The sequence below is a fragment of the Nannobrachium achirus genome, assembly GCF_963921795.1.
Source record: "Nannobrachium achirus genome assembly, chromosome: 5".
NCBI classification, from domain to species: Eukaryota; Metazoa; Chordata; class Actinopteri; order Myctophiformes; family Myctophidae; genus Nannobrachium; species Nannobrachium achirus.
In genome coordinates, this window is record NC_137814.1 from 18,201,933 (window position 1) to 18,274,021 (window position 72,089).

At 42.5% G+C, this 72,089-nt stretch overlaps 1 protein-coding gene across 2 annotated transcripts; it reads left to right on the top strand.

Annotated features, from left to right (window-relative positions):
• The first annotated feature begins 9,672 nt into the window (after positions 1–9,672).
• LOC308285431 (phospholipid phosphatase 3-like) lies at positions 9,673–33,611 on the top strand. Of its 2 annotated transcripts, none has more exons than XM_080726194.1 (6): positions 9,673–10,011; positions 19,545–19,699; positions 27,865–28,145; positions 29,262–29,319; positions 29,799–29,975; positions 32,409–33,611. In XM_080726194.1, exons 1-6 carry the CDS (start codon positions 9,879–9,881, stop codon positions 32,535–32,537), a joined length of 933 nt encoding a protein of 310 aa, XP_080582320.1. In that variant the 5' UTR covers positions 9,673–9,878; the 3' UTR covers positions 32,538–33,611. The 2 variants fall into 2 exon arrangements, with proteins under 2 accessions (XP_080582320.1, XP_080582319.1); XM_080726193.1 differs by lacking the exon at positions 19,545–19,699 and adding an exon at positions 20,632–20,789.
• Positions 33,612–72,089: the final 38,478 nt, after the last annotated feature.

Here is a 72,089-nt window from a genome sequence, read left to right on the forward strand (position 1 = left end):
GGCTAGAACTGTGTCTAAGCAATTCAGAAATACAACAAATATATATGTATATATATACCTGCATTGCAGAACAAATACAAATAACTTGGGCCGGTCTCTGATATTGGGACAGTGATATGTTTGTTTTTCAAAGCGGTGGCCGCAGGTTTGTTAGTGGCCGTTGTCGCCACTGTTCCAGCTCACGTTGAATTTAGATTTCCCAAGATGTATTGGCAGGTGGAGATCTCTGATAGTCTGGCTACCAGAGACTGGGTCAATGGTGACTCAATCAATCCTGTCTTGTTGTAGATGGCTATATTTCAGTAATGAACGTGGAGCTAAATATCAAGGAGGTGGTGGAACTGGGAAAGAAGGCCCAGTTAGCTGGCAAAGCAGGCAACCCAGAAGGAGATGCCATCAGCATTGAGAGCAGGTACTAGTGTGCCCCACAAACACAAACAAAATGATGAAACCACCCCTCTCCCCCGCACACCCAAAAACCTTTGATTTTAATTATTTTGTCCTAGATCATCTACCCAGCCCACTCTCCAAAGCAGCTGTAAGTATCACGTTTTCCCACAATGAACGCAATGGAAACGTTGACAATTTTCTAGTACATTCAATATTAATCTCTCATACACTTCATGGTGGCCGGTTTTCACATTACAACCAGATGAAATGCTAAATCTGTGCAACATTGTTTTCTCACTCCACAGTAAACAAACAACATACAGTATAAGTGTATGCAGAGCGTCTGCAGATTTGTAAAGTTACTATTTAAGACTTTTAAGACGATTTTAATACAAAATTGCTCACAACACTCGCAGGCGTTGTGGGCTTGTAGCTAGCACAATATTTATCTGTGGAACAGAGTCAAACTAAATGTAATGTAATGCCTAAATGTAATGGGGGGGGGGGGGGGGGGTCGCGGCCTGAACATTTTTGGAACCCTTGACATACAGTAACAGAAGGGAGTGCATAACCTAGATAGTTAAGGCCTCTTGCCATATGCACTCCAGGCCTCGGGCCATATGCAGGCTTGACAGCAATTTGTTATCTATGATTAGATAGGAATTTCATTTACGTTGAACCAACGTCGTTATGAGATGGAATGTTGACTGTTGTGCCAAGCCTCCTGTCAAATGCATTTTTGTATTTCAGTCACAGACGATAGTGAGGAATGGACCTGTGAGGAGGAGACCCTCTCTCCCTACACCGAAAACGGGTAATACTGACTATAAGTAGCTGACCTTAGTCTTTGTCATCCAAAGGAAAACATTATTATTACATTTACATTGCTCCCCAAGTTGGATGTCAATGTGACTGGGGGAAACAGATATTTTCATCGCGATCGTCAGGTCGCAAGTTACTATGAAAAGCTCCACCGACTGACTGACTGTCTGTCTGTCTGTCTGTCGCGTCACGTCACACTTTTCCCAAACTCATATCTCCGCCACCTTTGCCCCTATCCATGCCAAACTTCGCGCACACACTCCTCGGCTGCCAAACCACAACCTCCACCCCTCATTTCTCACCTGGCCCTCTTCTAGCTCCACCATGAGGCCAATTCTTGCAAAACACATTTTTGGACACTGCTCCTACAGATGTTGCTCTAAAGTCACGCAAAGCGGTACACAGTATGTCTAGAGTCATGTCATCAACATGGATCTGTCCCATTTAGCGCCACCATCAGGCCGCTTTTTTCAAACACACTTTTTGCTGACCTGACGGTCGCTTATCTCCCGATTAGGGAGTCTTACTGGTATATGTTTTAAATACTATGGTAGTATGACTAATTGTTTTGTTCATTGAATACCGTAGTGTTCACCAGCAGACTCGATCTCAATACCTATCAGGGCCCGAGATAAGTGAGTACATCTTAATGATTTACTTTATTTCTTTTAAGTGCTGGTTCAAATAGAGCTTTCTGCCTGAGCTGTTACTCATACGGTCCTGTTCTGTCATACTGTCCATTGGCATGCATACAGCAGACCTTTGATGTCCTTCAAAGACCAGATTTAAATGCCTCTCTCTGCTCTGTAAATTTTTGTATCATGCATAATTAATGAGATAATTAGCATATTTGAGTCAATATGCTACTTATCTCACTAATTATGCACAATACAAAAAGGTACAAGGCAGAAATGGATTCTACAGGAAAAAATACATTAGAATCAACTGAGAAAAGTTTGGTACACCCTTTTATCGAAAGATTGTAGGCTTAGACCTGTCTACTAGGACCCAAGGTGGAGGGGCTTGGAATTTAGCTATTGAGAAATGGCAGATCTACAAGCTCACAGCGCGGCACCGAGTGCCGCGCTGCGAGCTTGTAGATCTGCCATTTTTAAAAAGTCGTGAAAATGTGCCTATATGTATTTTTTAAGCAAACATTTGTATACCAAAAGTATTTTAAGATGGGGGTCTGTGGCCAAATACATATCATTTTGGGGTTCCTTCACATGAAAATGTTTGAGCACCACTGACATAAAAACATAGGATTTTTCAAAAAAAATCTTAAAAGGATTTGAAATGTTAAAAGGCTTAAAATAGCAGATATACAAGCTTGCAGTGCGGCACTCGGTGCCACGCTGTGAGCTTGTATATCTGCTATTTTTCAATAGTTAAAGTACCCAGGGCCCCTCACCTCATCTTATCTACCACTCACCTCTCTCCTGCTATCTCTGTTGACAGTGTGTGACGCCGTTGCCCAGCACACTCTCAGTGATAGCAGCATGGAGGAGCTAAACATGCAGTAAGTCTTAAGAAACTTAAGCCCCCTTTTCCCCACTGGCGTGTAAAGCTGTTATCCACTGGCATTGTTCAGTGTTGGCACCATGTGGGAACATATTTCATTCCGTAAGCGTAAACCTCCCCGCTCACAACCTTGCATTATTTATGTAACTCTTCACTTGCAGCTGAAATGGGTGTGAATATCGTATAACAGGCCTATGCTGCTTCATATGAGCAACAATGTTGGCATATAACTACGATTTGCTGAAAGACTTAACAATAAACCATAGCATAAGTAAGTTTAACATTCTCTTAAAGACGAATTTTAGTTCAGTTGCATAGACGCGCTCGCTCGCTCTATAAACGGGACTCTCGACTCGATCTCAACCAACACACACGCATGGTTTGTCTTTCTCCACCCGTACACATATAAAAGCTTTTTTCCAGCAAATCACTGACACTCTTCATTCACACTCATGACGGGATACTGACATGGTATTCTGACTCAGAATACTCTGTATTCTCACTCAGAATACTCAGTATGCTGAGTACTCAGAATACTCAGTATTTGACAATGACGGTCATACGTTAACATTTTCCAAGTGAAAAACATGAAATGGAAAATCATCATTGTTCCGATTGCATCCTGGACAGGATTTCACATTTATTGCCCCCAATTTCGCAACCGTTACTGTAGCTGCAATGTAGCCATTACAGTCATCTAATGTGAGAATAGACATAAGGGACCTTTCCATAAAGGAAGCCATGTGTGAATGACTATTCACTTATTTGGCAGCAATGCTTTATCCAACGCTATGGATGTCCATGTGGGAAAGGGGCTATTAAGAGATATGCACTACTGGATTCACTTAATCCTTTATACTGCAGTTTTTTGTACACAGTTTAATAAAGCAAGTATAATAATAATATTTAAAAGGTTTTTTGTTTCATTAATAGATTTGTATCCACAACGTTCTAAATGCTTAATTTATGTTCATCGTTCGACAGTGTTTTGCAACCTTAAGTTTGTAGTGTTTTTGTTTGGAATATTAAGCGGCAATATTATATGCAATCAGTAATTAACATGTCGCTGACATTTAGGACCAGACATGACGCCCTGCAGAAATTGGCCACCTTCTTTCAGCATAGCGATGAATTCACTGACGATGGAGCACCAACGCCTACCAAGTACAGTATTCCCATCAAATATGATCTCATCTCCAATCTCCAACGCTGTCTACTAGATGCATTCAATAATGTCTGCTTTTAACTGAGTTGAAATGTCTCTCCTCCCCTTCTCCTTCCTGTTTGAAGTCCTGAGCCTCCAAGTAAGTGAGATATTATTTTTTATCTCATGTCATTCTCACTGATGTTGGTGAATTAGGCTGCACTTCAGACACTCCTCTCCAACCAGTGGAGGCCGATACGACAAATGCCTTCTATATCATTAGTTTGCACACTCAGGGGTGTCGCACCAAATTCACAGCGGGCCCCCCATGAATGTTCTTCCTAGGGGGAGGGGGTTTAAACCCTCTATACTTGGTAAACTAACACGTATGTCCTTACACAGCGGGAGCATTTATTTCATGAGATTAATTCACACGAATTTAAACTGCAGTTTGTGTCATCCACGCATCCACACAGACTGTCAATACTATGCTGCGATAAAGTAGTGACATCGACCTGTATGAATGAATAATGGTATTATGGTTTGATGTGAATTATTTGCAGACACGGTTTCAGGTTATTTTTAGTCATGCTCCCAATAAAGGACCCTTGGTTAGCCTGTACCTACTTGGTCTGCTCTTTTTTTCCCCTCCACACCAAATCTTTTGGGTGAAAATGGCTGATCTAAATGGCCAATCTACAAGCTCACAAGGGCATTGTGACGCGTATTCTTTTTAGATCTGCTATGTTTGGCGAATGCCCCCCAGAATAGCAGGGTACCCACGGCCTGGAAATATTTTGAAATTAGAAAAATATTTTTCCAGTGCTGGAAAAGTTTTGGAATTGTTCAAGGGTCCTGGAAGGTCCTGCAAAAAATAGCTATGCTTTGTCTTTGGTTATTGATTTTGTTAATAACTCTGAAATGACAAATTTAACATTGGCCAAATTGTCTAATATTAGAGGCAGAAAAAATTGTGAAAATAGCAGATCTACATGCTCACAACATGTAGATCAGCTATTTTCACAATAAAACCGTGTTATCCAAAATTCCTCAACTCGTGCTCGTCAGCGTCCCTAGTTCAAATATGATTATTTCGGGGGTCACGGCCTGAAAAGGTTGAGAACCACAGGCATACACTACCTGTCTTTGGGCATTGCGCATAGGAGTAAGCGACTTGTTAATGAGCTGAATTATTGTTATATAGTCCTGGAAATTGGGTTAAATATTCTGGAAAAGTTTTGGAAAAGTTTTGGAAATTAATTGGTAAAAATGGGTGGGAACCCTGCTATAGGGATGCTAAGGTTCAAGTGGTGGAAAGTAACTTGACGTCTTCATAACCTGTCCGAAGATGATAAGATGACACTGTTGAGTGCTGGCATGACACCCGTATCTGTTTTCTGTTATCTGTCTAGTCCCAGGCTTTTCATGTGCCATGGAGGAGCCTCTATACCCGTGAGTGTTGACGGCATACAGCGCCTTCCCGTCTGAAACATAAGCCCCATTTGACTCATTATATTTATCTTGGAAGACTGGTGTATTGTTGTTATTGATGCCAAGTTCTTTTGAGTTCCTTGTCAGTCTTGTTGGATGAGCTTAGACATTGTTTTTTCCAACAGCGAACAGGATGTTGACTTGGCAGACATAGGAATCCTTCCACCTCCGCCCCTGTATGCTGACACTTTCTGATGATCTGCACCTGCTAACGTAAGGAATTAGGGCTGTCACAATTATTACATAATCGTCTAATCGTGATGAAACATTTCAGAAATAGTGGAAATAGCAGATCTACAAGCTCACAACGCGTCGTGATGCGACGCGTTGTGAGCTTGTAGATCGGCTATTTCCACTATCAATGTTATTTTTTAAGTAGTAAGTTGTCAAATATGTCAGTAATGTATTTGTATATTTAGGTTATGTGTCATATCTACCATATGCAACTTCAAAGCCTAAAAGCCAAACAGAAATGTAATTATCAACAACAAATACACAATTAAATCGTTAATCCTATAAGGAATGAAACTTTTGGGGGGAAGCTGATAGTGTCTTTCTCTTTACTGTTTTTTTTTTTTTTTTTTACAAAGTTGCCTTTCACAACTCTTCATTTGACAATCCTCTTTTGTGAACATTTACAGGGCACAAGAAGATGCCACTAAAGGGGCCTTGATCACTGATTGAGTGACTTGGCTTCTATGATGATAACTTTCACCAATGTTTATGTATAGTTGGATTTGCATTGTTATGTTCTATGAATGATAGAAATGTCCCTGAAATGTCAACAATAAAAAAAAAACATGAATGCACTGGTTGAGTTTATACTTTAACAATAATCTTGATCCTTTAATTTAACTAAAATAATTCAATTTTGATTTATTTCTGGGCCTTGTGTTACTTTTTTTTTTTTTTTTTTGCATTTGAAATCACTTAGCTTTTGTGTCTATGTGGGTGTAATCTAATAAAAGTTTAATCAATGAATTCTCCAGCCATGTGTTGCTTTGCTGTTACACTTGTGGGTGTGCCAGATTGGAATGGACTTTCTACACAATGCCAATACTATCAGTGGTGGAAAAAGTACTTAATTAAAAGTATCAATACTGCAATGTTACAAGTAAAAGTCCGGAACTAAAAGTAAAAGTGCAATGGTATTGGTATCGAAATGTTATTAAAGTACCCGGGAATGTTCTTCATAGGGGGAGGGGGTTTAACCCATTTAAACTGTGAACTCATTATCACACATTATTTTGTGCTTTAACTATTGAAAAATAGCAGTTATACAAGCTCACAGCGTGGCACCGAGTCCCACGCTGCGAGCTTGTAGATTTTTTTATTATTTTTGGTCAGTGGTGCTCAAACTTTTATGTGAAGGACCCCCAAAATGATATATATTTGGCCACAGACCCCCATCTCAAGTTATTTAGTTCCAGGGACCCCCCCCCCCCCCCCCCCCCCCCCAAATGTTCACTTAAAAAAAATACATATATTTAAAGATTTTCTCACATTTTCACGACTTAGCAGATCTACAAGCTCACAGCGCAGCACTCGGTGCATTGGGCCCTATTAACTCAGTCCCACTTTCCCCCCCTTGTGACGCCCCTGCCGCCAACTTTGTCTAGTCAGTTACGAGTGGACATTTTGGACCAGGGGGTGACGCGCCTGTAAATTCAATGGCATTACAGTTGGTAGTTTTTAAATGTATCTTTATTAACAGCGGCCTCTCCGGCTCTTGAGAATTAACAGAAAATAAAATGTTCAGGTTGGAATAACAAATTGTATCCAAGCAGGAGAGAGATACAAGATAAACAAGTGAAATTGGAAGTGATTATCAAGAAATGAGCAGGCAATTGAAACTCTTAAATAACCTGATGGGTGGGTGCTCTTGCCCGATTGGCTGAAATTGGCAACCCACCTGTAATTGCTGTAAGCTGGTTGCCTACATATGTTCTCTGTTTATTAAAGAGCTTGAGAGACGAGGGGAACCCCTGTTACAGTACAAACACCCAATAGCAATGAACAGGGGGTCCGGGACCCTGAGGGGGTCCTCAGATTTACTACAGGGGGTCCTCCAAATCTTTTCTCCTTTTTTATATTAACCACTTGAACTCTCGTGTCCATATTCTGAGAACTTTAGCCAAAAGCAGATCTACAAGCTCACAACGCCTCGCGCTGCGACGCGTTGTGAGCTTGTAGATCGGCTATTTTTGGCAAAGGTTTGGTGTAGAGGGGAAAAAAGAGCACACCACGTACAGAGTGAAAGGTCAAGTTTATTAGGTATTGACGGTTCAAGTGGTTAAATATCTGAAAACAAATTTACATGAATTCATAATTTACTGATGATTATGCTGTCAAACTATTAAACTATATGGAATCTATGAACAGGTTACCCTAGTCAAAAAATCCTATAGGATTCTGATAGAAAAATCCTTTAGAAAATCCCATTAAGAATCCTATAAGAATCCTTTACAGTTTTGGAACAGATCCTATTGGATATTTTCTTATAGGATAATAATCCTTTAGAAAATCCCATTAAGAATCCTATAAGAATCCTTTACAGTTTTGGAACAGATCCTATTGGATATTTTCTTATAGGATAATAATCCTTTAGAAAATCCCATTAAGAATCCTATAAGAATCCTTTACAGTTTTGGAACAGATCCTATTGGATATTTTCTTATAGGATAATAATCCTTTAGAAAATCCTATAAGAATCCTTTACAGTTTTGGAACAGATCCTATTGGATATTTTCTTATAGGATAATCCTATAAGAAAATATCCAATAGGATCTGTTCCAAAACTGTAAAGGATTCTTAATCAGAATCCTAAAGGCTATTTTGGCGAGGCATTGTACATCTTTATGGTACTGTAATGCCTCAGGTGCCTTGCCTGGCTGCCACCCACCAACAGGGGGTGGTGTTGTGCGGACTGATTTATCAGGCTATCAGTGTTAAGACATACAGTATTAGATTTGACATTATCATTGACATCTTGAGTGAGATTCGAACTTACGACCTCCGGTGTTTGAATCCTGCCCTGATCCTCTGCGCCACAGCTCCTGTTAGTAAGGATGGGTTTTTGGTCCTATTTGACATTTTATAGGATCCAATGGGATTTCCCCTACAAAATCCTATTGGATTTTTTCTTATAGGATTATTATCCTATAAGAAAATATCCAATAGGATCTGTTCCAAAACTGTAAAGGATTCTTATAGGATTCTTAATGGGATTTTCTAAAGGATTTTTCTATCCTATTGAATTTTTTTCTTATAGGATTATTATCCTATAAGAAAATATCCAATAGGATCTGTTCCAAAACTGTAAAGGATTCTTATAGGATTCTTAATGGGATTTTCTAAAGGATTTTTCTATCAGAAATTCTACAGTTCCAATAAAATCCTATTGGAACTTTGAAAAATCCTATTGGATTTCCAAAGTTCGATATAACCCTATAGGATCCTATTGGAACTTTGCAAAATCCTATCGGATTTTCTAAAGTGCCGATAGAATCCTATAGGACTGTATTGGAAATTTGTAAAAACCAATATGATCCTATAGGATTTTCAAAATCCTATAGGATTATATTGGAAATTTCGAAGATCCTATAGGATTTTTTGACTAGGGTATGGGGGTCCCTGCTAGCTTCATCTCTCGGACACTCTCTCAACTAAGGGGTCCTTGGACTGGACCCCTGCTATAGAGCTTAAAAGTTAGACTATGTTTAAATGTTACTCTTATTAGGCCTATATGCTGTCTCTAAATACAAATTAAACATTGTGCTCAATAAGAAAAACATTGCTCATATCCGGTAGACCTATATGTTATGCAATTTCGAATCTAGGCTACTCAAAGCAAAGGTATCCAGCAGGTAGGCTATTTCAAAATATTGTATTCATCATCAGCCCACTGACGGTGCACCATTGATTGCACCAGAATGAATGAGAAAGCGTGTGTGTGTGTGTGTGTGTGTGTGTGTGTGTGTGTGTGTGTGTGTGTGTGTGTGTGTGTGTGTGTGTGTGTGTGTGTGTGTGTGTTATGCATCGTGGTACGACGGTGTCGCGTGCCAAAAGTGCTGATCTACAAGCAAACGACGCGTCGCGATGTGACGCTTTGTTGGCTTGTAGATCTGTTCTTGTTGGCGGGCGACACCATTGGACGACGCACGAACCATAAAATATTTTTGTAGGAGTGGTTTTCAGGAGGAGGCGGACACAGAAGGAAGGTGGGAACTTAACAAGGCTAAATTCACGAGAAGAAAAGGAAAAAGACTAGAAGTTTGACAACACGAGTACAGTACGAGCAGAAAGTAATGAAATAGGTTAAAATAGAGAGGACAAATAAGTAGAAATAAACAACAGTATAGTTTTTTGCCACTAAAAGGATCCATGCGTAATCGTTCTTCTCCGTGCGCTCTTCTGTAGCCTCTACTAGTAATAATAACGACCATAATAATCCTTGGAAGTTTTTATTTTATTTTTCATTCGAGTCAGGTCTTAACTAATCGACATTTAAATGCAACGCTGTCTGATCTATGAGAAAACCATGGCACCAGAGACAAAGAATAACAACAACAACAACAACAACTGTAAGGACAGCAACAGGAGAAAGCTGCTGGTCGGAGTGGATCTGTTCTGCTTATTTCTAGGTAAGGATAAACTGTCTGGGATGCCAGCGGCGTCAGTTCAGAAAAGGCTAAGGTATGGCAACATGACTGGTGTCTTGCACGCGCGCACCAGTCATGTTGCCATACATTAGCAACAGGCACGGTTACAGTACATTTTATTATTTTCCCGTAGTAGCCAAGGTATGGCAGCTGCCATAGCTTGCCATACCCAATTGACGCCTCTGTCTGGGATCCCGCTACGCGATCTGACTCGCTGCATGCTTCCCAAACACTGGGTCGGGACCTATTTGTGGGTCGCGGACAAATTTAAATGTTTGGTTTCTTACATTATTTCAAAACATTTATTGCATGAATTAAAAAACGAATTTGGTTGATTTCGTTTGTAGTTATTTCATGAAGAAATAAAATAAAAAATCTTAAGAAATTACATAAATTCAAAAACGAACGTTTTAGAAGTAGTGAAAATAGCAGATCTACAAGTACACGACTAAGCGAGGCGTTGTGAGCTTGTAGATCTGCTGGTTTTGCTAGCTTTGGTCCCTAGCTGGCAAAGTCAAAAATCTCTTTTGGGTCTCGAGCTAAAAGGTTTGGGAAACACTGCATGCTCTGACTGAATGGACCAAATAATAGGCTTTTAGGCTAGGTGGTTCTCAAATTGTTTCGTGCCAAGGACCCCCAAATTGATATATATTCGGGCCGCAGACCCCCATCTGATTTTCAAAAAATAGAAGATGTTGTAGGCTATACAAGCTTTTATATCTGAATAGCCAAGTATAGAATATGGATAAAGGGTTAAAATGTATCAGCACATTTAGCTGGACCCGCACTTTTAGAACCACCAGGCTATTAGCCTTTTCTACACTTTACGTATATCTGTCATGTTTATAAAACTTTTTGTTTTGTATTATTATTCAATTAATGAAACATTTGCTGTTGGTCGACTGTAGGGCCTTTAGGGGTTCTCAAACTTGAACTGGGGACCCCCACCCTGACAAGCACTTGGAATTGTAGCTATTACATTTAATGTGACCCGGTTCCACAGATAAATATTGTGAAAATAGCAGATCTACTATTTTCACAATGTTCACCTCTTGCTTATACATATTTGACAGTTAGGTATTAAAACGGTCTTGAAAGTCCTTAAATTGACACTTTATAAATGTGCAGATACCCTTATGTAGGTTTGTTTACCAAGGAGCGAGTCATTGTTTTTTACATTAAGCTAATGTGGGGACCCCACAAAATAATTTGGGGTCCCAACCCCAAGTTTGAGACCCCTGGCCTACGCTACACTTGGTGAGGACATTCTTTTTATTGATTGATTGATTTGACTACATTATTAACAGTTTGCATGTAGGCTGCAGTACAACAAAAACTACAGGGGCTTGTTTCCATTGTGGTCCTGTGTATTAAATTCATCAAGTTTCAGCTGTGCCCGTTTTTGTATGAATAACTAATTAACACCATTTCCTTCTCTAGGCGTTACACATTCAGTGATTCTGTGCTAAAATTAATTCTCCTGGCAAGGGGGAAATAATTATGCTGTTTTTTTCTGAGGGATATATAGCCTAGCCTGATATGTTTTTTTGGTCCCCAGCCGCACCTGTACCCCACCTTTCAATCACTCCTTGTTATGTTTTCCAGAATGTCTGACATTCCACACTAGCCAGGAATCCCATTGAAGTGACATCTGGCATAATATATGTGTGGCTTAATTAAAGCAAAGCGGTCTAAATGTCAGACATATGGTGTGCGTGTGTGTGTGTGTGTGTGTGTGTGTGTGTGTGTGTGTGTGTGTGTGTGTGTGTGTGTGTGTGTGTGTGTGTGTGTGTGTATAATTCTTCGTGGAGTTGCCCAATACCACCACTGCTGGTGGGTGAGTTATTGATGATGAAGTATAGTTTGGTCCCGGAGGCCAATCAAAGGCTGAAGGCTCAGCTTTGATCGACTTGTCAGAACTCTACTTCTTTCTTCACTGCTTTCTTTTCCTCTTCAGAATAACCAGATGTTTTAGTCATTATTTGTCAGTCACATCTTGAGCATTGAACACCAAAGCCCAGGCGAGCTCCAATAGCAGTCAGTCATGTAATGACCACGGCCAAGGTCAGTGGAACTTTCTTTCAGTAAAGCCTAGCTGGTCGGTAAGCTTATTTCAACACAACATAGAGTCAATGTTGTGACTCCAGCTATTGATATCTGACTATCAATGTTAGACGGATATCAACATCCCAATAGACATTCCACAGCACATTATACGGGTACACATTATTGTGTATCATTGTTTTATGCTTTAACTATTGGAAAAATAACAGATCTACAAGCTCACAGCGCGGCACCTGCACGCTTGTAGATCTGCTATTTTTGAAAAATCGTGAAAATTAGAATTTTGACCCGATTCTATAAGTGTCTTTTGAATCCTTCTAAGGTTTTTTGAAAAACCTATGTTTCTATGTCAGCAATCTGGCCAGCCATCGTCAAAGAAAAGGTCCTTCTCACTTAACTGGAGCTCAGTTAGTCTGTTCTTGAGAGACTACTATGTCAGTGGTTCTCAAACGTTTTCATGTGAAGGACCCCCAAAATGATATTTATTTGGCCACGGACCCCCATCTCAAAATATCTAGTTCCAGGGACCACCCAGAAGCAAAATTTGAGTTACAAACGTTTGCTTTGAAAGTACATACATTCAAAGATTTGCACACATTTTCACGACTTTTTCAAAAATAGCAGATCTACAAGCTCGCAGCGCGGCACTCACCGACGATACCCAACCCTGTTTGACACCTTGGATCGCCGATCCAAGGTGCCAAAGTGCCCAAACTGTGGTGTTTCCGGTCTGGACAAGAAACAGGAACCGATTCTCCATTATTTTGGAGGAACAGCCGTGGAAAATCGTGGCAGGGAACCCTGAAAGTCGACGTTTTTTTTTATGGTGGCAGTAAATATTAAAACCAGATGTTTTGCGGGGACGGGACCTTTAGCGCCTCCTAGAGGGCATCAGCTGAAGGAGGTGGTCAGACAGACCTTTTTGCTATTTTGTTTGTGAATTTGTAATTCAGAGATTCAACTGTTGGAAGGGGTGCCAATGATCTTGGATGATTTATTGAGTATGCACTGCATTTTGTTTGTGTCGTGTGACTATAGGGGTGGGCGATATGGTGATAATTATCGTTGAGACGATACAATGTCTCCACGATATGCCTTTTCAGAGGTATCGTATATCGTGATACAATTGAGGGAGCCTTGTAAAAAATCCTGTTTAATCGTTAATACAGATTCATTGCAGAATTCAATTTAAACCTGCATTTTGGTCTAAATCAGTAGCTCTCAAACTTTAAAATGTCAAGGTCTCCACTTAACTCTGACAGTGTACAAATGGAACCAAATGGACCCGTAAGTGTCCATTTGGTTCCATCTGTATACTGTCTAGTTTTTGTCAAGTAACTTGAAAAACAACCATAAAAACCAACGTGAAAAAGAATCGTGATAAAATCGTGAATTCGTGATACAGCTTGGGAAAATATCGTGATATTGTATTTTTCCATATCGCCCACCCCTACATGTGACTGTGTCCAAACTGTTATCGATGAGATAAGTATGTTGTCATTGATTGGCTGTGTATAACTGAAGGAGCCTTTGTTTTTTTTACCAATTATGAAACAACAACCCAGACGATGCTAACATGTTGGCGTCTTCTCAATGCCCCAGACTCTTCTTTTTTCCACGCGGAGGGTACACAGCCCCCCCACGTTTTGCCATGTGTGTTTGTGTATGTATACCTGCCCACAGAAAAAGCTGGTCCACAAACCAGCAGTGTTGGGTAAAGATGTGGTTCTGGGGCAGTGACCACAGGGAGGAAGTGGTGGGCGCACACTGGTAATTACGACTCCTCCATTCTCACACAGTGATTGAAGTTCCTGGTAGGCCTGCACCGCTGAGCCTGGGAGACCTCTCTCTCTCTCTCTCTCTCTCTCTCTCTCTCTCTCTCTCTCTCTCTCTCTCTCTCTCTCTCTCTCTCTCTGACTTCACATGAAAGCATCTGCCCTCAGGGGCGTCACATGAAGGGGGGGGGAGTGGGACTGAGTTACCAGGGCCCAAGGTGGAGGGGCCTTAATTATTTGATACTTTAGCTATTGAAAAATAGCAGATATACAAGCTCACAGCAAGCTTGTAGATCTGCTATTTTTGAAAAGTCGTGAAAATGTGTGCACATTTTTGAATATATGTATTTTTTAAGCGAACATTTGTAACTCAAATTTTGCTTCTGGGGGGTCCCTGCCTGGAACTAAATATTTTGAAATGGGGGTCCGTGGCCAAATCATTTTGGGTGTCCTTCACATGAAAAAGTTTGAGCACCACTGACATAGAAACATAGGTTTTTCAAAAAACCTTATATTAGGAGGATTTGAAATATTCAAAGACTTGCACACATTTTCAAGATTAAAAAAAAAAATGCAGATCTACAAGCTCGCAGCGCGGCACTCGGTGCCGCACTGATGAGCTTGTAGATCTGCTATTTTTCAATAGTTATAGCACAAAATAATGCGTTCCCAGTCTAAATGGGTTAAACCCCCTCCCCCTATGATACACATTCATGGGGGGCCCGGCCCCGCAGTGAATCCTTGTACCCAGGGCCCAGAATTTGGTGCGGCACCCCTGTCTGCCCTTACCCGCTGTGATGTGCCCCGATAGCGTCAGCGCTGCCAGTCGAGTCGGCTGACTGACGCAGAGAGGATTTGAACATCCTGGCACTGTAGAGAGAGTTATTAATCACTGTGTTGAGACTGAGGCTAATGCCGGCTGAATGGAGGGCTGTGATTCTGTTTGTTGCTCAAGCCAGAGGTTAAGTGTGCGGGGTCACTTGGCCATTAAGGATTTGCAGGTGTCTTTAAATGTATTTCCAGTTAATCATCTTATAATGTTTTTTATGCACTGCTGCCCCTGGTTCTAGCGAGGGCAGTCTTTTTTTTGTTTGTTGCAATGGCAGATGGGGCCTGGAACCAGGCTAGCTCAACACCAGGTTTGAGTTAACCATCAACCATGGCATCTGTATTTTGGTTGCATTTTGAAAATATTCCCAAAATATACTGTATATCGTCGTCGTTGTCGGGTGGAAACCTCGTATCTCCCAAGTTTCCAAATTTGTATGTTCTTTCGCAAAGTAAAGCACCACTTCATCATACAAGGCCGTCGCACAAAAGTAGTGAAAACAGCTGATCTACAAGCACACAAGATCGGCTTGTAGATCGGCTGTTTTCACTAGTTTAAATCATTTTTAAAATGATGAATGCAAAATGAACGGTTTTGGACATACAAGGTTTTCACCCGACAGCGACGACACGCGGGTATTTTCACTTGTTTGTCGCACAACAAAGGGCTTAGTGGTTAATCCGTCACGCTGGGCTGCTTTAACCCTGGCATTCTTAACCTGAACACACAGAAAAGAATCCTTCACAGCGGTGCTGTAGAAGTACTTCTGTAGGCCTATATGAGTGTGCAGTATTATATGGGAACAGAGGTTTGCAGTAGCCCACAGACAGACAGGCAGTAGGTTGTGTGTTGGGGCTCATCCGGCCATACACACTGGGGTGTAAGGAAAAACAACTGCATCTGTGTATACACACCCACAACTCCCTTAGACATGTATACATTTATATGCCAGGGAAAGCAGGGGAGAGAGAGAGAGAGAGAGCAATCCCAGCAAGTGGAAAATGTGCGTCTGTTTATTTTAATAGTGGCACTTGTGTTTTGACAAATGCCTTCAAAAATATGGTGGGATTTAATTCAATGTGAGAGGGCTACACACTGATTTGAGTATCCACCACGCCGCAGCTAAACGGCGAGACCTCCCCAATGCAAGAAATGCAAACAGACGAGCCGAAGAAACTCTCGGCCCGGAGGCGCTAACGATATCTGTTTTCTGCCCGCGTCGGTTTGGATGAGAGTGCCGGGCTGATACGTTCGCTTCGGCGCGCCGTTTGGCAGATTTCTCATCCGAGGCCTGTTAGCGTTCTTCAGCTGACTGTTCAACAAACATCTTGAAAGGGACAGAACGGAATGAAAACACCTGATATTGACATTAGCGAGGGAGAGAGAGAACTCGAAGACATGAGCGGGCCATTTCAGACGAGGAGGGAGTATTTACCATTCTCTGTGTTGTCTTTGGGCTGATGCTGAGCTAATGCATTAGACATACCCCCCAGCCTCCCCACCGCCCGCTGTTGTTGTTGGCAGGAGGGCACCGTTTATTCCCCCTGCGCTGTCAGAAGCGGGAAGGGAGGAAGAGGAGGAGGCGGGCGGGCGGCAGAGGGAAAATCCCAAGATGCTCTGCGGAATGCTGACGCTGCACTGGATCGGACGGACTGAAGCTTTCGGAAGACGGGGTTAAGTGTGGGAGCACGAAACCCAGCCAACCCAATGCTTGGAAGACAGGATTATGTGCTTTGTTTATTGTTTCTACCCCTCTTGTCAACTGTCATTTGGGACCTGCTGACGCACGTCGCACGTGGCTTTCTTTTAACCACTTGAACATCAGCATCCATGTTCTGGGAGGAACATGGGCCAGAGATCTATAAGCTCACAATGTGTTGCAACGCACGCGTTGTGGGCTTGTAGATCGGCTATTTTTGGCTGAGAAGAGAATTGGAGGCCAAAAAAAGTGGTCCAAATACAGAACCAAAACTCTGGTGCAATGTACTAAGTCTAGAGGGTTTAAGTGGTTAAGGACTTTGGAAAACTGCACTCAACTCTCTCTCTCTCTCTCTCTCTCTCTCTCTCTCTCTCTCTCTCTCTCTGTCTCTCTGCCTTCTGCTCATGGCCCCTTCTGTTAGTCTTGAGTCTGTGAATGTGCTTAGAAGCGGTCACGAGGGGTCAGGACTCTGGGGTTAACGTGTTTCACATTCAGCGCTGTGGGCCTGCTCTGCTGCAAGCCCAGTCTTTTTCCACTGGCCTACATCAGCAGTCGAGGCAGCCCAAGGTTTGCCAAGCCCAGCGTGTGTGCGTGTGCATGTGTGTGTGTGCGTGCGTGCGTGCGTGCACGTGTGTGTGTGTGTGAGGAACTTCTGCCCGACTTTCACGCCCTCATGGCCGAGGCCAAGCGAAAGTGAACAGATCGTACAGACAGGATTGTGTGCGCTTAAAAGTATGTTTTCACTTTTCCACAATTCACACACACACACACACACACACACACACACACACACACACACACACACACACACACACACACACACACACACACACACACACACGCACGCACACACTCACGCTGCCTCGCCAAGGCTCTCATGGTCCACCACGGCCGTAGAGCTTATTGTGGTCTCTGCTCAGCATTAGATATTTGTTTGAAGAGGGATTGTAAAAACATTGACAGTAATAATGTGAATCCTGTTGGATGTTTGAATGGAAGGCCGGCGGTCTGGGGCTCCCATCATGCAGTCTGTAACCTGAGCTCAACCCAGCTGGACCCTCAAAAGACGTGTGTGCGCGCACACGTGCGCGCGTGTGCGTGCGGGCGGGTGGGTGGGTGGATGGGTGGGTGGGTGGACTGTCTTGAGGATTTCGAGCGGCTCAGCAACTGAGGCGTGTGTTGACATTTTGGTTTGAGAAGTCAAACCAGCAACCCCGGGCTGACCCCCCTGACCCCCCTGACACCCCGGGCACCGGCACTCCTCCCATGAGAGCGCACACTTTAATGCTGCTTGTTTTTCTTTCTGTTTCGCAGATCTCAGAATCATTCAGACAGCGACTTCAAAGTCTCTGCAGAATCAGTTAAATTGTCCCTTTGATGTGATCCAGAGTGTGTTTTTCAAACGGGAGGCTGAGGCCTCTCTCTCTCTCTCTCTCTCTCTCTCTCTCTCTCTCTCTCTCTCTCTCTCTCTCTCTCTCCTGGGCACTAAAATACAGGGGTGTCACAAGGGGGGGGAAAGTGGGACTGAGTTACTAGGGCATTATTTTATACTTTAGCTATTGAAAAATAGCAGATCTACAAGCTTGCAGCGTGGAACTCGGTGCCGCACTGTGAGCTTGCTATTTTTGAAAAGTTGTGAAAATGTCTGCAAATCAAATATGCCTTTTTTTAAGCGAACATCAAATTTTGCTTCTGGGGGTCCCTGGAACTAAATATTTTGAGATGGGGAGCCGTGGCCAAATACATATCATTTTGGGGGTCCTTCACATGAAAAGGTTTGAGCACCACTAACGAAGAAACATAGGGTTTTCAAAGAACCTTAGAAGGATTTGAAATATTCAGACTTTAACAAATGATCTACAAGCTTGCAGCGCGGCACTCGGTGCCACGGCGTGAGCTTGTATATCTGCTATTTTTCAATAGCTGAAGTACCCAGGGTCCAGAATTTGGTGCGACACCCCTGCTCCTGGGCACTAAAAGCTACCCAGGAGGAGAGGCACCAAAAGGGCTGGGAAATCGTCTTTTGCTAAGGCGATTTCTCAGCCCTCCTTTGGTGCCCCTCAGAGCAGATGAAAAATCCCCTGCTTTTGACTCGTGTCTTATTATACAAAATGTTTGTTGTTGTTGTGGGGCGATAAATCTGGGGGCTGTGTTCTGTTTACCCCCTCTGAGTGGCAAAAGACACAGAATTGATTGGACACAGGCCCCCTCCCAGGCATCTAAAAGTGGGCCTTTTAAAGTTGAAGTTGAAAGTCTAGGAAGGAAGCAGTGGATCGCTGATATAGTGGTATGTTTGAATTTTGTTGTTGTTTTGTGTCGTGGAATTCTTTCCAACTCTGGTAACTACTGTAGGCCTCTTTGATGTTTGCTGGAGACTATTTTGTAAGCATGACAGCTTCACTGTAGTCCCCAAGTAATGACAGATCTTTCCTTTCTGGCTGTTGTTCTGGTTGATTTAGTTGTTTATTATTTTCCTCGGATTTCATCATTTGAAAAAAGAAGAAAAGAAATCACTAGTGAGTGGGTGGATGTTTTGAAGTGTAGAGTAAGTCAGTGGCGTGTCTGTCGGTGTGAATGTTGTTGCGTATGTACTTAACTGTACGTCTGTCTATTTACAGTATTGGCCTCTTGATATTATTACATGCTCTTGTCCTTAATCACTTAAAGCTTCCTCCAGTAGGAGCAAGATCATTTAGCGACCTCCAACCTAGTCGCAACCTGGTCGGTAGTTTTCACCGACCGGGTCGCTAAATCTACCAACCGGGCTGCAAAATCACCGACCGGGCCAGGTCTGTGATTTAGCGGCCCGGTCGGTAGATTTAGCGACCCAGTCGGTGATTTACCGGCCCGGTCGGTAGATTTAGCGACCCAGTCGGTAGATTTAGCGACCCGGTCGGTAGATTTAGCGACCCGGTCGCTGAAAACTACCGACCAGGTTGCAACCCGGTTGGAGGTCGCTAAATGATCTCGCCCTCTCTCGCTTCCAATGCAACACAACTGCACTGGGTATAGAGGTGATCTTCTAGTACATCGGTCTTCAACAGGGGGTCCGGGACCCCTAGGGGGTTTTAAAGAGTTTTAAAATGGAGTTTTAAAGAGCTGTCTGTGGTGTGTGTGTGTGTGTGTGTGTGTTGTCTTGACTACGCAGTGATGCTCGTGGCCGTGTTTCTCCACAAGTCTCCCTTGCCTCCCTACCAGCGGGGCTTCTACTGTGGGGACAGCAGCATCAGCCTGCCCTATAAGAACAGCACGGTGCCCACCGTGGTGCTCACAGCCGTGGGCACAGCTGTGCCCGTGGTCTCAGTAAGTCTCGCCCCGGCACGGGCAGAGGGGGGGGCGACCAGGGGGGACCACACACACCTGGGGACACCCAACCATCCAGTTAATGGCTTATAAACTCATTAATTAAGAAGACCCAAGGCCGATACTACAAAATGCCCTCTAAATCTCTTTTTAAGATGTTTTGCAAGACATGTTCAAAAGCCAATGCTAACAATTTAAAATTACATGGTGCTTTCCCGGTTTAATGAGTTAATGGCTAATTAATCTATAATACACTTCACTCCCGACAGATAATCAGAATTCTGTTTATTATCATTTTTAACTATTTACAATAATTTATTCCAAAATATAAAGATGAGCGAAAAATAAACTAGACAATACCATATAGGCTGGTAAAGCAGCATAGGTAGATAAATACTGTAAATATGAAGTATCGCTCATATTGAAAGTGTACAGTAGGCACAGGGGCTAGTATCGTATACGTTTATACAATGTTTTTATGAATAGATAAATATATTGTTGGATTGAGAACACGCATAGCATTCACATAGCATAAAATACGCTACATTTACTACTCGCATACTGTGTATTTACACCCCTCACCTGGGGAGGTGAGGGGTGAAGTTGTATCAGTTTTAAAGTCGAAAGGCTGACCCACATCAATACTGAACACGCGGACAAATCAACAAATCGGCGTGTGTCGATAAGGTCCCGTACAGAATACAAGCCAAGCCGCCAACTGGACTGAGTGTTCCCAAGAGTGCTCCCTCGTCGCAACCTTAACCGTGCCTTTTTTTAACCTGTGACCTCTTTAAGACTTCACTGTCATTAACCCGGCACTCCCCACTCCCCCCCATTCCTTCTTCTGCTTTCTCTCTCTCTCTCTCTCTCTCTCTCTCTCTCTCTGTGCCCACAACACCACGCTGTTTCTTCCTCCTGTATCACAACCACAGCCGGCCTGCCTTTCCTGGTCATCGAGACCAGCGCCGTTCAGCCTTACCGCCGGGGCTTTTACTGCGACGACGAGTCCATCAGGTACCCGGCCAAAAACGGAGACACCATTAGCGACGGCGTGCTTTGCGCCGCCGGCATTCTTATCACCATCCTCTCTGTAAGTTCATCACCACCACGCTCTCACTCACCTCACCCTCTGCATAACATCACCCTCACCCTTTATCCACCCTCTTTGTCTTACCACCATTTACTATCACCACTGTATCACCCCACTCACTCACAGCAATGTACCTCCCAGGTGGTTCGCTGTCTAGGGGCTGTCACGATTATGACATTTTACATGACGATTAATTGTCACTCAAATAATTGCGATTAATGATTTAATTGTGTTTTTGTCGTTGACAATTGCATTTCCGCTTGACTTGTAGGCTTTGAAGTTGCACATGGCAGATATGACACTAAATAATATACAAAGAAATGACTGACATATTTCTTTATACTTAAAAAAAAGAACATTGATAGTGGAAATAGCCGACCTACGAGCTTGTAGATCTGCTATTTCCACTATTTTTTTAAATATATGAAACATTTCAACATGTAAACGAATATGACGATTATGACAAAATAATTGCGATTATGTAAAATAATTGCGATTAGACGATTTATGTAATAATTGTGACAGGCCTATCGCTGTCTTTGAGATGCGGCACAACCCCGGTGCACAACATGCCTCACAGCGCTAAGTGAGCGTAAACGCACCCCGAGGTCCTCAGGCGGGACATCCCAGGTTCTTTTTCCCGCACGTCGCTATTAAGACCAAAGTGCCGGTCTTTACCATCTCAATACCTTGGAATCTCCTGCCTTGGGGGCTTAGGCCCATGCACTGCACACACATGCCATCAACATCTGAATCATCTGTTCAAAACAAAAAGAAACGCAAAATAATATTTCTCTACTGATGTGCTTTAAAATCATTTATTTTATGTTGTTTACCTGTTTTATGTTTCACTGTGTAATTGAAATTATTTTTTCATTCTTGTTTTTTGTCAGTTTTTTGTTTTTGTTTGATTCTAACAACCTATATGTAAAGCCTTATGTTGAGTAAGGAGGATATGTTTATTCTTTAACTTTGTGCGAGTACATACTAGGATTATCCTGCTCTAATTACTGGATTAGTAACACAACAACACCCCTCCTCATCATTCTGTGCTATCCGCCCCCAAAGCGCTCTGGGCATATTCCAGATAACAGCCAACATCAACAACATTCCCCACGTTTACTTTATCAGGCTTTCTCCTTTCAGGGTTTTCAGATGGTTCTGCTGATTGAGGTTCTTCAGATGGCTGAAGGGCTCAAGTGTTTAGTGGATCAATATGTTGATCAATATTGATTCTCAACATTTTCATGTCAAGGACCCCCGAACTGATATGTATTGTATGTAGCCCCAAACCCCTATTTTAAACGATGTTGTGCTAGGGACCCCTATAACATTTTTTCTTTTTTTTCTTCAAAAATAGCAAATCTACCCATTGCGCCACGACTCAATGTTATAAGCTTGATCGCCTATTTTCGAATAGCCGAACTATAAAATAGATGTTGCTATGTATTAACTCATGTGGCTGGGGTCCCCCTGGAACCCCCCAAGGGTAGTCCGTGGTTCTGTACCCAGAAGCTCTACTCCACAATGTGGAGAACATCGATAGATGTTACACTGGAACATCGATAGATAGCACCCCAACCAGTTAATTAAATCCAGTTAAGTCTAACTAATCACATTAGTTCAGTTTTGGCTTGGGGTTTAATTCATTGCATTTAGTTGAGTTTTGGCTTAGGTTCAACTAATTTAGTTTAGTTCAAGCTAGTCACTGGATTGATTCGGCTAGGTAGGTTAAGTGTAGGCATGCGTCTTGTCTGGTTACGGTTAAGGATTTGGGCGTGGCATACCATGCCCTACACTTACTGGGATGTACAGTAGCACTAACCATTAAGACACCTGCTCTGTCATCAAGTTATAACAAGTTAAGGATTAGAGCACTGTCTAGCCATTTAAAAAGCCCCCCCTTCTCTGTTCTGTACTACACTGCAGGATTTTCTAGCTGTCGCCAGTCTTGACAGAGCAGTGGTGCAGGGAGCATTTAAAAAAGGCAGGACGTCTATACTGTACATCAGGCTTAGTCTGTACACACTCAAGGCCTAAATTACAAAAAATGGCTAAAAGGCAGTAGGTACTTAGCTGTAAAAGTACTCAAATATTTTAATTTTAATAAGTAAAGGTATCAATACAGCAATATGGAAATACTCTTTTAGGGTGCCCTCACACCAAAATACCTAGAGTGGAATCCGCCAGTGCATTTCAATGAGAATGGAGCGTTTTTTGCAGAAATCATCTACTGGCAAAAAAACGCTCCATTCTCATTGAAATGCATTGGCGGATTCCACTCTAGGTATTTTGGTGTGTGGGCACCCTTGCAAGTAAATCTGGAATTCCGCAATTCAAAATTTACCTGAGTAAAAGTACAAAAGTATTGGCATCAAAATGTACTTAAAGGAGCTATAGTCAACTTTTTCATTGTAGGGCCGACACTTTGTTTACATCCTAGTCTATAGACTAGAATGTAAACAAAGTGTCGGTCTGACAATGGCCAAAATGATTATTTTATCATTATTTTACGCTTTTTGTGGTAATTTTTTAATAGAAACACATATATGAAGCTTATTTTTTTATAAAATATTTTCGAAACATTTTTATTTTAGCATCCGTTTTTCAAGAAAAAGTCGACTATAGCTCCTTTAAATTACAAAAAGTAGAAAATACTCCTTATGCCGAATGTTTAGAGTTTTCAATTGTATAAAAAGTATAAAAACAAAAAAAGTCACAGTTTACATACTGTAGGGCTCAAGTGGTTAAATTTGTTACATTTTGATGTAATAATAATCAAAATCTACAAAGTAACTAGTAACTAAAGTGTTAAAATAATTGTAGTGGAGTTCCCTCCTCCTGCAGAGCACTCTACTAGCAAGGCTTGGGGCCAATGGGTTTTTTTACTGGTGAGAAAAGAGCTCCCCGAACCTGTATAATTATGGTTGACGCAATGGTTGTTCGGTCAAATACAGTAATTGGTGGGGTGAAATTGCGGCGAGGGCCCAAACAAAAAGAACCTCAGCTGAACTGTCGTCGTCGTCGTCGTCGTCGTATCCCCCCCGCCCCCGCCTGCTATATGCTGAAACAAGACAAATAATAACCTCGTCTATCTTTGTCCGGAAGTTAAATACAGTACAGTATACAATAATCTCCTGGTTTAAATGTACTGTATGAAGGAATGAGAAACGGCATAACGTCCTATAGCCTAACTGTTCTGTCTCATTTGAACTGAGAGAACGCCAGCATTAAAGGAGTAGTTCACCCCCAAAATGCCTTTTTTTCTAAAGATTACTCATGCCATGGAGACTTGAGTTCAGTAATATGTTTTTGTATTTGTTGCATTCCTAAGACAAAAATGTGATTATAGTGAATTTACCCCCCTTGATTCCGGATGGGGACCCGAATGCATGGCACTGGTTGGGGACCCAAATGAATGGCAGTGGGTGGGGAAACCGTCAGGGTACCTTTTTTAAAAACATTTTATTATTTAAATTTTTGTCTTAGGAATGCGACAAAAAACTAAAAATATTATTGAACTCAAGTCTCCATGGCATGAGTAATCAATAGAACACAAGTCATTTTGGGGGTGAACTACTCCATTAAGGGATGTAATGCTTCACATCCGTCTTGACTGAAATCAGATTCATACTTTGTGCTGGTGCCGCGCGCTGAAAACAGCCGCTCTTCAAGCTCACAGGCGCGTCGCGCTATTTTCGGTGCACGACACCGGGGTGACCGCCGCAGTGAATTATAAATTATAAATAAGGCACAAAGTGTCACAACTGGGTGTTCATAGTTGGCTATTATGCAGATCTTTCTTTTTTTAGAAGTAAGGAAACACCCTCTCGTGCAGTGTTTGGGGTTCACACGTTATCATCTTTGGGAAAATGAGAGAGTTTTCAGAGTTACTACAGGGAGTCCTCCAAATCTTTGAGTGATTGAAAGTTATTTTTCTACTTTTTTTACTCCGAGGTTACAGACAGTGGTGTAAAGTAACTAAGTACATTTACTTAAGTACTGTACTGTACTTAAGTACAGTTTTTAGGTATTTGTACTTTACTTGAGTATTTCCAATTTCCAATACTTTTACTTCTACTCCACTACATCTCAGATCCAAATATTGTACTTTTACTGTACTACATTTATTTCAAAACTTTAGTTACTAGTTACTTTGCAGATATAAATTACAATATTATTATATATACATCAACCACTTACACCAAAATACCTTGAGAGTGGAATCCGCGTTCCGCCAATGCATTTCAATGAGAGTGAAGCGGTTTCATGCCAGCAGAGGATTTCTGCAAAAAACGCTCCCTTATCATTGAAATGCATTGGCGGAACACGGATTCCACTCTCATACTGTAGGTATTTTGGTGTGACCCTAACAGAGTATTTCTATGTTGCAGTATTGATACTTTTACTTGAGTGAAGAATGTGAGTACTTTTTCCACCGCTGGTTACAGAGTAACAACTGCATGTCCTGCACAAGGCTGCTTTCGCTCATTCACATTCACAGCTAATCTCTTCTCACACAAAGAGATCCAGATGTGTTTCTCTCTCTCACACACTTTCTCTCTGTCTCCCATGAAAGCAGCTGGGCCGCGTCGGAGCCCCGGCTCTCAAGGCCTGGACGGTGGAAAAACAACACATTCTATCAGCTTGTTAAATCTCCCCTCCAGGACTTTCCCTGGTGAAAAAATTACAAAAACGTGTTTCTCAGCGTGAAACCTATGACTGTGTCCTTCTCGCAAGAATGCGCCGACGATACGGAGATACTAACATGAAAACACCCCGGACTCCCCCTTGTGAAACCAGAGACTTTCCAGAGAACGAAAGCGCGCCCACGAGAGAGAGAAGGAAATGTATACTCTGTTGCGTGCCTGTGTCGTGCACGGAAAATAGCTGATCTACGAGACCAAAGCGCCGCAGAGCAACCCGTCGTGGGCTTTGTAGATCTGCTATTTTCCATTGCACGACACCCACTCGCAGCCCAGTATAAATCGGGCTCTGGTGCCGTGAAAAACAAACGTGCCCCCGTTGTGCGCCCAGTGGAGTCTGGCCACCGAAATCAGACATGTCGCCTAGCTCAGCGATTCTGCTGATTAGAACCAGAAGTGCCCCCCTCCCCCTCTCCCCATCTCCCCACTCTCCCCCTACCCAAGGGTGTCACAAAAGGAGGGGGGGGGGGGAGTGGGCCCCAGGTGGAGATCTACAAGCTGAGCTTGTATATCTGCTATTTTTCAACAGCTAAAGCACAAGATAATGTGTAATTAATAATGCGTTCCCAGTCTAAATGGGTTAAACCCCCTCTCCCTATGAAGAACATACATGGGGGGCCCGCAGTGAACCCTTGTACCCAGGGCCCAGAATGTGGTGTAACACCCCTGCCCCTCCTCTTCCTCTCCTTTTGGTGTTTTTCTCCTCCTCCTATGCCCTCGTTCTTCTCCTTTCATTTCCAGGCATCCCCCCCCCCACCACCCCATTTTAATTAACTGCTATGAAAAACAAAGGCAGAACAAAAAGAGGACAAACTGAACAAGGACAAACTGAACAATATTTTCATCTTTTGCCTAAAAAACTGAATAGTGAAAATAGCCTATCTGCTATTTTCAATAGTATGTTTCAGAACTGTTAAAACAAATGGAAATAATTGAGACAAAATTTAAACTAAGCCTTGCAAGAAAAAAAACGGGGGAAAAAAACGAAACTAAGTTAGCCAAGTTAGCCAACCCAGGTTAAAAACGAACTAAAGCTAAACTGAATTTGAAAAGTGTAAGACAATACGAAACTACAATACCCCCCACTTTGTTTCTCCTTTCCCTCCCACTCGCCCAATCTCACGCAGTCCCCCCCTCCCCCCCTCCACTCCTCTTCCCTACTCGCTCCCTCGCTCCCATTCGTTAACGGCTCGGAGGCTACTTAGGGGGGAGGGGGGTCGGGGGGGCATTCTGAGCTTGAACAGCTGTAGTGAGTTACTGCTGTCCACAACATTCACCAAAAAGTGCACCATTCCCATCCATGGTTTTGGCTTTTCAGACAGCCGTTTTATTTGCACAATTACAGACGCAAGGCGTCTGCATTTTTTCGCGTTCACAGCCCCGCCGCCACTCCCAACCCCCCAACCACCTCATGTTCGCACTAGTGTCGGTGTTGGTTTCTCTATTCTCAAAGCAGGCTGAAAACAAAGGCACGTTAGCAATTGTTAAGACTGCGCTGTTTTGCCTCGGTACATAAAAGAAAAGCCTTAAGCTGGTTGCACACTGCTGCGTCTTTTCCGTTGCAAAAAGCAGGGAGAGAGAGCGAGAGAGAGAGAGCAAGGGAACCAGTGGTCCGAAAATAAATTAGAAACGGATGGCAGTGTGCAAACGTGACTGACATAACCTATTTACGTGCTCCGAAATTCGCTCCTATATTCGGCCGAAAAAACGCGGCAGTGTGCAACGACCTTTAGACCCACTTCAAGACCTACAGTTCTTGTTTCTGTTACCACAACGCTCTTACCGCTCTGCGTCGTCCTAACAAACTGTTCAGCATATCAAAAAGCAGAGGGAAATAAAACGTCAACATTATTTTATTTTATTGCTCCATATTATGCCTCAATGACAGACGTTTCGTCGATCCAGCCTTCAACAGTTTGTCACACGCTATTTTAGAAAAATCTGGATCTTTTTTTTGCATGTCTTTGAATATATCTTTAAAAAAATGTGTACCTCAAATATTTGCTTCTGGGTGGTCCCTGGAATAAACATATTTTGTGATGGGGGTCCGCGGCCAAACACATGTAATTTTGGGGGTCCTTGACATGAAAAGGTTTGAGAACGACTGATTTAGAAGAAGGATTGAGAAGACATTTATAGAATTGGGTCAAAAACATTCAAAGACTTGCACAAATGTTCATGATTATTCCAAAATAACAGATCTTCAAGCTTGTAGCTTGTAGATCTGCTATTTTTGTAATAGTTAAAGCACAAAATAATGGTTAAAGTGATTCAAACCTAAAGTTACCCAGATGTGCGTTAAGGTCTAGATGGGTTAAAACCACAACATGGCATTTTTTACAAGGCAGAATCTTCTGTCCCCTTGTCAGATTGTGATCGGTGAGAGCTACAGGATCCACTACCTGAGCGAGGGCTCCAAGGCCTTTGTGGGGAACCCTTACGTCGCCGCCCTCTACAAGCAGGTGGGCGTGTTCGTGTTCGGCTGCGCCGTCAGCCAGTCCTTCACCGACATCGCCAAGGTGTCGGTGGGACGCATGCGGCCGCACTTCCTGGACGTGTGCAAGCCGGACTTCTCCACCATCAACTGCTCCCTGGGCTACATCACAGACTACCAGTGTCAGGGCCAGGAGAGCAAAGTGCAAGAGGCCAGGTATTTGCGTTGAATTGATGCTTTACAACAGGGGTTTCAAAAGGGGGGGGGGGGTCCTCAGAGTTACTACAGGGGGTCCTCCAAATCTTGGTGTGATAGAAACTTTTTTTTCCTCCTTTTTTTTTTATTAACTCTTTTCCCGTTCGCCCCATTTTTCACGGCAGTGCGATGCCAATTGTACGTTCTTTGGCTCGTTCTTTTGTACCTTGTTTTGATGTCTGTAAACTGATGAGGGGTCGCGCGGGTGTGTACCGTTAACACATCTCCCGTAAAAGTGCTCTCAAAAACCCACTGGACGTTAGCATCAATGGAGTAACAAAACGCTTCCATGTTATTTTCTCTGGGTCTATTGCTCTGTAGCGATTTAGTGGCCTGGACAGATGGGAGCCGACCGCGGCCATTTCACATTAATTCTTGCATGAGGCTGCCCTCTACTGGTAGTATGACCAAAGTGCACTATGTAATGAGGGAAAAAAAAAAAAAAAAAAAAAAAAAAAAATAGATCTTTGTCTATAACCTCGCAAAGGTAAGCTGCTTTTGCTGGCACAAGACCCAATAAATAAATAATAACATCTGGCAGTAAAACTGTAACCACTTGAACACTAACATCCATATTCTGAGAACTTTAGCCAAAAAATAGCAGATCTACGAGCTTGTAGGTCGGCTATTTTCGGCAAAGAGCTTTGGTGTAGAGGGGAAAAAGAGCGTACTAAGTACAGAGTGAAAGGTGACGTTTTTTAATTATTGAAAGTTCAAGTGGTTAGTGATTATTATTGAACTTCTCTTGACGAGTGCTCCTCTTTTCCCTCTCTGAAGTGACTGTTATAAAATATTGTCCGATATCCCAATGTTTTGTTTTAACATCGCGCACATTTACCCTAATATAAATAAAAAACATCTAAGCATATTTAGCTTGCTTGCTTAGCAGAAATGACATTTTAAAATATATTTTCTTGAAGGGAAATGCCAGCTTCCATTACTCGCCGGTCAGGAGCTGTAGTTCCAGACTCTATATAGCATTCGGAGATTGTGGAATAGTTGTCTGGCTACGCGACAAGGTTGTGTGAGCTGAGCTCTGTGACAGAATACTGATAGGCTCTGTTCTGTTCTCCTCAGAAAGTCTTTCTTCTCTGGACATGCGTCGTTCTCCATGTACACCATGCTCTACCTGGTGGTGAGTTAACATCAACACACATACAGTAGTAGTGCTTATTGTTACTGTCGGGTGCAAATCCTGTGCTACATCCAAAATAACTGTTATTTTTCAGGTAAATGAAATTATTATTTAAGTCACAAGCTATACTTTTCATTAGTTTATTTTATAATACCAATTGTCTACAAGCTCCCAATGTGATGCAACATGTTGTGAGCTTGTAGATCGAAGCTGTCATCAAGCATAAATACGTTTATGAAAATATTATAAATAAAACAAACTATGAGATATCAAGGTTTCTGCCCGACAGCAGCGATATGAGCACACATACATACATACATACATTCATACATACATACATATACGCACGCACGCACGCACGCACGCACGCACGCACACACACACACACACACACACACACACACACACACACACACACACACACACACACTCCCTGTATGCCTCTACTGATCAGTCACACCTTTGTGTTTCCCTTCCAGTTTTACCTGCAGTCTCGCTTCACTTGGCACGGCGCCCGCCTGCTGCGCCCCCTCACCCAGTTCACCCTCATCATGATGTCCTTCTACACCGGCCTGTCCCGCGTCTCCGACCACAAGCACCACCCCACCGACGTCCTGGCCGGCTTCGCACAGGGAGCCCTGGTGGCCTACTGCATAGTGAGTAGTCTGACCATTGGCCCTTTTTTTCTCCCCCAATTTAGTTATTAACTCCTCCCCACAGACCTTTCTATGTGTGTGTGTTGTCACTGCTGTTGTATCCTACCGACCGAGTGAGGAGCCCCCACCGTGAGGACGTAGAGCAGGGTTCCCCGATTAGTTTTCCCCAAGGGCCAAATCATGTCTAGGGTACCAAGCCGAGGGCCACAACATTGCAGGGGGCGACGGTGGCATTCCCACTAGTTAGATTTGCATTTATCATTTTAAAAACGATTTAAACTAGTGAAAACAGCCGATCTACAAGCACGCAAGGTGCGAGGCGTTGTGTGCTTGTAGATCTGCTGTTTTCACTACTTTTGTGCGACGACCTTGTATGATGAAGCAGGGCTTTGCTTTGTGAAAGAACGTACACATTTTGAGATACATTTTGATGTGCTCTACCAAGGGCTGATGTTTCATAAGTTTGGATATGGAGCAAGTTTCCATATACAGATCAAAAGAACAACCTATTTCAAAGATGACAACTGATTTACTTGTTTCGCGAATGAAAATAATATCTGGAGCATTTGGAATATTACAATTTTGAGGTTTCCACCCAACAATGACGATATACTAGTGTTGTTGCTGCTCTTATACCGGTACCACCATTATTACTGGGGTTGGTGGGGGCCAGACAGTAGCCCCCCGCGGGCCGCAAATGGCCCGCGGGCCGCCTATTGGGGAACCCTGACGTAGAGCCTCCGTCCTACTCCTCCCCGTAGGAGGAGTACGCACAGTGACAAATATCACCCTCCCGGCTTCCCTCCCCGAACACCGGGCTAATTGTGTTCATACAGACGCTCAAGCATTGCCCCTCAGTTTGGCCTTGTGCCCCTCAAACCAATGGCATGACCTGAGGCCACAGTGGACCCAATGCCCCAGCTGACTGTACCACTTTCTCCTCTGTCTCTTTCTTGTCATATAGACTTTTGTTGTGATTCTGAAGTCTTAAAGTGATAGTTCACCTATTTTTGACATAAAGCTGTGTGAAATACTTGCCATTAAAACAGTGGTTAAAAATGTATTAATTGATTACCAGAGTCCTGTGGTCAGAGTACTGGTCGGTTTCTAATGAATATTAAGTAGTTCCAATGGGGTGGGGGCCATTTGGCATGGCCCAACTAGCGTCATTTGTATTGTTGGCCTATTTCTACCATATAGAGCGAGGTTTCGTTCTGATCAACTGACTGCAAAGCACCTTGTTTTGGGGAAATACGTTGCAGCGGCGTAGTGATACTGGACACAAAAAATAGTACCATGTGACAGAGGGGTCAAAGTTGATCAAAAGTTGGTCTATTTGGTAGAAATAGGTCAACAATACAATTGAAGCTAGTTTTGTGGATTCATCTATTTTTAATGATTGGGCCATGAGCCCCTGCCAAATCACGGAACTACTTTATATTCATCTAAAACTGACCAGAACTCTGACCACGGGACTCTGGTAATAATACATTAGTAACCACTATTTTAATGGCAAGTATTTCACACAGCTTCATGTCAAAAATAGGTGAACTATCACTTTCCCCTGAGTCCCCATCTTTAAACCAGTGACTTTGATTGGTGCAGGTTGTGAATACCATCATTTATCTATTTCACTGCTGATTAGGTTATCATCCTGTTCAACAAATTCTTTCAATGGACTAAAATCTTGTTTTATTTGATGGCCTTCCTGCCCTGGCAATTGGCCTTTGTGCCCTCAAAAAATGGACAACACCAAAGGCCAAGTGGCCTTGCCCCTAAAATGACAAAATTCCAGGCTTGCGCTCAAGACAAAGCTTTCAAACTCACAACCTCCGTCATCAAGGGCAGGCACTTTACCACTGTGCCACCTGGATGCCCAGTTTGATCATGTTCTTATGCTTACTTTTCATATGGCTGTTGTCAGTCACATTATGAGCTATATTTTCATCCATGTCTTACCCCTTATTTTAAAATACTTCAAATAGCCGATCTACATCGAAACATTGTGAGCTTGTAGATCAGCTATTTGAAATATATAAAAAAATAAATCATAATAGTAAAAAATAGCAAAAGAGTTTGGGGATAAGGGGTAAGGCGTGGATGAAAATAGGGTTTAACATTTTTTTCCGCAAAAGCGTCGCACAAAGTTGTGAAAATAGCAGATCTACAAGCTTGTAGTTTGGCGTTTTTCACTGTTTTAAATTGTTTTTTAAATCATAATAAAAAAGGAACGGTTTTGGATATACAAGGTTTCCACCTGGCTCGCCTTGCCTTCACTCGTACTTTCTACCCAACTCGTCTCTACCCAATTTAGTTTCCTGAGTATTTCTAGATTGTGTTATTGATACTTTTACTTAGTAAGTACTTCTTACACCACTGATTTAGTGTCTACAATACATGTTGAACACAGATCTCTTCCTTTGTCCTCCCCAGGTGTTCTTTGTGTCAGACCTCTTCAAACCCAAGGGCAGACGCTCTGCCATGTCGCCCACGCCAGTGAAGAAGGAGCTCGTCCCTCCGGCGGACATCCAGGGGCGGAGCAACCACCTCATCATGGCGTAGGAACGGACTCCACATTAGCACATTATATCCTGACCTGTGCCACTTAAATCACTGCTACTACTACTACTACTACTACTACTACTACATCCACTGGCCAAGACTGGATGCATCGAAGTCTGAAAAGTCTGTACAACGCAGAACAAATAAAGAAGTTTGGACATCTCAACTCAGACAGAAGAGCAGGAGGAGAGGGAGGCGAGGTAAAACTATTATGTAAATCTGAATCAAACAGGGTTTGACTTTTTTATTAACGACCAAATCCCCATCTCGATCCCAGCAGACGTTTTGAATGTGGGACTGCGATGCGACCCGGCTCCTCTCCCGTCGAACTCCCCAAGACTATATATATCCTTCTAACTCTTGATTGTTACAGGACAGATGTGGCTTGCGGGTTCTCCTAGAGGCCTCCTCTAGCGCCTACAGCCCACGGTCGTTCCATGGACGAACGCCTGAACTGAAACGAGACGGTGAAACAAGGCAGCTGCGGCGCAGAGCAGTGCACGTGGCGTTCGCGCGCTTCCTCCGCTCAGCTGCAGCCAACATGGGACCCGTGCTAATAATAACGTGCACGTTACTCACTCGCAAACCAAAAGACCAACAACAAATTCCTTAATGACAGGAAGGATGTTTTGTTTAATTTTATTATTGATTTTAAGTATATGAACAACAGCAACAAAAAAAGAATAACCTTTTATACATATTGAGTTATAGCACTATTTTATCCAAACCCAGTATTGATTGATTGATTGATTGATTGATTGTCACCACTTGAATGAACCGAAGTGAAGCTTTTGCAAAGCTTCGTAAAGCAATGTTTCTTTGTATTATTCGCATATTTCTGTGTCCACACAGTGTAGTTTTTGTATAGGAAATGTACATAGGAATTACAGTAGGTGGAAAATACAGCAATAGAAAGTGTGGGCCTCTTTCTGCTGGCTGGGAACGAGCCCCCACTGAGCCTTTGAATGAAATGACTGTCTGTTATACTGTATATGTGCCAGACGAGCGCTCACGAGTGTTAGGTCAGAGTGAATGTGTGTGTGTGTGTGTGTGTGTATGTGTGTGTGTGTGTGTGTGTGTGTGTGTGTGTGTGTGTGTGTGTGTGTGTGTGTGTGTGTGTGTGTGTGTGTGTGTGTGTGTGTGTGTGTGTGTGTGTGTGTGGGCACACGTACTGTATGTGTGCATACTTTACTTGCTTGTGTGTGTGTGTGTGTGTGTGTGTGTGTGTGTGTGTGTGTGTGTGTGTGTGTGTGTGTGTGTGTGTGTGTGTGTGTGTGTGTGTGTGTGTGTGTGTGTGGGTGGGTGGGTGTAAAGGCTTGTCTGTCATTGAGCCAGTGTCTAAATGTCATGTCTATATTTTTTGAGTGTTTATAGCCTCTCTTCAGATATGCTTTAGGCTGAGTGCAGGGAACCGGCACCTGCCTCGGCGGACTCACGTTCAAGTCATGACACGAACACACACACACAAAAAAGAAGAAAACTGTGGAAAATACAGTACAGCACCAGTATATACAGTAGCTTGCTGTTATGTATGTTCATAGTTCACATCTCCGTGGGAACCCTGTGACAAGAGACATCCCGAATTGCCGTTGTATACACCACAATTACCCGTGTGGAAACCTCGTATCTCCAAGTTTCAAATTTGTACGTTCTTTCGCAAAGTAAAGCCCTGCTTCATCATACAAGGCTGTCACACAAAAGTAGGGAAAACAGCAGATCTACAAGCACACAACGCCTCGCGGAGCGAGGCGTTGTGAGCTTGTAGATCGGCTGTTTTCACTAGTTTAAATCATTTTTAAAATGATAAATGCTAAACAAACGGTCACAATTACCAGGGCTGGGATTTTCAAAGGCAGGGGTGTCGTCAAGCTTTTTGCTTCCGAGGCACACCTCGGTAAAATTTAGGAAATTGCAACTCAATGTTTTGGCACATTAAATTATGGAAAAGCATTTATGCTTATACAAAAAAAAAAAGAATCGTTGGTTGCATTACCATGACTGGTTTAAAAAAAAGTATATCAACTAATAATGAATTGCAGGTAATTGTATGTTAATGTGAGGTCATGTACTCTTAAGAGTTTGCATGATATTGACTAGGGGTCGACCGATATGGTATTTTCATGTTCGATTTCGATATCGATAAGTCGTGATCAAAGAGGCCGATAACCGATATTATGAACCGATATGCATTTTAAGTAAAAAAAAATATCCCCCAATTTGAAATAGTGGTTAATCAATTTATATATTTTTCCTATCCTAAATGTCTAGAGGCTCACATCTAGTCGCCACATACTAGAATAGCGTTAAAAACGTATTCCGCAGCAGGAAATCTGTGAAAATCAGTAACCAAGATGCAAAAAAATAATAATAAAAAAAATATATCGACATTGTTCTCAACTTTTTTCTTTCTATATCGATATTTTGCGATATTAATAAATGTTATGAATATCGACTTCGATTATCGCCCGTTTCGATAATCGGTCGATCCCTAATATTGACATCATGCAAGCTAACAGTTAGACCTGCATGTATGCAGTTTGGAGATGATCTCTCTTCTCTGTCTGGAGATGCTAGTGGGAAATCTCACCCTGTGCGATGGATATTGAGCAATGTTTCCATAATGTGTGTATCGGAGAGTTATGTAGGCTATAATACCATGTATAATACTGTGTCACGTATACTATACTGTATATCTACCTTTTATGAAGAAATATCCACTATGACTTTAAAAGTGTTGACACCTGTGTAAAATGTCAAAAGTGCTGCTCGGAGAGGCCTTGGTCGACAAATGTCACGTCGCAATGTGACAAACTCGTGAATGAATACTAAAGGTTTTATGAAAGAAATTCTCAAGGCACCAGCGTTTGTTTAAAAAAAAAAAAAAAAAAAAAGAAGCCTTTCAATATTTTTGTATTGTCTTGTTTTGAGATTTTGTATGACAAATGCAAAACATATGTATCTTAAGATGAAGTGTCTTTAATAAAAACACAAGACCAGATATAGCAGAGCGCGCTGGGTTTTCTTTTAACTCTTTGTGTGTTCTCGTTACTGTATATGACGGTGGGCCCAGGGGTGTCACACCAAATGATGGGCCCTGGGTACAAGGATTCACTGCGGGCCCCCCATGAATGTTAACTATTGAGAAAAGGCAGATATACCGGTACAAGCTCACAGCGCGCGCGCTGCGAGCTTGTAGATCTGCTATTTTTGAAAAATTGTGAAAATTAGAATTTTGACCCGAAGTGTCTTTTGAATCCTTCTAAGATTTTTTGAAAAACCTATGTTTCTATGTCAGCAATCTGGCCAGCCATCGTCAAAGAAAAGGTCCTTTTCACTTAAATGGAGCTCAGTTAGTCTGTTCTTGAGAGACTACTATGTCAGTGGTTCTCAAACCTTTTCATGTGAAGGACCCCCAAGATGATATGTATTTGGCCACAGTTAAACCCCCATCTCAAAATATTTAGTTCCAGGGACCCCTCCCCGGAAGCAAAATTTGAGTTTCAAAAATAGCAGATCTACAAGCTCGCAGCGCAGCACTCGGTGCAGCGCTATGAGCTTGTATATCTGCTATTTTTCAATAGTTAAAGTTACAATATAGGGCCCCTCCACCTTGGGCCCTGGTAACTCAGTCCCACTTTCCTACCCCTTGTGACACCCCTGGGTGGGCCACACTGTGACAACTTAAGGATTCCAGACTTCTCTGCTAATAATTGGGCATGCTGTGCGTGCGATGGAGAGACGTGGGCGTGGGGTGGGGCCACGCTAGAGTTCCGCGCTCAGCTTCCTGTGGGGAAATAGTGCACATTCCAGGTTTCAACCCCTGTCCCCACTGGCCCACTAGAATAATACAGGCTACGCTCACTCAATGCCAGAGTGGCAAGTTTCACATACAGTAATAGAGAATAGTCGAAAAACCAACAGACCTCCAGTGTTGTGCGGCGTGTTAATACAGTGGTTCTCAACCTTTTCAGGCAGTGACCCCCCCAAAAAATAATATCATATATATTAGGGGTCCTAGGAGGGGTCCTATACCTAGGTCCTATACCTAGGGGTCCCGGATCCACTGTTGAAGACCCCTGGTCTTAAAGTGTAAAGCGTGGTGTTGTGAGCATGTAGATCTGCTATTTTCAAAATGTTTGCCTCTTTATATGATTATTTGACAATTTGGGCAATGTTAAACCAGTTTTAATAGTGTAGTTTGTTTACTTTTGATGCAGTTATGGTCTTTTTGTTTTCTTTCATTTGAGGTATTAAAAGGTTCTTAAAAGACCTTAAAATGACACTTCACTGTCATCTGGGGACCGGCCTCATTGTTATGCTATGTTGATGAATTGAATACATAGAACCACAATGGAAACAAGTCCCCAGCTTTAAAGGAGTGGTTCACCCACAATATGACATTTTTGAGCGGTGCTAACCGCTCCTATAGACCGCTTTTTTACCAAAACCATGATGTCACAAATGATGATGACACAAGTCCGTTAGACCAATGAAACACTTCGAATCTGTTGATCTGTCCATGATGTCATAGTCACATAGGCACCCGATTGGTTAACTCTGATTTAGAACGCGTTTAGGCCGCCTAATTTACGTCATAAAAAATTATTGAGCGGTGCTAACCTTGAATTTCAAAATTGTATTAGTCATGTATTTATCTATAATACATGAAAACAAACCACACCTTTAGACAGAGCGCTTTAATCACAGGGCCCTGTCTAAAAGTGTGGTTTGTTTTCATGTATTATAGAGATATCCAGCTCAAGACAATTTTGAAATTCAAAGAATATAAATAAACAGCTTATGATTATCATGTAGATCGAAGTACGAGCTTTACCATGCCTAACCAACCCCATATCCTGGACACTTCATGGGAGCGAAAATACAGTAGAACCTCCTTCTCCTCTTTGGATCTGCAACTACTGTTGAATCTTGTACAATCGGTCTCTCATCTTGCCGGCCTTCTGGCTAAACTGGGACAGTGATCATGAAGGTGATACCTATAATAATGTCATGATGATGACACAAGTCCGTTAGACCAATGAAACACTTCGATTTTGTTGATCTGTCCATGATGTCATAGTCACATAGGCACCCGATTGGTTAACTCTGATTTAGAACGCGTTTAGGCCGCCTAATTTACGTCATAAAAAAATGTTGAGCGGTGCTAACCTTGAATTTCAAAATTGTATTAGTCACTAGAGGGTCGCGGCCCTTCGGGCCGCTCACATCTAGTTAAAAAAAAGAAAAAAGTAAAAAAAAAAGTAAAAAAAAAAAAAAAAAAAAAAAACGTTAATAAAAAAGAACATTGGGGGGGGAACTATTGTGGCGGAACTATTGTGCCGCAGCGCACGTTTCCGGTCGGACATATTTGACCGGCGGACTATTTTATACAGAGGCAAAATATGAGGGTAATAACGAATACAACTGTATACAGAGGTTTGGAAACGACATCTTGCAAAGGTGACATGGGTGTTTGAATTTTTAAGCTATATTTAGTACATATGTAGTACATCTTGGCCAAGTGGTTTGGTATTTAAGTTAGCGATACATGACCCGGAAGTAGATCACTTACTCTGATGTAATATAAAGATGTATTTTTATCTATAATACATGAAAACAAACCACACTTTTAGACTTTAATCACAGGGCCCTGTCTAAAAGTGTGGTTTGTTTTCATGTATTATAGAGATATCCAGCTCAAGACAATTTTGAAATTCAAAGAATATAAATAAACAGCTTATGATTATCATGTAGATAGAAGTACGAGCTTTACCACGCCTAACCAACCCCATATCCTGGACACTTCATGGGAGCGAAAATACAGTAGAACCTCCTTCTCCTCTTTGGATCTGCAACTACCCAACAGAAATAACACTCTGCCACATGCCAGACTTGTCTTTTCGAATTACTTTGTCTTCAAAGTATCTGAACATGACCTTTCAGGGTCATTAGAATCCTCATGTATTCTAATCTTTAGGTTACAGGTATGTAGACCAGCTTATGGTCCTTATGGTCCATGCGGTGGATCTCAGACATGTTCCTCATTTGCTGCTGGACCAGCGAGGCCTCAAACGCCACCAGCATGAAGAGTGTGAACACACTGTAGTACTAGTACTCATCCAGACACCACAGCCCCACACAGAACACCTGGAACACAAAGAAGGGGGCGGTGGCTCTCTCCCTGAAGAGCTCCAGGAAATCAGGCACTATCATCTCAGCGCGGTTGGTGCCGTATCGCTTCTCTGCCGCTCTCAGGTCCGTCTCCTCCTGGTAGCCACGCCACACCTGGAAGTGGCTCATTGGGTGCCTGATGGGGAACGCCACCGGGAGGAAACATTTCTTCTCCTCTCGGTCGAAGACGTAGCGGATCTTCTGAAACTCAAAGGACAGAATCTCCTCGCCATCCTCACCCTGGTCCCTCTGGAGAGCCACGAGCTCAGCAGAACCGTTATTTGTTCTTCTGTATATAGCTATAATATTTCTAACCTCTAGACTGACATCATACACAACACAAAGAATATTGCCATGCATGCCTATCAACACTGATTCGCGCAGGCGCCCTTACAGGAATTAGTTTGCACCGCTCACTTCGCACGGGTGCGATTTTTTTCTATTGATTAGTCGTATTCACATTCCTAAGACAAAAAATTATTATAGTAAATTAACCCCCATTGATTCTGGAATGGATGCATGAGGACCCAAATGCATGGGCTTGGATGGGGAACCAAATACATTTGTGTGAGAATCAATGGGGTAAATTTACTTGACCCTTGACCCTAACCCTCATTGATTCTGACCCATCCAGAATCAATGGGGGTAAATGTACTATAATATATATATATATATATATTAGTGGTGTCCAACGATTAAATATTTTAATCGCGATTAATCGCATGATTTATGTAGTTAATCGCGCGATTAATCGCAAATAAGTCATCAGCTTTTATCAGGTCACAATGTAACTTAGAGGGATATCTTTCAAGTCTTTCGTGGCCCTATTAACTTGGGAGTGGAAATATTTGCTGGATTTATGCGAAAGTATGTTAATCTTTTATTCAAAATCAATTAAAAACCTGAATAAATCATAATGGTATTGCATTAAACAGACTGCAGCTGATGGGTATAAGGATCTGCTAAATGATTACTGTTGTGTCCACCTTTATGCTTTAATTATACATTGTATTTTTTGTTACATCAACAGGGATGGACCTTGTAGCCAATATAGCCGATATTGTAGCCAATGTTTGTAAATATGCGATTAATTGCGATTAAAATAATTAATCGCGATTAACATAACGGTGAGTTAATTGCGATTAATTTAGTTAACTCGGACAGCACTAATATATATATATATATATATATGTGTGTGTGTGTGTGTGTGTGTGTGTGTGTGTGTGTGTGTGTGTGTGTGTGTGCGTGCGTGCGTGCGTGCGTGCGTGCGTGCGCGTGTGTGTGTGTGTGTGTGTGTGTGTGTGTGTGTGTGTGTTTTGTCTTAGGAATGCAACGAATACAAAAAAATATTATTGAACTCAAGTCTCCAATAGTAATGTAATCAATAGAAAAAAAGTCACTTTGTGGGTGAACTACGACCTTAATGTCTTACTGTACCATGTGCTGTGAAAGTCATTGTAGAAGCCACAGTTTATGAATTTGTCTTCAATCTAATTTAATTCTATTTCATTATGCTATCAAAACGTTTTATTTATTTATTTTATAGCATAATGTAATGTAATTAGCTGTACATTTGTCTAGTTTTCCTATAGTTGTTCATACGACAGCGTATTATGGGGCTTAAGTGGTTTAATGTTATTCAGGAGAACTAAAGTAGGCCATTATCGTAACCGTTACAAGCTATACAAGACAAGACCTTGTAAAAAATGCATCAGCTGAAAAGAAAGAAAATGTGCATCTCTCCAAAGAAAATGTCTTGGGCACGGGGCCAGGCCAGAGCACAACACAACAGTAAGCGAACCCAGACGTGTGGGACATTTGCACTTGCTTAGTCAACCATGAAGCTCACTGTGGATCAGGCTCAGTGCCAGCAAGGAGATTAGAGTTGATCAGTTCAACAAGCAGGAGAACAGTGTGACCCGTGATGACGAGTCACAATGGTGATACAGCACACAGGGGCGTCACACCAAATTATGGGCCCTGGGTACAAGGATTCACTGCGGGCCCCGCCGTGAATGTTAACCATTGAAAAATAGCAGATATACAAGCTCACAGCGCGGCACCGAGTGCCGCGCTGCGAGCTTGTAGATCTGCTATTTTTGAAAAAATCGAGAAAATGTGTGCAAGAAACTGATGTTTCTATATGTCAGTGGTGCTCAAACGTTTTCATGTGAAGGATCCCCGAGATGATATGTATTTGATATGTATTTTGATATGTATTTGATATGTATTTGGCCACGGCTCAAAATATTTAGTTCCAGGGACCATTCCATGGAGCATTTATGAGCTAAGGGGACGATGATCAAGCTCACTGAGGTAAAAAAGACTTCTTCATTTCCAAAGATGGAGTTTATGAGGCGCAGCTTGCGTAGCTAGTTCATGCAGACAACTCAGGGGGCGTGCTTCCCTGATCAGGTCATCAGTCACGTGATCTCTTCACCTGATCAGGGCGGGTATTTAAATCCCTCTGCCTACCTCTTCATTCTGGCTTTTCTCCTGGCTGTGCAGCTGCCAGGAGTTGCTCTCTACTGCTGCTGATGTTTTGCAATCCCACCACCTCCCCAGCATCCACCTGTAGGTTCTGTTTCTAGATCCCCCTTTGGGGTCTTAATTCATTCCCTGTAATTCTATTTGGTAAATAATTCTATTTGCTATATTATATATCTAAATGTTTATACTTACAGGGAATGAAGAGAGACAGAGTCCTGACGCCAAACTATGCTTCATATCATGCTCATGCTATGCTTCATATATTATGCTCAGTAATTGCTCAGTGAATGCTCAATAAAATATATTCCAAATTAATCCAAGAGTTGTCTGCCTGAAATACTTTCTCTGTTGAACCGGTGTCAACATCCATATGCCAAGAGACCCCGACATGATGTTTATCTTCATGAACCAGTCCTGACCTACTACAACAAAAAGATATGTTCTGCTGTAATTGAACGTGATAGGCCGCTGCATGTCGAGTAGTAGTGTATTTGTGGTGCTCACCAGACCAACAAATGGCCGGGGGAGAGCTATATAGCGAGAGATTTTCCACGAGTGAGCCCTTATTACCACTGAGATTAGAAGAGGCTTTCTTGATCACCCGTGCTTGGCATTCTAATAATGGAATCCTTTTCATGTGGCTCAAAGAGAGAAAAATAACCCATGTTGTGTTTTCCCACAGCAGTTTATTTATCCCCCATTCTGTGTGTCGAGTGTTGCATTCTTTTCATGCACTTAATTCTGTGGCGCTGTTTCTGTGGTTGCTCTGAAGTGACACACACGCACGCACGCACGCATGCACACACACACACACACTAACACACCACCCTTTTGACAAGTTCTCAGGATTGGTGCTGCGCACAACTGTCATCAAATAAATGGCAGTTTTATATTCATACGCACAAACAAATTAGATGGATATCTCCTCTGAGTTGTCATTGTTTTGTGCAGTCAGTGCTGGTTTTCAACAGGTTTGATGTGATCCCTTTTGAACTATACATGTAACATATTTCCGCTAGGAACTCGCTGATACTCAACATCTGATGTTTGTGGGAAATAAATGTAATTGAGTGAAGCCAGGTCAGATGGTAGAGGAAGATTTTTTTTTAAAGTGGAAAAAGGAGCAAGTGGAACAAGAACTCGACAAACAAGACGAAGGGACTTATGTAGACATTCGGTGTAAGGTGGGGATTGCGGAGGTGCTGAAGGGAAAGGGTCACCAAAATGAGTTGGATTGAACCTCTGGGAAGCATGAGTGTGCAGCTCAGTATCATGGCAATCCACCTAGCAGATTTTGAAATATATTTTTTGCAAACCTTAGCAAATATACAAGCTCACAGCGCGTCACTTTGAGCAGAACTGCAAGCTTGTACATCTGCTATATTATTATAACTTTTTAAATATATCTTGGAAGTGTGATTCTACAAAAATGGCATTTGTAGAATTGGCCTCAGGACTTAGAGGAGTAGTTCACCTATTTTCACCTATTTATGGAGATTTTCTTTGTTTTTTCCCCCATTCCCAATAATTTGAGACTTAAATGCAGGTCAATTGAGTCTCCGGTTTTGACAAAATCTTTTCTATATGACAAGTTGGACTAATATCACACGAGTGGAGATAACTGTGCAAGTGATGTGCAAGCATGTGTTAGGGAATGTCTTGGCCAGGGGTCTTCAAAAGGGGGTCCGGGACCCCTAGGGGGTCCTCAGAGTTACTACCGGGGGTCCTAGATAGAAACCAGTTTTTTCCCCCCTTTTTTATATTAACCACTTGAACCCTAACGTCCATATTCTGAGAACTTTAGCCAAAACTAGCAGATCTACAAGCTCACAACGCCTCGCAGCGCAAAAGGCAAAGAGTTTTGAAGGGGAGAAAGAGCAGACTAGTGAAAGGTCAAGTTTATTAAGTATTGACAGTTCAAGTGGTTAAATATCCAAAAACCCACATTAACGTGAATCCAAAATATACTGATGATTGTGCTGTCAAACAATGAAACTATATGGAATCTACGAAAAGGTTGTGGGGGTCCCTGCTTCATCTCTCTCTCAACTAAGGGGTCCTTGGCCTGAAAACGCTGAAGACCCCTGGTCTAGGCTACTATGCGGTGATATGCCAGAAATGGAAAAATGAACACTGAGGCCATAACGCCATAACTTCTTAAGCTCTATTTTATACTTGGCAGTGAAAATAGACGATCTACAAGACCATGATGCGCCGTTGTCGCTGATCTGCTGTGATTACTTATTTTTTTTAATCTTTAGAATTTCTTTTAACAAATTCTGAACCTTTCCGCCTTCCCAAAAATAGGGACGCCAGGTTGAAAGTGATTAACCGCCATGTGACGCATGTGTTTACGCGCGTCGAGTCAGGGGGTCAGAAAAACACAGCGTTACAAATGAGGCCACTGGGCCATGCAGGAAATCCTCTGGGTTCACATGATTTGTGGAGGGCCCTCGCTCGCAAACAAAGCCAATTAGGGTGTGCGTATGTACGAGGCCCCTTGGACCTTCATGGTGACGCTAGACCCCAAGAAATGCTCAACGGCCTGTTCATGTTACCCAAGAAAAATAAATGGTATTGGAATCATCATACATCCATGATGTCACACACAGTGATCGATTAGGGAGTGACCTCCAGAGTTCCCCACAGACGCTCAGTAATCCAAGAACTCGGTTAAAACATGCACCAGCCAGCCTGGTCGAGGCCGAAGATGAAGATGCCTGTGTAGTGTGTACACATCGGTAATGAAAAGAGAAGAACCGTGTTTTAAAAGAGACTTCTGCTGCTCATGAATATTTAGTGAGATGAATCACGGCGCGCTGCTGTGCATCTGTTTCCCTTTAGGAGCCTGGGGAGAGATTAAATGATTGTAAAAAGTAATGCATCTCACATGTATAGAGAGAGAGAGGGTCCATTAGCTTACTGTAATTGTCTCCCGCTTGTTCATATCATTGTTGTCAGGCAGAAACCTCGCACTCTCCGCATTTCAAATGTTTGTGTTGTTTTTTTTTTTTTTCGTGAATGAGCTTGTAGATAAGCTATTCTCGCTATTCATTCTGTGGGTTTTATAAATATTTATTCAACCAATGAAATGTATTAACAAGAACTGGCCTGGAGCACTGGCCTTGCGGTCCAGGCACCTATAAGTATCTCTCTCACCCCCCATCTCTCCCTCCCTGTTTCCTGTTCTTCTTCACTAATACACTATCAATAAAGGCAGAAAAGCCCTCAAAATATATTTAAAAAAAGACCACGCGCACACACACACACGCGCGCACACACACGCGCACGCACGCACGCACGCACGCACGCACGCACACACACACACACACACACACACACACATACCCTCCCAAAAAAGCTATGGGAGCTGCTGAGGAATGAACACTTGAGGAAGATGCTTGAGCTGAGGAAGGAAGAAGAAACATAAATATTTACAGCACAGAGCACTGGAGCAGGCAGTGGTGTAAACTAAGTACATTTACTCAAGTTCTGTACTTACAAGTACACAAGGGTATTTAAATTTTCTGTACTTTTACTTCTACTCCAGTACGTCTCAGAGGCAAATATCGTCGTTGTCGGGTGAAAACCTTGTATGTCCAAAACTGTTTGTTTTGAATTTATCATTTTAAAAATGATTTAAACAAGTGAAAACAGCCGATCTACAAGCACACAACGCCTCGCGGTGCGAGGCGTTGTGTGCTTGTAGATCCGCTGTTTTCACTACTTTTGTGTGACAGCCTTGTATGATGAAGCAGGGCTTTACTTTGCGAAAGAACGTACAAATTTTACACTTTGAGATACAAGGTTTCCACCTGACAACGACGATTGTACTTTTACTCCACTACAATTATTCTACAAGTTATCTTGTACATCTTTATTATTATTACAAAAAACATGCATTAACCAATTTGAAGGAAAAAAAGACGATCTAAAAGCTCACAACGTGTCACTTTGTGGCGCATTGTGAGCTTGTAGATCTGTTATTTCCAAAATATTTGTATACATTTTGAACACTTGTCAAATGGGATATTCCAGACGATGAGTAGACTATGTCACGGGGCAGCCCGTGCCCTATAGTGTGTGCCAACGGTGACGCAATCGTAGTCCTTAGCGGCCATATTTTGGGTAAAAACACAGGTGTTTCAATTGTTTGATTGCATAGAACTAATGCTCTACTCCAATCAGTACACCTGTGTAAGGCTGTGTTTACCCAAGAAATGGCCGCTCTAAGAACTACATTTGGCACACCCTATAGACAACATGCCTGGCCACGCCCCCTACTTCCGACCGGAAGCCCTTTTTTGGGCTTGATCGTAGCGCGATTTCCTGTTTACGTTCATCTGATCTGATTCTCCTCTTAACTAATGAGACGGGATTGTTTTACTTTGTAATTTTACTTTGTAACTTATGTTAACAATGTCACTTAATGGCAACACTCATCCACTCTGCTGATAAATAAATGAGTTGTGACGATACACACCTGTTCTGCCATCATTCAATGTTATGAGTTGGAGGAAAAAAAAAAGAGATCTCAATTGAAACAATTGCCATAGGCTTTCTTGGGCGTATGCTTTTAGTTGACCTTGTACTAGTGTACTGTCATGAAACTACCTTTTTTCATATGCAAACTTCTTAAAAAATAACGCTATTTAAATTGTTTCAAAAGCTTTATACCCTGTATATATATATATAAAATGTCACAATGCGACATAGCTTTTTACACAATGCTGTACTCCCTCCAACTGCATGTCATATTATATGTTCGCCATTTTAAACTGTTTTTATTTTATTTGACACTTGCTTTGGCAATATAAACATGTCTTCTCATGCCAATAAAGCTCCTTTTAATTGAATTGATATAGGCCTACAAATAAACAGATTTGTGTATTTGAAAGCAAGCATTGAACCTAATCAGTATTTCATGGAAGCGAATGTTGTATGATTTCTAGCTAGCAAACCTTTTCCCTTCAGAACGCTGGTTGATCATGTCAAACGTTGTCATCTCCATTCTCCTCTGTTCTGGGATGAAGTCACAGTTGGCTTGTGTTGTGTGATATGCATTAATGTTTTTACAAATAGGCCTGTCAACAACTCAACCCACTCCAGAATAGACATAATACACATTAGCCCACCTATTATGTGCATCCTATGCTGTGTTCATTTCACTATATCACTGTAAATCATCGATTTAATCCTAATCAAGGCAATATAAATATCCATTCATATTTAATGCTCATTTAATCATTAAATCCTAAACTGTCACGTCAAAACAATGAATACATTTGGCTTTAATAGATACAAAAACAAACTGGATTAATTGAAAATGACAAGTGTTTAAAAGCATTCCTTCAAAGCATCATTGGGAACAATCCTTATCTCAATAACACAATATACAGTACAACATTTGAAACCCTCAACAGTAAAAAAAAAAAGGCATGGACAAGTCAAAGAAAAGTGTGTATAAATATTTTATTGCAATAAATATGATGAGGAGACCCTCACATCTGGCTTCATTGGTCCTGGACGTACAGTACAGGTCTGAAAGACAGAAAACAATTGCATTCACAGATACAACACAACAGCGAAGAGCTTGTATTTCAATTATAATCAATGTTGTGTTGTCACAAGTGAAAATAACTTGTACTTAGTTGTAACAAGAGTAGTCCCCATACAGTAAAAGATCGTAGCTAACAAGGCTAATTAGCTAGCATGAGAGTTTTACCTTGTTGTTGTTGTTGTTGTTGTTGTGAGTCGTGCTGCTTCTCTGGGGAGTTTGCTGAGTTTAGGATATGTTAAGGATGTCATCAATACTATTAACTGGTGTAGATAGAATAAAAACATCGAAGATAGCGGTGCGCTTGCATATCAAGAGACCATGACCGCAGTCACCGCACCATCTGACAGCTGGAAAAAAAACCTCCGTTGGTTTAACCCTTTCAGTTCATTGTCATAATCTTTTACTGCAGCGCTGGGCAGTGTTGCCAAAATTTGTGAGAGAAATAAGCCAAACAAGCCAACTCTTGCAATATAAATAAGCAAAAAAAACAAGATAGTTTAGGTAAATAAATTGACTTGGCAACACGTTTATATGCATGCCTGACAGAGAGAACCCGGAAGTTCCCTTTCGACTTGGGGGCGGGGCGTCCCTCCTGCAATCGGCCAGGAATGTTGTCTATAGACAATGCACACACACACAACTAACTACTTCTAATTAATCATCGCTGGCCAGCTTGGAAGTGACTGTTGGGAGTGTTGTGGGTTTCATATTTGTATATACTGTATTTGAATGAATTCCTGAGTATAGGCATTGCAATGCTTTTAATCCTTATCTGTTTATTGAATCATTGGGTGGTGAATTATGGGTGTGGTCACCTCACCTGTTTCTCTCTTCAGTGCTGGTGCTCCTCTTGATAGAGTGGGGGAAGGTACCAAGTACTGTCGAGGACAGGGGTGTTCTCCTATGTTTAAGAGCTAATTTTGTCTTATGTTATGTTCTCCTATCTTGTGTTGTCACCTGACATGGATTTATGCATTTGAATTTGGTTTAGTAAAACCGGGTAGGCTAATTGTAAGCCAACTCATGGGCCGTTGTTAGCCGTTGTTTGAGTTAAGGGGTTTGCAATTTAGATTTTAGAACTGTTCTCTTGGTATGGTCTTGCCTAGTATAAAACGGAGGCTGGGGAAGCAGATATGCAGATAGTTGGACTTGAGGCATGGACGAGTAAGCATCTAGGGGAGAGCTGCTTGGGCCCTTGTGTATAAGGGTATCGCCTGTTTAAAACAGTTTATTAAGTTCTTATTTTGTTTTCTTTTGTTTTTTTTAGCTGTCAAGTATAGTTTCATTTTTGTATAGTTGTATTTGGTTATTTAAAGGCCTTCACTATTATTACACTGAACCTGTTGGTGGTGGATGGTTTTTGGGTAAAATAAAACCCTGAAAACTTTGAATCTCTGGAATTGTCAACTTTTTGGAGCCTTGGCCCTCGGTCAACCTTTCACAGAGTACTTTTACTATTGGTACTTTAATGACATTTTGATGCCAATATACGGCAATACCTTGATATATTTATTACAATTTAGCATACAAGACTTTTTCTTGTAACAGAGTATTTCTACATTGTGGAATTGATACTTTTACTTAAGTAAAACATGTGAGTACTTTGTCCACTACTGGAAGGAAGGAGAAACATAAATATTTACAGCATGCAGCAAGTGGGCCGAGGCCAGAGACCCTGAATCTACACTGCAAACATTAGAACTCTTCAGCCTCCACAGTGGCCATCAGCCTGAGGCAAAGCACTAATTGAGATATAAACATTATGTATGTATGTATGTATGTATGTATGTATGTATGTAGTATGTACTGTGTGTGTGTGTGTGTGTGTGTGTGTGTGTGTGTGTGTGTGTGTGTGTGTGTGTGTGTGTGTGTGTGTGTGTGTGTGTGTGTGTACAGTTCCTTCTCGAAAAATTTGAATATTGTGTAAAAGTTCATTTTCTTGAAACTTTCGTATATTTCTTGAAACTTTCATATATTCTAGATACATTGGACATTCAGTGAATTATTCCAAACCTTTTTTTGTTAAAATCTTTACATTTTTATGGCATACAGCTCATGAATATCAAAAGTCCATATTTCAAATATTACAATATTACACGAAACCACTCAAAACAAGGATTTATAATAGAGAAATGTCAACCTTCTGAAGTCAGAGTTGCTTGAAGTCCAGTGGGAAGTTTCCGAAGTCGGCTATGATTTGGGCTGCGAGGGCATCTGCAATGTAGTAGGGCAGGAGAGAGGGGTCTACCAGCACCCCAATGACATGTTTTCGAAACCTGTTTTTTTTGGACCGTTATGATGTCTAGTTATGATTTCTGCTTGTTGCCGTCGCCAACTAATGTCCCATGGGGTTCATTTTTAACCTTTTCTCACAACTATTCCCGATCTGAACCATACAATGGTCATAACAGAAAATGCCATAACGCTTGATGTAAACAACCTACAGGGACAAATGAACACACTTTTCTATATGATTTTGACCCAGGGAATTCATTAAAGTGGTTATTTTTAACATTTATGCACATCTTGACCCTATTTCAGGACAGAAACGGTGAAAAATAACCCAAAAATGTTCAAAACACGTCTATACTTCTCTTTGTACAGATAAATTAAGGTGTATTCTTTTGATACCACAGGTTTTTTAGGACCCTTATGATGTCTAGTTATGATTTCTGCTTGTTGCCGTGGTCAACTAATGTCCCATGGGGTTCATTTTTAACCTTTTCTCACATATCCCCAATTAGTGTGGGGATTTAGGGGAGCAAATGCTAATTTCGTGCAATTTTGACGCGAAATTTTGCACAGATGTAGCCCAGGGCTTGCTCTAATGATTTAGCTAGGGCGCCCGAGTCTGCGACCTTCGGGGTCGCCACAGCGGTCAAATCAAGTTGGGCTTCCATTGACTTTCTATACAGGAGGAAAATACCCAGAAAAAGATTTTTTTTCTGGGTATTTAAGGAGGATCTGAGGGGTCTAACTAGGGGTTTGTCATGATGCTGAATCCATTGCAGGCATTTGTTTTGCACAAAAAACATTCTGTGGGCTAGAAATGGCCTCAGAAAACAATACACGTATGGGTGAGTATTCATGTTAGTCGGAGGCCTTAGGGTTTTTTTTTCTTGTGCTAATCAGTCTAAAAGTTCAAAATTTTGCACAGATGTAGCTCAGGGCATGTTCTAATGATTTAGCTAGGGCGCCCGAGTCTGCGACCTTCGGGGTCGCCACAGCACCCACACAACTCTGAAAAGTGATGACTCATCACTTTTCATCACTAAAGTCGATGGGAGCCCAACTTGATTTGGCCGCTGTGGCAACCCCGAATGTCGCAGACTCGGGCGCCCTAGTTAAATCATTAGAGCATGCCCTGAGCTACATCTGTGCAAAATCTTGAACTTTTAGACTGATTAGCACGAGAAAAAAAAACCCTAAGGCCTCCGACTAACATGAATACTCACCCATACGTGTATTGTTTTCTAAGGCCATTTCTAGCCCACTGAATGTTTTTTGTGCAAAACAAATGCCTGCAATGGATTCAGCATCATGACAAACCCCTAGTTAGACCCCTCAGATCCTCCTTAAATACCCAGAAAAAAAATCTTTTTCTGGGTATTTTCCTCCTGTATAGAAAGTCAATGGAAGCCCAACTTGATTTGACCGCTGTGGAGACCCCGAAGGTCGCAGACTCGGGCGCCCTAGCTAAATCATTAGAGCAAGCCCTGGGCTACATCTGTGCAAAATTTCGCGCTTTAAGTCAAAATTGCACGAATTTAGCATTTGCTTCCCTAAATCCCCACACTAATTGGGGATATGTGAGAAAAGGTTAAAAATTAACCCCATGGGACATTAGTTGACCACGGCAACAAGCAGAAATCATAACTAGACATCATAAGGGTCCTAAAAAACCTGTGGTATCAAAAGAATACACCTTAATTCATCTGTACAAAGAGAAGTATAGACGTGTTTTGAACATTTTTGGGTTGTTCTTCGCCGTTTCTGTCCTGAAATAGGGTCAAGATGTGCTTAAATGTAAAAAATAACCACTTTAATGAATTCCCTGGGTCAAAATCATATAGAAAAGTGTGTTCATTTGTCCCTGTAGGTTGTTTACATCAAGCGTTATGGCATTTTCTGTTATGACCATTGTATGGTTCAGATTGGGAATAGTTGTGAGAAAAGGTTAAAAATGAACCCCATGGGGTATTAGTTGGCGACGGCAACAAGCAGAAATCATAACTAGACATCATAACGGTCCAAAAAAAACAGGTTTCGAAAACATGTCATTGGGGTGCTGGTAGACCCCTCTCTCCTGCCCTACTAATGCTTTTTCACACAATATTCAAATTTTTTAGAAGGATCTGTATGTATGTATATATACCATGATATATACAGAATTCTTTTCAACAATCTGAGCATGAGCTTGAAGGTCGGCTAATTTTGAAATATCCGATTTATATACCCTTGACACATTTTACTGGTGACCCACTTCTCAAAGTTGTATTAACACTTTTAATTATTTCCCTGCTTGCTGAATCCAAGTACCTTAATCAGACTACTGCATACATGGAAAATATAAGAAAAAAATCAATCAATATGTGGTGAAAATAAATATTACGTTCTACTCAGTAACGGTTATGCTGCTAGTCAAGTTTTTGATTTAATTTGGTTTAAAACTTTAAACAGCATCAGGTTCACACAAAGCTTTTTAATGTTTCATAATTAAATACAACAGTATTTTTATTTAATTCTTTCCACTTTACACTGTTTCGTGTACCCCTATAGTAGCCTACCTCCAAGTACTCCTGATATGTACCCCCATTTGAGAAACACTGCCCTGGAGGGTTCCCGGACCCCACTTAGCGCAGACACAGACCGATAACAAGCCCTCCCCTCTCAGACAGCAGGGTCATCTAATGGATTGCACCCCTGCATAAATTGTCGTCAGTTTGACTATAGCGGATGGCAGACACACACATACACACATTCGCCGCGCGTCCGATGATCAAATGCCTCATGCCTGATAGGAAAACCCAGAGGAACCCATGTCAGAGGCCACAGGGGCCGACAGGGTTCTAAAGCACATTAACATTCCTGAATAAATAACCCCGGGGAATGTTATTGTGGAAGACGTTAAACAGGATTTTCCTCCCAGAGACCCAGGAGAAGGACCAGGCATCACTCTGGCCTCTCTGTAGCCTAGAGGGGGGGCGACTGGGTCTCAGTGTCCCAGAGACCCAGGAGAAGGACCAGGCATCACTCTGGCCTCTCTGTAGCCTAGAGGGGGAAGACTGGGTCTCAGTGTCGGCTCCGGGGAGCCACCAGCACATGTACAGGCCCTTAAGGGTCCGTATTGTAACTCTGAGAGCCTGATGAAGACCCATATGGGGTCGAAACGTTGCTAATAAACTTACCTGAGAGCCCATGACGGTGTGCGAGCCTCTCCTTCTCTCTTGTACGTATTTCTTGCTCTGCACCCGGAGAATCTTTTGCAAGATGTGCGTGCTACTTGGTTCTTTCTGAACTCTGACAGTGAGCCAGATGGACCCTCATGTGGTTCTGTTCAGTGTTGATTTCGTCGACTAAAACTATGTCGAAAAATGATTGTCGACTGTGTTTTTTTTCACTGACGAAAACGAAACAAAAACTAAGCTGTGATGACTAAAACTAAGACTAAATATATTGACAATTTCGTCAACAAAATTAAAACTAGACTAAAACGTTAGGGAGGGACTAGTGGAGAAGAAAGTAATTTTATGTTTGGTTGCTCTCAGGTGTTGCATGCTGAAAATAGCCGATCTACAAGCTCACAGTCGCAGCGCGACACGTTGTGAGCTTGTAGGTCGGCTATTTTCAGCACACAACCAAGTGTAAAATCAGTCATTACGATGCCATCAAGGCCTGCCAAAATACATTTTAGTTGACTAAATCAACTGTAGATTTGGTAGCCTAAAATCTTATATTTAGTCGACTAAAATTAGACTAAAACTAAAACCTTTCAGGTGACTAAATTATAAAACTAAATGAGATTTTATTCAAAAGACTATGACTACTGTAAAACTAACTCAGAATTTGCTGTCAAAAACAACACTGGTTCTGTTCGCAATTACAATAACGGTTGGTTCCATTTGTACAGTCTCAGAGTTACAGACCTGTAAGGGTTAGGGCCTCCTGGTGGTCCCCATACCCGATGTTGAGAACCACTGGCCGGAAGGGAGGAAAAAAAAGGGGACATTTACTTCGTGAAACTGACCTCAGTTTGCACTGTACTTGATGCACTCTTTTTCCCTCAGCACCAAATATCTTCACTGAAAATAGCCGATCAAGGCCGATCTACAAGGCCACAAGATCGATCCATTCTGTAGATGAGCTTGTGAATGCTCCCCCAGAATAGGGATGCTAGGGCTCAAGTGGATAAACCACACATGGCCTTTCCATCTTCTCCTGCAAGAAAGAAGACTTAAATAAATGGAAAGGTCAAAGTAGAGGTAACACGCAGTGAATTGTGAGCGTTCATTTAACTCTGAGGGTGTACAAAATGGTAAGGGTCCATTCTCAGAGTAACGCAGGACAGTCCTTCCTATACTGGGCAGGTGGCCCATTGGTCATGAGCCTATCTCCTGTTTCTGTAGCGTGAGGCGTCTTGATGTACAAATACCCCCCCCCCCCCCCAGCCATGACGTACACCCCCTGTACATTATGTACAAATACACCCCCTGTACATTATGTACAAATACACCCCCCAGCCATGACGTACACCCCCTGTACATTATGTACAAATACACCCCCTGTACATTATGTACAAATACACCCCCCAGCCATGATGTACACCCCCTGTACATTATGTACAAATACACCCCCTGTACATTATGTACAAATACACCCCCTGTACATTATGTACAAATACACCCCCTGGACATATAAGCTAGTATGTCGCAGGGACATATCCCTATCCCATATCAGACCCTTGGTGCTGAGTGTCAAGCAGGGAGACATGGCATCCCAATTTGAAGGTCTTTGGTATGACCCAAGACAGAAAATAGCAAGACAATCCTTTATTCTCATCATGGTCACTGAACTAAATATTGGACCTGATTGTCACAAGCCACACAACATTCCCAAGATTGTCATATTAAAATGGATTTTTTTTTCAGAGAGACACATCAGGAGAAAATGAACTTTATTATCAACCTTTCTCTGTCCCGGCAACACTGGGATCTACTGTAGCACTAGCCCTGAATACCGGTACATGACGGTCATTTATATGACCGTCATGTATTCAGGGCTACTGTAGCACCAGTAAACAGGATGTGCGTGAGGTTTCCATCAGGCGCCGGCACCCACTTAGGACACCATTTGTAGGATTTGTGTACCATGTCGCCTTTAGTGGCTCCAACTGGGATGGTGTATCTTCTTAAATTAATAATCTTATGACTCAGCATGGATTGAACTCCGACCTCGCAACCTCAGGGCGGACACTCTATCACAAGGCCACTGAGCAGAAGCAGTGCTATTATAGAACGTTTTTTCCCCCCCCAAGATGGGTTAGGCTATTAATATATCTAATCATTATTTAGAGAAGTTGGACTAACGCTGCCACTAATGTACTAACCAACCAACGCATCCAGAGTCACCTTCTGCACATTCCTTTAAAAGAAGTGCTTATGAAGCAACTGCCTTGCCTCCCTCCATTCAGCAGGCACATGCCATCGCTCACTGACGCTCAGTGATTTGCCCACAATGATAATCGTGTGTCCTTTCTGCCAGGCAGCAGCTTCTCCACATACCAGATATAGGGTCCTTATTCAGCACGTGGAAAGGAATGTCATTTCAGATGACATTTTCCATCACACCATATGAATAACGACGGCCCAGACGATCAAACCGTGGTGTCACTGTTTGCGATGATGAGTCTTGATTTTGTCCTCTAGCCGCTTCCAAAGACGTGAAATCACCCCCACACTATGAGAGCCTGTCACCGAGGCAGGCCTTTACGCTTTTATATTGGCTGTAAACTCAGCATACACAACACGCAAACACACACATCCTCATGCACCTCACGTTTGAGTATCTGCATGGAAGAGTCCCTAAGTAGTAAAAAACCCACCGCAGCGGCCATCTGTACGTATCCAGAGGCAACCAACCAACCACACACACACACGCACACGCACACACACACACACACACACACACACAGCTCTGCAGTTCGCCACTGTCTGCAAGGCAACGTGATGCCAATCTGTAGATAAGATGAGGAGTTAACAAACACACCCGTAATGAGCGTGAAATGAAATTAGACCAAGCAGCAGTCGGTAAAGGGAACCCAGATGGAACACTATATATGCAATAACAACACCCGCTGCAATTCAATATCGCTGCCATTCTACTCTTTTGTTTTTCAGGAAGATTGTTATTGCCAAACGCTTGACCTTCCCCCCCCCCCCCCCCCTCTCTCTCTCTCTCTCTCTCTCTCTCTCTCTCTCTCTCTCTCTCTCTCTCTCTCAATTTCTCTCTCTCCATGTTGTGGTGTTAGAGATGGCAGAAGAAATTCATTGACAGGAGTTTTGCTGGATGGATGGCGATCATCAACCACTTTCTTCATTGTGCATAAATATACCACCTCTGACAAGCTCACAACATATGCAACACGTCGTCGTGAGTTTAGATATCTGCTATGTCTTTGTGCCAAATGTTTGCCTGTTATGTCGTGCCCAAAAGGGACACTATAGCAGTGGTTCTTGGGGTCCTTGGAGGGGGTACCAGGGGGGTCCCCCCAGCGTAATTAGTTAATATAGCGTCACAATCATTTTAACCACTTTATCAATTTATACAGATGTACAAGCTCACTGCTGCGAGCTTGCACATCTGCTATGCACAACCTTCTCTTCTGGGGGTCCCTGGCCCAAAACAGATGGGGTCCGAGGTCAAATATGAATCAATTTTGGGGTCCTTGGCACAACATAGTTTGAGAACTAATGCACTACTAGGGTTGGTGTTGCTGTGTTGCAGTGCAGGGTTTGGTGCTCTCTAGATAGGGGGCTGAGCGGAGCACACCCTCGCCTCCCTCGGTGATTCACACATTCCTGAAGTCGGAGGTCAGTCCGTGGAGGGAGGAGGACTTGCGTTTGCAACAAGGCACATCGATGATTGGAATGAAATATGGCCACGGCGTGATTGGGTGATTTTTTTCTCTCCGCTATTATAGGGCCCTGTTGATGCGAAAGTCTCAACTGCAAAAAAGTATCTTTCTCCAGAGGCGTTATCATCAGAAAGGTCACACGGGGAATGGCTGCAGAACGACACACACACACACAAAAAAAAAAGAATAAGAAAAAAACAAGAAGAAAGCAAATGAGGTCAAACGCCTCTTGGCCGCGGGCCAAGGGAAACACAGGTTTCGAATGTTGAGAACGAGACTGTACGACGTGGTACCCGAGATTTTAAGTAAATTAAACACAGGGAAAGTTATGCCCTTTCTTCCAGTCTTTCCGCTTTCTCGTCCTTTCCTTTCCATGTGCCTGTTCCATTTCATGTCCCCCCCCCCCCCCCCCCCTCTCCCCCCTTCTCTTTCCTTCCTCTGGTGTCGGGGTTGAAAACACGAGGGGCCCCCGCAGGAGGAAGGAGAAGGACTTGGTGGACCGCCGCCGTTACATGACACATACTGTACGCCATCCATCAAGAGTTATCTCTTGATTTATTTGATCTGGTTCACGGCCCTAAAGAAAACACACACACACACACACACACACACACACACACACACACACACACACACACACACACACACACACACACACACACACACACACACACACGCCTCTCCTGCCAGTGACACCGTGACTTTGTTACTTTAGTTTGCTGATAACCCCTGGCCCGCCAACACGGCCAACTCAGCTAACATAGCCTTTTTTTCCCCCCCTTCCCCTGCACTAACAAACACTGCACAAAAACAGTGGTGCTCAAAAGTGGCACACCCAGGGGTCCTTGAGGAGGTTACCAGGGGGTCCTCCTCAGCAATCAGTTTCAGTTTGATCAATTTGTCCCAAATGTATCCTTGGGTATTCAAAAATAACAGATTGTGTAAACTTGTGACGCGTCGTGAGCTTGTATAAATCAGTGGTTTTCAAAGTGGATTCCAGGGACTCTGATGTGGGTTCCTTTAGGGGGGTATAAATTGACCCATACAAGTCTGTAACTCCGACAGTGTACAAATGGAACCAAATTAACCCGTTAGGGTTCATTTGGTTCCGTTTGTACACTGTCAGAGTTAAGGGGAGACCTTGAAGTTTGAAAGTTTGAGAAACACTGCTATAAATCGTCTCTTTTCGAAGAACTCTGAAGACCTTTGAAACATTTTGAATACATTTGTGATGATGGCGTGGGGGGGTCTACGGCTCAACGCAGATCAATTTGGGGGTGCACTGGGATAGAAGATGATAAAAAGCCCCCAGTGGAGGAGGAGGAGGAGGCGTATAGCCGTGGCTGTCAGCAAATGGCTGCCAGCGCCAGGTGACCATATGGAGAGCATCAGGGCACGCTGCCTGCGATGTTTGATGAAGTCAATGTTTGTGTTCAGTCAGCAGTATATTCTTCTTGGCCTCTTCCCATGGGGCTCCTTCACACACATATGGAGGTAATTTGTTCAAATTCTTCAGCAGAGAGAGAGAGAGACAGAGAGAAAGAGAGAGAGAGAGAGAGGGAGGGAGGGAGGGAGGGGTGGGTGGGTGGGTGGGTGGGTGATTGGGTTTGGAGGTTGGCCTTGAGAGTTTTGGTTTGGAAGTTGGGACGGGGTGGGGGTACGTGTCTGTTGAGGTTGAAGGGATTTTGGGGGCTCGGTGGGAGTTGGCTGTGAGAAATTGTTTTCAAAGATCTCTGTGAGTGAAATGTTACACGCATGGATTCCTTTTATAAAAGTTGCCGTTGACCACTGTTGTAAAATAACTTAGTACAGGGGTCTTCAACAGGGGGTCCGGGACCCCTAGGTGTCCTCAGAGTTACTACAAGGGGGTCCTCCAAATCTTTGTGTAATAGAAACTTTTTTTTCTCCTTTTTTATATTAATCACTTGAACCCTAGTGTCCATATTCTGAGAACTTTAGCCTAAAATAGCCGATCTACAAGCTCACAACGCCTCGCTCTGCGAGGCGTTGTGAGCTTGTAGATCTGCTATTTTAGGCAAAAAGGATTAGTGTAAAAGAGCAGACTAAGTACAGAGTGAAAGGTCAAGTTTATTAAGTATTGACTGTTCAAGTGGTTAAATATGAAAAAGAAAAAGAGCAGACTAAGTACAGAGTGAAAGGTCAAGTTTATTAAGTATTGACGGTTCAAGTGGTTAAATATCTGAAAACACAAACTGACATGAATCCAAAATACACTGATGATTGTGCTGTCAAACAATGAAACTATATGGAATCCATGAAAAGGTTGTGGGGGTCCCTGCTTCATCTCTCTCTCAACTAAGGGGTCCTTGGCCTGAAAACGTTGAAGACCCCTGACTTAGTATATTTAATCAAGTACTTACTTACATATTAGAATCAAATGCTTTTTACTTCACTACATTTATTTGACAGCTTTAGTTACTAGTTACTCTGCAGATTTAGGGTGCCCTCACACCAAAATACCTATGAGAGTGGAATCCACCAATGCATTTCAATGAGAAGGGAGCGTTTTTTGCAGAAATCATCTGCTGGCATGAAACCGCTTCACTCTCATTGAAATGCATTGGCGGAACGCGGATTCCACTCTCATAGGCTTTGGTGTGAGGACACCCTTAGACAGGAATTCTGCATGATGAGTACTTTTACATGGGTATATTAATATTGTGCTGCTTCGAGTAAGATTGTGAATGTACAGTAGATTACAGTGTGGTATTTTTACTTTTACTTTGAGGGATATTTCACTTTCAAACATGTTTGGGGTCATTTTAACGTCTACTTTGGCTTTTGTGAGCACCCCATGACAGTTTTTAAGCTGCTCGATTCAATAGATATTGGATATTCATTCTATCAGACACACCCCCTTTCTATACGAACCTATTGTAACTTCAAACTCAACTTTAACCATAATAGTTAATATTTAAAACAAAGTCCCTGCTTCTGGTGAAAATATCTGAATGCCCCCCTCTTGACTACCACCACTGGTCACTGAAAAGGCAGAATCAATCTCCCTTGGGGGCAGATGGCAACAAGGTTTACACTATAGGCCAGACAGCTCCCCATGCAGAGTAGACCTTCTGGGCATGGCGGAACAGTGTAAACAACACGGTTGCAATCAACCTGTAAACCTGCTTTACTCTCTGTGTACATTTCTGCTGTTGGAGACGATCGCGGCCCCCTGGTTGGCATAGCCCCGCCTGTCTGGGTTTGGGCATATGTGTATACAGGGGTCTTCAACAGGGGGGCCGGGACCCCTAGGGGGTCCTCACAGTTACTACAGGGGGTCCTCCAAATCTTTGAGTGATAGAAACTTTTGTTCTCCTTTTTTTACATATTTGCCTCTTGAACCGTAGCATCCATATTCTGAGAACTTTATCCAAAAATAGCAGATCTACAAGCTCACAATGCCTCGCAGCACGAGGCGTTGTGAGCTTGTAGATCGTCTGTTTTCGGCAAAGAGCTTTGGTGTAGAGGGGAAAAAGAGCAGACTAAGTACAGAGTGAAAGGTCAAGTTTATTAAGTATTGACGGTTCAAGTGGTTACATATCTGAAAACACAAATTGACATGGATCCAAAATACACCGACGATTGTGCTGTCAAACGATGAAACTATATGGAATCTATGAAAAGGTTGTGGGGGTTCCCTGCTTCATCTCTTTCTCAACTAAGGGGTCCTTGGCCCGAAAACATTGAAGAACCCTGGTATAGAAGTTGGAGTCAAGGTTGTGATGGGAGAGAACTGGTCTCCCCCTCGGCTGTTTACATTCTCCTGTGACGAGGAGGAGGAGGAGGAGGAGGAGGAGGAGGAGGAGAATGACTTACAGCTGTACCCCTAGAGGGAACAAGGTTCTTCATAATTGCAGGAGATTAGGTGTAATATATGCTGCACTTAGTCCAGACTTTATGGATATCAATAGATTTAGCCCAGCTCTGTGGCCTTGCGGGTAGAGTGTCCACCCTGAGGGAGGTTGGGGTTCGATCCCTGGTCAGGGTCATTCCAAAGACTCTGAAGAATAGGACCCAATGCCTCCCTGCTTGGCACTCGGCATCGGGGGTTGGATTGGGGGTAAGTCCCTGTTAGACATACTAGAGTCATGTCCAGGGGGTGTACTTGAACATCAAGCTGCCTCACGCCACAGAAACAGCCCTATGGGCCTCTTGGCTCTGCAAGGCTTACTTAATGGATTTAGCGGTTGTGCCCCTCTGGCAATTATTATGTGAAGACGGTGTATTGGCAGAGGGGCAGTTGCGTGAATTGTTCACGCATGGTTGAAGGACAGAGAAAGTAGGTTTATGCAACTCTTTTCTGGCTCACTCTTTTTGCATTGCATTCTCTTAAAAGACCATTCAAATAAAATGTTTACAGGGTACAATGTTCTTGTAAAGCAAAAGTAGTGGGTGTAGGTCAGGCACATGCACACATAGACATGAAAGGGGGCTTGAGCCCCTGCCCTTTTATCCTTCTGTAAAAAGTGCCCTCTCCAGACCATGAATGCAGTTTTTACTATGCTGAAATAAATGCAAATGCCCCCCTTTCCATGCCATACCTGTAGGTAGCATTCAATAGAATTGCCTTGTCCAAACTCTCCTGAACTTCAATGCAGCATCTTATGTTGAAAGAATTGCCCTCTCTGTGTAGAAATCCATGCCGTTACGCCACATCTCCAGTATTGACTTGATTATGCTTAGTTCAGTGTGGTATCAAGCACCGGAAATAGCCGAACCTCCAAGCTCACAACGCGTCGCAGTGCGGCGCGTTGTGAGCTTGGAGGTCAGCTATTTTCGATATTTTCACCAAAAGGCCCTTTTAGAAATGTCAGTCCTAGCTGCCTCTCTAACATTCTCTGCACGTCCCTCCCTGGTGTCAGTGTATGTGTGTGCATGCATGCGCGTGTGCCTTCGTTCATTCGTTCGTGTGTGTGTATAGCCTACTGTATATCACTGTGTATGTTGTTGTCTCTTCTTTGGTCATGCGCCAAGAGCCAAGAATCAAGTAAAAAAAAAAAAAAAAAGCCAGGGTACCGAGGCTACCAGCCAAGTGAAGAAAAAAACAGAGGCCATGAACTTGGCATGTGGGGGGGGGGGGGGGGGGGGGGGGGGGGGGAGCTTTCATCGTGTTGCTGGATGAGAAAAATGTGCCCAGCAGCACAGCTGTATAATGAGCTCACTTATCAGCCAGGGCATTTGTGGGGGCGCCCTTCCTTTCTGTGTCTACCAATCTGTCAGTGAAAAGGCCAAGTGACCTCACCAAGTGCTGCCAGTACTGCCATGTGGCGTCAGGCACAGTTGAAGGTATCAGCTAAGAACAAAGGGGGCTAGTAGGTTAAACTTCTAGACGTGGAACTTTCATAAGACAATCCACAATGCGGTCAGTTTTTTCTCTCGCTCTATGAATGTCTATGTTGGTCGGTCAGTCGGTCAAGCGTCCCGAAAAACGAATTATCTTATAAACCAGTGTTTCCCAACCTGGGTTCCTAGGGCCTCCCTTGGGAGTTGCCATTTAATAGCCAAAGTTCACTGGGAGACTTTTTCTTTGTCTGTTTGGAAGTAGTCCAACATTTTTGAACACACAAAACATGTTGTGGTGGGGGTTTCTCGAGGAGAAAGGCACTTTGAGCAGAGACGACAGACCAGTCTGCATGTTGACCATTTATTCAGCACCAAGTACATTTACAACAATACTACTTTATTCTAGGTCTAATCTAAGCAAGTGTGAGAGCGAGTGGCTCTCGCGCTTGCTTAGATATTAGGATAAGAATATATTCTAATATTATCATGTCCTGTCTCCTTCCCATCGTTATTTAAATCAGAGACCTTTAGTGACAGTAAAGTGTCCTGTAACTGGTCAGTGTGACACTTCCAAATATCATATCACTGTGTCACCATGACGATCTACATGCTCGCAACGCCTCATGTAGAGCATGTAGATCTATTTTCTACATGCTATTTTCACAATTTCTGCCTCTAATATTTGACAATTCGGCCAATGTTTAATTTCTCATTTTACAAGTATTAAAAAGTCCTTAAATTGTCACTTTAGAAATACACTTTGTACACTTAAACTTTATGGTGGTTTGTTTACTGTTGAGTGAAAAAACAATGTTGCACATTGAAGGAGTAGTTCACCCCCAAAATGACCTTTTTTCATGCCATGGAGAGTAGAGTTCAATAATATTTTTTGTTTTTTGTCGCATTCCTAAGACAAAAATTTGATTTGAGTAAATTTACCCCCATTGATTCCGGATGGGGACCCGTTTCGAAACGGGTCCCCATCCGGAACGAATGGGGGTACATTTATTGTTATCACATTTTTGTCTTAGGAATGCGACAAAAACCTAAAGATATTATTGAACTCATGGCATGACTAATCAATAGAAAAAAAGTCATTTTGGGGGTGAACTACTCCTTTAAGTTAATAATTTGGGGATCCCCCTGGGGGTCCCGACCCACAGGTTGAGAACCACTGGTCCAGTCAAGGTGGTGATTCTTTGCCCAGTATACCCGGGGGCCTGAGTCCGGGTTGGCTGAAGGTGCAGGATCCTGGACAGGGCCCTGACTGAGCACCAGGGACCAGGGCCAAACAAGAATGTTGGGTTTTAATGATAATTTGTTCCCTACTCCATTGGGGTACTTGTCACCATGTATTTGCATACAGTATAATGTGTACTCCCATCCCAAGCATCGAAAGCAGTGGCCGCCTGAAAGGTTTGGGAACCACACTGCCCAGTGGAGACCCAAGAGAAATTAGACGTTTGCCCGGGACCCAGACCCAAGATCTACAAGCACACAACGCATCGTTTTTTCCTAGATTTGTGTGTTTGTTTGTTTGTTTTTAATCTTATACATTTTATTCGTATTTTTATTATTATTTTGATTTTTTTTTTTTTTTCTTTTTTAAGTAGGAAAATAAAATGGGATTTTTATTTGAGTCGTGACCCATAACAAATACACGTTGTGCACTTGTATCTGCTATTTTCACTAGTGTGGGTCCCAGGCAAACATTTAATCTCTCTTTTGGGTCTCAACAGGGGTGTCACAAGGGGTAGGAAAGTGGGACTGAGTTACTGGGGCCCAAGGTGGAGGGGCCCTAATAACTTTATCTATTGAAAAATAGCAGATATACAAGCTCACAGCGCGGCACCGAGTGCCGCGCTGCGAGCTTGTAGATCTGCTAGTTGTGAAAATGTGTGAAAATCTTTGAATATGTGTATTTTTTAAGCGAACATTTCTAACTCAAATTTTGCTTCTGGGGGTCCCTGGAACTAAATATTTTGAGATCGGGGTCCGTGGCCAAATAAATATCATCTTGGGGGTCCTTGACACACATTTCTTTGCACACATTTTCACGATTTCTCAAAAATAGCAGATATACAAGCTCGCAGTGAGCTTGTATATCTGCTATTTTTCAATAGTTAACATTCATGGGGGGCCCGCAGTGAATCCTTGTACCCAGGGCCCAGAATTTGGTGTGACGCCCCTGGGTCTCAACCTGAAAAGGTCCCGACCCACAGTTAGTGCTATAGTAGAGGCAGCACCTGGACAGTAGTTAGAGGTTGCTCAGGAACCAACCCAGGCATGGACCGTGGGAACCAGGGAACAGGGAACCCGGCTAGCCTCATTCATGGCTGCCATAACAGTTAGATTATTGGGCTCTATTTCCCTATGACGGGGAAACTGAAATGATTAGCCTATGCAGTAGGTTACGTTTTAGAGACAGTATGGCAAATGTGCATAATGGCCTTTGGGTTGAGATTTAACTTTAGATTTCTTACCATAAAAGGTGTTGGAGTAATATCAGGACAGTTTTGGGTGTCCTGAATAGGAATCCATTTATCAACAACCCTAACTATTAAAAGTAATGTTTTAAGTCTAAAGTTGACAATGTTGTCTGAATAAACCCTTTTGCAAATCCCGCCCCATTCTGCCCTGTTACTATGATGGGACATTAACCCTGGGCAGATTGTTTTTATAGTGGAAGTGGATAGGATTTTTTTTTCCCTTCATAGCCTCATTACAGCTATATAAAGTACCAAAGGAAAAACACCTAGGTGATATTAATAAAAAGGGAAGACAAAGGTACAGTAGTTACATTGCAAAACAGGGGATTTACCCGAAAATATATGTTTTAATTTGTTTAATCCCAGTGGGACAGAATCCTCTTTGCAGATTCTTTTATAGTGGTAGTGGATGCGATTTTTTTTCCCTTCATAGCCTCATTACAGCTATATAAAGTACCACAAAAAACACATCTACGTGATATTAATAAAAAGAGAAGAAAAAGGTACAGTAATTACATAGCAAAACAGTAGTTTTCCCCCGAAAAATAAATGTTTTAATTAGTTTAATCCTCTGGATCAGAGATAGAAAGAGAAGCGCATTGCATCTTGGGTACTAGGAAGAGGACAGAGAGAATGTTTCTCCTCACATAATAGGCTGGCTTTTCGTAATTCTGCCCATTTAAATTATATGTACCCAATCGTGACTCTTAGACCATTGATAAGGTACATGTGAACTAGTTTGTTGAAGCTTATTCGTTATGATGAGCGAGATCGCTTGACGCTTGCCGTCGCTATCACCGTACCGGCCGATCTCCGTGTCGCGCACTGCGGACAGTTTTTGAAAGGCTGAAGCAACATTCTCCACTGCACAAACTCCACCCCCGATAGCAAAAAGTGAATGATTTTTTCTGGTTGGCCAGTCAGGGAGTCTCAGGGACCAATCAGAAGGCTGACAAACGGTCTATTTTGTACCTGTGAGTGATGAATGCTATATTGGCCTCTAATGCTTAGAGTGGTATGACAAAGTTGGAAAACCAAAAGTAAATTATCTATTTTCAGTGTGAAACCATCGTGTAACAAAGCATAAATTGGGCTTAATCTGCCCCCGTCTATTCCAATACGTAAACAACTGAACTGTTTTGGACAAATAGCATGCACCTTTGCAGAGACACAACACTTAACCACTTGAACCCCAGGATCCCTATTGTGGGGGAACATTCGTCAAAAATAGCCGATCTACAAGCTCACTGCACGAACTTACGATGTGTTGTGAAGTTGTGAGCTTGTTATTATCGGTGCAGAGATTTGGTGTACAGATGGAAAAAGCAGCCCAAGTGCAGTTGCATCTCAGGGCTGTTTTACAAACACTACACTTTTAAAGGTAAGGTAAGTGATTTCATTTAAGTTTCAGGTTTAATGTAGGTGACAGGCGGGGGCCTTCCTCCAATCATGATCAAGTGGGGGCGGTCCTTGGTGCGCATTAGCCCCGCCCCCACTCTATCCTGATTGGAGGAAAACCTGTCTCCTCCACCAAAACTGAAACAGCGTTTTTCTCCTCACAGGGGATAAGGCTGAAGTACCGAACAAACACTCTATAGCAGGGGTGCCAACACTTTTTTTGATGTGAGATCTACTTTTAAAATGACTAGCTCAACATGATCTACTCATCCAAAATGTTTTAGCTGAGGGCCTGAGGGGGGCTTACTAGCGTTACATTTTAGACAAATACACTTACTGTAAGGGGGAAATAAATGGGAAATACTGGGGAAAATGTCGGGAAAATCACACTTTTTCGAACGACCCTCATTTCAACCGGAGGGTTAGCGACTCACCCCACGGAGGTTAGGGTTAGGGTGAGGGTGAGGGTTAGGGTCGGGTGTCGAAAAGATGACATGTAGTAACAGCGACACGCTCCCGACGACACGCTCCCAAAATGTCTTCATCCCATTCTGTATGGAAGTGGTAGGTTTTGGGGTTCTTTGTAATGCTACTGACTCTTGAACAAAGTATTGCATTGGAGGTTTGCTTACTTTAGAAGCCATGAGGGGAGCCGACATATTTTTTTATATTAATTATATATTTTCAGAGGCATGTCATGTGGTCTACCTGCACACCCTTGGTGATCTACTGGTCACGATCTACCTTTTGGGCACCCCTGCTCTATAGTAACAATTAGCCTACTATCAGAACATTGACCCATTTTGTTATTATTTGAATTAAATGAAATCACTTATTATCTTTAAGTTGTTAATGAGGATTCACACGGCCATCTCTCGGCTACCTGCACTCTCTCATAGGCTACGCTTCAACTGGTTTGGCAAAAACTTGAGGGCGACTCCCCCGAATGAATTTTATGAGACACAGTAAATCTCACGCAATTGCACCGACAGATGCAGTAAAATCTTATCTGCTCATAATGGCAGCCTTTCAGCGTGACATCACCACGTTGCACATTTTGAATGTTTGCGTAAGTTTATGGTTTCCACCCAAAACTGGAAGTCAGATGCCCTGCCTCGTAAAAAGACATAAATCTTTCTGTGTGCAATATTTTTATGGACACCCCTCCGCCTCATGTAGGCTGACCTTGGGGTCATCCTGAACCATTTGCCAGGGGTACGGGTCATATTTTCACCACTCCCTCCGGGGTAACAGGAACCAGCTTTTCACGACCAACTCGTAATTAGAACTTCCTTTCTCTCTTTTTCAGCTCGAGGAAGTGTATCAAGTTCGTCAGGTGCGGACTTTCAAAAATTATGACGATTTCACTGTTTGACATTTACGTAGCAATGTGCTCTTTTTCTGTCCAGGAAATGTTTACATTTTTACAGCCAAGCGAGCAACCACTTCTTTACCCCAATACTTCATCATGAAGTGGACAGCATGAGCTCATTTGTTGGTTTAGGGTCAGAATCTGAACAAACTCTATATGAAAAAGATATCCACATTAATATTATTTATATTAGTCCCCCCCAGGGGGTACTATTATAAATATACACAGCCAGGCTGTTCAGTGATCAGTGACATGACTTTACAGGCTGGCACATCACAGCAGTGTCTCCACTCTCCAGACAAGGTTCGGGACACATTTCTTGGTAGCAGACCCACTTTGAGTAATGTCGTGAGTAATGTGTCTTTTTTTATGTATTTTTATGTTTTTCTTTCTTTCTGGGCGTTTAACATCTGGCTTATTAGTGTAGTGTACTGTAGTACAGCTGTAGTCTATTGTGGATATATGAGTGTTTGTCTCCCTCTAATGGTGGATTGTGGCACCTGCTGCCTTTCCAAAAGATTTCAATAGTAGACCTACTATTATCAGTTCATTTGAAACTTCATGAGCTAGGAAATGTTTCATATGAAGTTTTTTTTGTTGTTGCTTTGTATTCATATGGGAACCTAGAATAATTTTATCTTGGCTGCCCAAATAGTAACTTTGGGCTCTTGTAATTTGCATAATACAATAGGTATATATACATGTGTGTGTGTGTGTGTGTGTGTGTGTGTGTGTGTGTGTGTGTGTGTGTGTGTGTGTGTGTGTGTGTGTGTGTGTGTGCTCGCGCACGCGCTCACGTGTGTGTGTGCGTGTTTTTTATATCAGGTCAATCTCAAATGTTAAAGGTCATGGGTCAAGGTTAAATTTGACCTATGGAAGAGATGGAGTCGGAAATGGAAACAAATTGATGAAAAAAATCATGTTTTCATGAGTGCAGGCCCACACACACACACACACGCACACACACACACACACACACACACACACACACGCACACGCGCGCGCGCGTGCACACACACACACACACACACACACACACACACACACACACACACACACACACACACACACACACACACACACACACAGGGGAGCCGTGATTGACAGGTAGCCCCACCACGTGACTGCCACATGGATGTTGTGTATTGCCAGTGCGACATTCCAACTATTGTCTGGGGCCTATTGACAACATTTCCAACATTCTATTCTAGGGTGCACCAGCTCCGTGCCATAACTGTGTTCATAATGATCTACAGCGTCAGGACAGACGATTACAATTCCAGCGAGTTCTAATTTACATCTTGTCTCTTTTAGAGGATTCTGTGGTCAGTGGAGTTGGGAATGAGGACTCGTTAAGTTGACAGATTTAGGACCGTTCTGGCTCATCAGGGGGGAATCCGACTCTCATTGGCACTTTGAAGGGTGAAGTCAAGTGGCCGCTGACTGCATGCGGTCGTATAAGAACACTGAAGACGAAAGACTTGTCGGGTGTTTACTGTGATGGCAGAGGGAACCCAGAACGATTCCATCCCGGATTTGAAAGAGGTGGAGAGCAAGCTGGGGATGAAGACTCCGGAAAGCCTTCTGATGTGGATGAGGGATGCGGCTCAGCGCCAGGAAGACCCTTGGAGTTCAGAATGGGATGATGACGTGGACAGAGTGGACGTGGATGGCAGTGCCAGCGTCGACGTCGACAGTTTCTGCCACAAGATTAGACAGTTGAAACTGGAGATGGTAAAGCTTTGCACTGTTTTCATAATAGTGGTTGTTCTAGGTTTGTAACTGGGAAGTATCTATACAAAACAATAGCCGCTGATCTGTGACTCACAAGCCGACACAGGGAAGGATGCCAAAGTGTGTGTGTGTGTGTGTGTGTGTGTGTGTGTGTGTGTGTGTGTGTGTGTGTGTGTGTGTGTGTGTGTGTGTGTGTGTGTGTGTGTGTGTGACTGTGTGTGTGTGACTGTGTGTGTGACTGTGCATTCGTCCAGTCCAGTTTGTACAATACAGTTAAAGTGCATTTGCTTTTACAGTCTGCACGTTGAGTGTTATTTTTACACTACAGCAGGCCTAAACTCATGCAACTCGTTCCAGTCTGTTGTGGAGTTTTCTTTATTCGGAGTGACATCGTCACCTGACTGTTTATTATTATGGTAGACAATGACAGCGGTTTCAACACTCTCCTCTCGGCTGTCTTTGCCTCATTCACTTCCATTCATTTTACACATTCCACCACTGAATACCTCTGTTTAGTTCATCTGTGTCTAGCTAGCCTATAGCTGTCACCTGTCGCTTCATCATTATCACCATCATCATCACACCTCAGGCTTCTTCTCACTCTCGTAACTTATGCTTGACAGTATATTAGGTTCATTAGACGGACACATGTGCACACACACACACACACACGCACGCACGCACGCAGCACACGCACGCACGCACGCACGCACGCACGCACACACACACAATACTGTACACATACACTACACACAGGTGCGTACACTCAGTCTGGCACATAAACACATACAGGTAACCAGAACACTCGTCCCCATTCTTTTCGTGGACCACGCTCGCCAATCAGCGTCTGCAGACTCTGCACTCAGGGCCCTGTTGATTGGCCCTTCCACTTTTTGGTTTCTGCAAAACGCCCATGCAGCGCTTGGGGCCAGAAGGGAGTCCATGTGGCCTAATAATGCTTATATCAAACGGGGTTGTTGAAATTAGAAGGTTGAGACCCACATGGTCTAACCCGCCCTAACGCTCCTTCCGTTCCCGCCGCCCCCTGCAGACCTGCTTGCGTTCTGCCGATGTGAGGATCCTGCGGCAGCTGGTTGCGGTGCACGAGGGCATCGAGGCCGTGCGCTGGATGATGGAGGAACGCGGCGCCCTGGCCAGCCGCAGCAGCAGCCTCACAGGCAGCCTGAGCAGCCTGGTCACCATGGAGGGGCTCGGACCTTCTATGTCCCCCTGCAGGTACCACCACATTTACTGTACTAATCTACTGTACTCATATATCGTCGTTGTCGGGTGGAAACCTCGTATCTCCCAAGTTTCAAATTTGTACGTTCCCAAAGTAAAGCCCAGCTTCATCAGACAAGGCCGTCGCACAAAAGTAGTGAAAACAGCAGATCTACAAGCACACAACGCCTCGCACCGCGAGGCGTTGTGTGCTTGTAGATCGGCTGTTTTCGCTAGTTTAAATCATTTTTAAAATGATTAATGCAAAACGAACGGTTTTGGACATACAAGGTTTTCACCCGACAACGACGATATCTAGCCTTCGAACCACAAGGTCATTGGTTTGATCCCAGACACCATCAACTCAGTCAGTGTATGTGTAGTATAACATAAGTACTGGGAGCTGATGGTAGGTGTGGCGCTCCACCCCATTAATGTTTTTTTTTTTACAATGTAAAAGAAAATCTATATTGTCAATATCGAGGTATTTCACAAAATATTGTGATATTTGATTGAGTCCATAACGCCCAGCCCTACTTTGAGATGTGAAAAGGATTTTTTGAGTTGAGTAAAACATATTTGGGTCAGTGACGTGACGCCCCAAAAAATGTGTTTTTAAAAAAACTGTAAATTGCAGGCATAAAAGTTATTTACTTTTGTTCTACTCACTCTCAACCTTATGGAAATACATTTTGTTTTTAGATATTTTATTGGAATCAGACTTTATTCAGCAGTTTGTTGTACTTGTGCCTAAAATCGTCATATGGTGTGACATGAAAATAATTGTTCATAAAATGAAAATGGAGTACATCTTTCTTAAGTTACTCACTTTATCAAAGTCCTTTATCATAACTAACCAGTGATCCACTATAGTTTTTTGAAAATTAATTATATCTGTATGTTTTTTTCATAATCGACACTCTGTGTGAGGCCCATGTTCATGATCTTACAACATATTTTAAATGTATTCTGTCAAAACTTTCTCTAAAATTACACAAATATTTGTGACTCTTCCTGATAATATTCTCTATGTAATGCATAAACATTTTTTTGGTTTAATCATTAATAAAGGTATGATTTTTCACTATTTGGAATGTCACACCAAATGATTTAGTGTCACACCGTATGATCATATCTTCATGTGTCAAAGCAAACTGTGTTTAACCTACCTATTAGTGAGTACTGAACTTTACTGATTGATTAAACAATTACCCAGGATAACATGGCCTTAATATTTCTGAACAGGATATTATTGTAGGGCTTTAACATGGGATAAGAAAGAATTGTAGTAGTAGATGGATGATGAGGATGTGCACAGGAATGCTACACACACCTAAGTCTTCTGCCGGCCCACGGCAGAAGGATCCTAAAGAGACAATAAGGCGCATAGCCACACTTGGAGCCAAGGCAACATTTTATTAACACCAATTAGTGGAAACAGAACTCAGCATTCAGGTAAATTGCTTTTTTCCGAAGTCTCCTGAACTTGAACACAGCATTTTGTGTTGAACAAATGTAATTAGGAATCATGACATTACACCACATCTCCACAACTCCAAAAATAGCTGATCTACAAGCTCTCGCAGCACAACGTGTTGAGAGCTTGTAGATCAGCTATTTTCGCTAGTTTTGTCTCGGGTCCTACCTTAACACTGTCCACTGTCCAGTCCAGTGAGTGAAAGTACAAAAGTATTAGATCAGATTAGATTATACATTTAGACTGTATTGTACATCAGCCAGTCGTATTTGGTGAGGGTAGCAAACCGGCTGCCTTGTTGTGGTTCTGCTATGCCACAGACAACCTCCTGCTCTTCTTAGAAAATGCAGTCTCGCCCCTTTGGCTCCTCTCTCCTTGCTGGGTCATTGTTTAGTTTCTCCCTGTACTTTCTCGTTCTCTCAGCACTTGTCATTTTCCAGCTGACAAAAGAAAATGGAATGTATAGTTTAAGACAAAGAGAAAATATTGTTTAGATTGAAACAATATGTTAAGGTTTCTGTGAAGGGGTTTCTGCTCTGTCTGATGAATTTGAAGTATCACTGAATGAAGCTAAATTACATTTTATGTAAAAATGTTTAAAACAAATGTTTAAATGTACAAAAGAAACATGGAACTTTGTTATTTATTGTTATATCTGTAGTTAAATACAGTATAAATCATATGGTGTGACAATCAAGTCATATGGCGTGACAAGCAGACATGTCACACCATATGATTAAGTGTCACACCATATTACTGTTTTCTCCATTTAGGTTTACCTTGAGGCTACTATGTACACATTAGCATGCTAACAGCATGCTAGCTATAACAAAGCAGCCTAGATCTACATGGAAATATGACCAAAACTTCAAATAACTTAAGCTTTTTTTAAAGAAAAGGTGTCACACCAAAAGACATCCAGAATGGTGAGTTTGTCAACGTTTCAACAAGATGGCATTTCATGAAAATGTTAAAATCATAACTCACCTCAGACACCTGTCTTGCAGTTGTGCTGGGAGTGCTGAATAGCCTTACAGAAGAAGGACCTCTCTAGCCAATAGGTGTCCAAATAATTGCCTGTTTAATTTTTCCAAACTAGTGTCACACCAAATGATTTTGGGTTGGGGGACAAAATGTTTTTGATCAGAAATGACTGAAAACATTATGCTTTGACTTTGAAAAGATATAGGCTCAAAATAGACA

Bases quoted from the DNA above. Each gene is read 5' to 3' on its own strand.
- LOC308285431 (XM_080726193.1), top strand. From the start codon at position 9,879: ATGCAACGCTGTCTGATCTATGAGAAAACCATGGCACCAGAGACAAAG. The intron at 10,012-20,631 runs GTAAGGATAAAC...TCACAACCACAG, and splicing joins TCTGTTCTGCTTATTTCTAG to CCGGCCTGCCTTTCCTGGTC. The intron at 29,320-29,798 runs GTGAGTTAACAT...TTTCCCTTCCAG, and splicing joins ACACCATGCTCTACCTGGTG to TTTTACCTGCAGTCTCGCTT.